This window comes from Phyllostomus hastatus, unplaced genomic scaffold (assembly GCF_019186645.2).
Source record: "Phyllostomus hastatus isolate PE091 unplaced genomic scaffold, TTU_PhHast_1.1 phas_scaffold_317, whole genome shotgun sequence".
In the NCBI taxonomy this organism is placed as follows: domain Eukaryota; kingdom Metazoa; phylum Chordata; class Mammalia; order Chiroptera; family Phyllostomidae; genus Phyllostomus; species Phyllostomus hastatus.
The window spans coordinates 141,431-213,519 of NW_025334023.1; the positions used below are offsets into that span (position 1 = coordinate 141,431).

Sequence of the window (72,089 nt, forward strand, 5' to 3'; positions counted from 1 at the left end):
TATCTAGAAACTAGGTGCCTCTTGGGACTCTTGAACTCTTGCATAGGAGTTATATTTTATCCTATTGAAGGGGAGAGAGCCAAATAGACATTTATTTGGTCACAATTAGAGAATGAAAAATAGAAACTTGGAATACTAAATTGTGGTATAATGGACACAAAGCCTTCCCAGAAAGTGTATGAGGCCAAGAGACTTTCTGGCTGCAATGCTGACCTTGAACTCTGAAAAACTGAATTTTTTGTCCAATTGCACTATTTTCTGGATGATCCCATGTTGCTTAGTTTCCACTTAAAATACTGGCTTCTGCAATGCATTCTTCTGTGTGGGACACACTACCAGGGCAATATCAAAAGTACCTGAATATACTGTATAAAAGGGAAATCACATAAACAACATGAACCAGAAATAATATGTGGATACTGTCATTAATAACTAGGAAGAAAAGGGGCTTGGATGTTGGGCAAGGTAGAGTCACAAAATTTTCATTGCTTAAGTCAAACAGAAAGCTGAACCAAATAGACTTTGGGAGTGGTAGTCCCTGCCAGCCAGGAGTAAGGAGTTGATGTAGGGGTGGAGACAAGTGTCTCAGATCAGAATACCTGCTTGGTTCATTGAACTCAGACATGAATTATTGAGAGTGAAACAATTATCAGAATAATTATCAGAGTTTCATAACTCCATGTGTGAACAAAAAGTTAGGAGCATTCTCCCAACATCCTATCAACTCTATATAGGAGTTACTTTGTTACAAAAAGAAATAAAGTTTATCCAAAGACTTTCTGTTAAAAAGCCACATAGTCACTATGCAATTCTACAGTGACAAGAACACCAAAAGTCTGAGGACACTAACAGCTCAATAGAAAATGAACAACCCAAGAAATAAGGGCAAATAGATTAAACAGTATATTCCTGAGGCAGTGTAGACTCTGAAGAGGGACTATAGAATAAGAGTCAAAACTGTGTTAGAATATCTAGACAGTGGGAAAAATAATAAGGCAATATATGATTTTATATATTGATTGGACTAATTGCAGATATAACAAATAGCAAGTGGAACTGTGAAAATTTCACTTTAACTAAGGAGAACAAGGATTAATGGAAAAATAGAAGTTTAGGGAGTACATTTGTAAGGAGATGGGGCTCCCTAGAGGTGACTCTAGGAACTGAAATGAATGTAAGAATTTCATGGCATTTTCAATCAAAAATTTCTGTGTACATACCTTTGCGCACATCTGCAACTGTTTTATCTGCCAGCCCAAAATAAAAATCTTTATTGCCTCTAGGAAATTTTACCACAGTAATAAATTATTCTATTCAGCTAAATACAAAAATAAAATTATTGTCATTTATTTTTGGCCTAAGAATTATCATTTTTAAGTAGATAATTAAATTGTTCAGCTGGAATAAATGATCATATCATGTTTTTAATGTGCACCGGAGACCATGTAATTGTTTTAAATGTTTGAGTAGTATATGCATAATTAATTTGGTTTTGAATTGTAGTGGGGGTTTTTTAAAACTTTTTGATAAGCTTCAGAGAAAATTATGCTCTTCTTCTTGCTCCTATAATTCAATTGAAACTGCTTCAGTAATCAAAGTGCCTGAGGATGAGGTGAATCTAAATCCTTTTCCTACTTAAATGTAATTTATGTACTGGCAAATTTTCCCCTTCAATTTTATCCACCTCTAAGACTCATTACACTGGGGCCCCGTGAACTTTTAGATTGGAGCAGCTGGATCATAGCCTGGCGGATGGTCTTAGTCTTCAAGCTATAAATTATAGGGTTCAGTACTGGTGGTAAGAGCAAATAAACATTGGCCAAAATGCTACAAACCACTGTAGAGGTGGAGTTGAGGAGGCGGTGTGTAATGGACAGGCTGATCATTGGCACATAGAAAATAGTGACAGCACAGAGGTGACAGACACAAGTGCCTAGAGCTTTTTGTTGCTTCTTAGGGGCCACAATGCTCAGGACAGTACGGAGAATTAGGGCATAGGAGAAAAGAATGAACAAGAAGTCAGTGCCACTCAGGTAGAGCTGAAGAAACATGCCCAAAAAGCTGCTGATCCAAGGGTTGGAATATGCATATTTGATCATATCTGGGTGGTAGCAAAAAGGGTGGGAGAGCTCCTGGCCTCCATGGAAAGAAACATTCTTCAAGGCTAGAGCCATGAAAAAAACAAAAATTAGCTGTCGTAGGAAGATAATCAATCCAATCACCATGATCATCATGTCTGTGAGGACAGTGGCATACTTCAGTGGGTTACAGATGGCCATGAAGCGATCAAAGGCCATGGCTACCAGCACTGAAGACTCTAGGAAGGAGAAGGCATGTACAAAGGTCATTTGAAGGAAGCAAGCTTTAAAGCTTATCTCACGGGCATGAAACCAGAGAACCCCAAGCACAGTGGGGAGGGTTGAGACGGTCAAACACAGATCAACAGCTGACAGCATGGAGAGGAAGTAGTACATGGGCTTGTGGAGAGTCTGTTCAGCAATGATGACAAACAGTATCATGCTGTTTCCCAAGAGGGCAATGGTGTAGAGACAGCAGACGGGGATAGAGATCCAGATATGAGCCAGTTCCAGCCCAGGGAATGCAGTGAGGAGGAAATTGGAGGAGGAGGATGTGGTGTTATTGAAAATTACCATGGTGGGTTGAGCACACACCCTGAAAAGAGAGACAAAAATGAGAGTTTCATATTGATCCCTTTTTCAAGTCTGACTCTTTTATAGACTTCTTCAAATTACACAGTTGTTTCTCTATATTCAAAACCCCAAATCTAATTACAGTTCTTATCACATAATTCCATAGGATCTTGAATTTTTCTTGTCAGAATCTGGCCTGATTTTTTTTCCTCTAGCCTTTCCCAATTATAACAATCAAACTCTCTAAGCTCATCCTCACTCTACTGCACAGACAAACCTTGACCTGAAATAGAAAATGCTTGTAGACTTATATTACATAAAGGCACACACACCAACAAAACAGCAACAATTACAACCAGTGGGCCTCTGTCTCCAAATTATATGTTGCTCCAGAAATAATGGAGAAGCACATAAGAGCCACTAAGCACCTATGAGAGCAAATTCTATGATGTCCTTGCTAGAAGCTGATCTGGGATATTGTAGTCGGAAGCATCCTTGTACCTGAATCATCCATCACCCTCTCCTGCTAGACTCAATTAGAAGTATCTTTTTGTATCAGGGATTCTTTACTCCTTTTCCTATAATTCCTCCCTTCTCCACTCCACATGTGTATGAGACAATGTCACCTGGTGCTCTAATTCTTTTTTTCTCTGTACTTGTCCAGATCTACTGAAACAATGGGTCTTTTCGTTCTTCATTTCATCTTATACCTTGGGGTACTTATTTCTACCCCTTCCCTTGGATATCTATTGTACCATGTTACTCTGAGCCAGCCCAAGGTAAGTTGACTGCCATATGAATCCTGTGAAAATTTTCAAATAGTACTCTGAAATACATGACTCGAGGCATAGTAATCTAGGCACAGGAAGTAAGCCTAGAAAAAAACACCATATGAAAATCATGGGAGCACTCAGCAACATGTGATGAATAACTTTGTAAAAAAAATACACAGAATGATAGCTGCAAAGCAATAGAAATGGTGTCTAAAGAGGGGGCAAAATGTATAATCTAGATTTAAGATTACCATTGCAATTCTATTCATGATTTGTTCACTGAGTGTTGGTATCATCACTGCTGATTTTCAAATTTTTACTTAAGACATTTAGTTATTAACAGAGAGCTAACAAGGAATGAAATACCTGGCCCAGTTGTGTGGATATAGCCAGTCCAAAGTATTCTATTTTTCAGTAGTCTAGGCTTTCTGTCTTTGTGTCTGAGTAGATACAAGGAATTTGCTAGTACCAGACTTTGTCAGTTTTTATAGAAGAACAAATGTGAGGAATTGTTATTAATTTTCTCTCCTTCCTTCAGTCTACTGGTGATGGTGATAGAAATAATCACTTGTTACTCCAAAGGGAGAAAATAGACTAATTGCTTTTTCTGCTGTAATATTTAGTATTATTATATTACAACACAGTTGAGAAATAACACTAAGAATCTGGAAAACTAGTGCCAAATAAGATATGGATTAGACATGCTGAATTAAATCAACCACTCAGACTCTGAATGACTAGTTTAATACTAGTTACTGTGTGGGTGGCTAGGGAGACGGAAATGAGTAAAGAACAATTTCTGTATTCTAACCTCTCTCAACCTATTGACATAAATAATGTGAGAAGCCAAGGCAAAATGTTCATGGAAAGCAATTATTCTATGGGAAAATGAGGGAAGACTAGCCAGACAAGAAATTAAAAGGCTGTTAAGATTTCTGTTTCATTCTTCTTCTTTTTCTTAATCTGATATATACAGATATTAAATCTATTTCTCTGTCACTCTGTGACAGCAATTCAGGAATCTCTCTGCAATGCAAAATTGCTCAGTCTATTCACTCCTCTCCAACAGTATTTCATATATGATTTTTATACCATTACAATCTTATTTTCTTATCACATTTCTTTCCACCTCTAAAATACTGGTTTGTTGGGAGCATACCATGTATGTGATCATTTTTATATTTTGTCCAGAAAAAACAGTTATTGGTACATAACTGTTACCACACAGTTATGACTATTAGACTATTAGACTCTAATAGTCTAATTAATATTAAATGTATTGAGGAATGGATAAATAATAGATGTTACAGGGATGGATAAAGACTAGAAGAGAAACAGATTGATCATGGAAATTTTGAGGGAAGCATGAGCCCACAGAACAGAAGGAGAGTAATTGTCTTCTCATTGATTGGAAGAAGAAAGGGGTAGGTTAAGAGAAAAGGAAAAGAATTAAGATCCCTTGTATATGTCAACATTTGTTAACCATCTTATATATAATGTTATATAATACCAGAAAAAATGATATAGATGTCTTTCTCTTATTAACAAAAATGACCCCTCAAGGTAAACTGTATTTCAAAAGTAAAAGAGTTAGATACAGATTCAAAATTAAAAACCAGATTTATTAACTACAAACTGTCTTATTTTTTATTTAACCATAAACCATTAGAGAAACCAGGCTCATGAGAAAATTTGAACAGTTGGACAGTATAATTTCCTCTTTTTAAAATATAAGAATTGCATGCATATATATATTGCATGCTAAATCATATATATATATGATTTAGAGGAGGAACAGAAAAATAAGTAAAAGGAAGAAAAGTGTCTTCATAGTTTTAAAAAGAATGTGTGTGTAGATTCAGTCCATGTGTGTTTAAAAGAATATATGAATGTCCACATGTCTGTATTGTATGTGTGTCTCTATGAGCTGGTGTATATAGAAAGGAATTTTGGAATGACAGAGTAATTAAGAAATTACTCTTCTTAAAAAACAGATAATTATTATCTTCTGTTATTTGAGTTGTAGTCATAAAGGACAACAAGATGACACTGGATGGTGTGAGGGTTAGGAGGAGAAGAGACAGTAGCTCATTTTGTTGGTGAAGAACTTGTTTCCTACAGAATGCAGAACAATGGACAGGAAAAGGATCAAAGGGCCTTTTCTCCAGACCCAGTGAGCTCATACACTCTGGAACCAGTTTTAGGACAAATTTTGCTCCTCAGTTCATCAAGGTTTTCTCTGCGTTGCCCACTAACCAGAAAAATAGGCTAGAGCTTTCTATCTTTAGTTCTCTATTTGATTGGCCAGGCAGGAGGTAACATCTTCCAATTCATATACAGAAAGCTAGGTTAAATGAGGATATTATCCCACCAACTCAATAACTCAGTGATTCAAAGGTCAACATCCCTGCCTTGTGTTATCAGTGATGGTATAGATCCATACTCTTCATTTATAAATACCCATCTTCTGTTTATTTATCAACGCTGAAATCTATTTTTTAAACCTCACCCAAAGGTATGTTTACTGATTTTAGAAAAAGAGGAAGGGGAAGAGAGAGACAGAGACATCAGTGTGAAAGAGAAACATCAATTGGTTGCCTCTGGGACATGGCCTGACTAGGGATAGAAACTGCAAATTAGGTATGTGCCCTGACCAGGAATTGAAACCACAACCTTTTGGTGTATGGGATGATGCCCCAATCAACTGAACCACCTGGCCAGGGTGACGTTGAAATCTACTCTTTTCTATAATCTAGAACCTGCCTTGACAGCTCCAGGCCATATTAACCTGAAACTTACCCTCTGCTTCTAAATCTCTGCACCATTTAATGCTTATACCTTTCATTTGACTCTTAATTATGGTTGACAGTAGTAATTTTTATATGCAAGTGTCATCTCTTTTATCTGCCTGACATGTGAGTCTTTTAAAAGATTTCATATGCCTGTTTATCATCTCTCAATGTGAGCTACTAAAGTAGGATCTGGAATAATAGAGAGCTTCAGTTAATAATGCTGAATGACTGTTCAATAATCTTGACCACAGACAGACAGTTCTGGGCCCTATTTCTTTTGCTCTTCTATCTTTCCCTCATGTCTTCCATAATCTAATTTCCATTTCTTCCAGGCTCCATTACACTCCTCCATTTCTCCATCCCACCTTACTTGTACCTTTCTTCATTTAATCACTTATCACTGTTCCCTCCTTCTTCATTCTTTAATCCCTCCCCTTCTGTCCCTTTGCATTTATGCACTCTTCTTACCTGCTTATACTGTGGGAAACACGACCAACTTCATTTCCATCACAGGACAGGAACTAAACCAGCTCCCAAGGGTGTGAGCTTTATAAGCAGCTTAGTAGAGTCACCAGGCAACAGAGAGCTATTTTCATTAATGAGTGAGTATACTGGTTGTAGCAAGAGTTGCAGGACCCATATGAATGTGTTCCTCTGCAACAGCTCAGACATATCTCCCTGACACATGTTCAAACCTTGCTCAGGGGCTCAAGCAAACTCCATACATCAGGGGCTATAAGTAGAGTTCTGGAGCTGGAGGCTGACAGTAATGGATACCTTCAAAAGCTGCCTGCCTGGGTGAGACAACTACAACATCCTTCTTCACCCTGCCTTAGGCTACAGATTCTCAGCCAAGGCAGCTCCCTGGATTTCAGACAGAGATCTGGAGAATGAAAAAAGGAGTCACCCTCTGGTGTTTGTTTGTTTATTTGTGGTTTTTTCCCCAATGTTCCCCTGGCTATTCCTCTCACTCGGGTACCTCTCCTAAGAAGCCACCTCATTACCTGAGTCACATCTACAGCCCATCTCCCCTTCCAAACATCTGATAAACTCATAATACATAACAAAAATTACACTTTACCCTTTAAATACATTGTTGTATTTATTCATTATCAAACATGAGTTAAGTATTATTCTCCATTATTTTGCAATTAAAGAAATTGAAACTCAGGTGGGTTTTAAATAAATTTACTTAACTAAAAGTTAGCAAGTTAGCTGATATTTAAGCCCATGTCTATCTTACTTTAAAGCTCTTTCTGATCTTAACCAATATTGCTGTACTACCTTCTGTGGTCAATTCCTTCCACTCATATATTCAGGAAATATGGTTCCAACACATTGTCTTCAACTCATTCATCATATGGATTGCTTGATCCCCAACTGCATGCCCACATCTGGTTTAAGGCTCATTTGACCAGAATTTACCTCTCTATCATAAGCACTAGATAATGTTGACCATATCTAATAATCACTGACTTTTTTTATCTTCCTTAAAACATTTTTCCATTCGTATTCTCACTATATTTTTATCAGGAACACTGAGCAAAGCTGACTATCCCAATGACTAGACAGACTAAGTCCATAAAGTTCCATAGTAAGTAATGTTCAGATTCATACACAAGGTGTGGCAAAAGTAGGTTTGCAGTTGTGAGTACACAAAACACAGTTTAGTCTTATATTATGATTTATTAATTATTGTATTGTTTTATATGGAAAACTATAAACTGGTTTCCATCAGGAAAGATGCATGCTTTTGGAAATTTTGAATGAGACTTACTAATATTAAATGAGACAAACAAGATGGAAAGCATAAGAATGATCTTGATAAAGTAAAATTTTTACTCATTGTTTAGTTCAAAAAATACATATTGAGTGTCCTCCATATGTTCTAAAGTAGAATCTAAACTACATTGAGTACTTGGGATAGACTGAACTGAAACAAAAAGGGTTTCTGTTTTTATAAAGTATATAGAATAGCAGGGAAAATGTGCTGCTAGGCAATTATATACTGTGTGAGAAACTCTAACATAGTAAAAGGCATGTCAGAAAAGCCTTCTGGACTGAAGTGAGGTTGACACAGATAACTAAAGTGTATAGAGAGCTCCTTAGTTATCTGGGCCACTGAATGCTGTATGCTTTCATGCTCTTCATGTGCTATTTTCTTTTTAATATGTTTCTGTCTTGCTTCCAACCCAATGCACATATACACATTACTTTTATTTAAAAAATACTTCAAGAACATATAAATAGACAGAAAAGGCAAAAGAAAATAAATATGCCATTATCCACATTGAATACAAGAGTGATCACAATAGAACAAAAACAATCTGGAAATTTTTATTGAAAAAAGTGGTTAAACAATAATATAGCATAAAATGGAATACTACTCAGCAAGAAAAGAAATTAATTACCAATACAAAAAACAACATAGGTGAATCTCAAATGCATTGTGCTAAGAAGCCAAACATAGAAGACTACATACTTCAGGGTTCCAAGATACCCTGGAAAAAGAGGAATTATAGGCATGGAGAACAAATCAGTGTTTGCCAAAGAGTGGGTATGGATAGAGAAGTTGACTACAAAGGGGCATCATGAAGGCATTTGGGGAAGTAATGTAATTTTTTGGTACATTGGTGTCAGTGGTGGTTCATGGTTCATATGTTTGTCAAAGCTTACAGAACTATATACCAAAAAGAGTAAATCTGATTGTATGTAAGTGCTGAAAAAGTTTTTATACACCATTTTGAAGTTCAATTTTTATCAAGCTATCTAATATAAATTCCTGATTTCATCAAAACTGTTATTCAATGGCATGTCATAATTCATTAGATTTTTACTCTTTAATAGAGTAGCTATAAGCTACAAGTGACTTTAAGTTGACATTTCAATTAGTTAAAATTTTAACATTTATATCCTTGGTTACGCTAGCAAAGTTTCAAGTGCTCAATAAGCATGCATGACTAATAGTTACTGTATTCAACAACAGAGATTCAGACCATTTCCACTACTACATAAATTTCTACTGGACAGTGTTATGTTTGACACTCTTCTCTGACTTGATTGCATTTTCACAGAAGTAGTAGACATTATTAAGGAGCAATCCTGCCCCCACAAAACATTTGGACAATCCGCCGCCTGATCTGCTTTGTTCTAACACTGTATACAACAGGATTGAGCACAGGAGGGAGCAATAGGTAGATACTGGCCATGAGTGTGTGTACTACTGGTGACAAGTGCTTCCCAAATCGGTGAATCAGAGTCATGACAATGAGAGGCACATAGAACAGTAGCACTGCACAGATATGAGAGAGGCAGGTGTTGAGAGCTTTGAATCTCTCTTCCTGGGAAGCAATGTACAATACTGCCTGGATGATTAGAATGTAAGAGACCAAAAGGACCAAAGCATCTAGTACAATAATGAAGATCACAGCCAGCAGGCCATAGATGCTATTGACACGGGTGTCAGCGCAGGCAAGTCTCATGGCATCCTGATGAAGGCAGTATGCGTGAGATAGGATGTTGGAGCGGCAGAAAGGTAGCCTTCTGATGAGGAAAGGCACAGGGAGCACAGCCACCACACTCCGCAGCAGGACTGCTGCTCCAATGCTGCCAATGACGCCATGAGTGAGAATGGTAGCATAGCGCAAAGGGAAGCAAATAGCCACAAAGCGATCAAAGGCCATGGCCACCAGAACCCCTGACTCCACTCCCCCAAAGGTGTGAATAAAGAACATCTGAGTGATGCAGGCATCAAAAGTTACTGAGTACCAGCTGAACCAGTGAACACTTATCATAGTGGGCATGGAAGATAGTGAAAGGCTGAGGTCTGTGGCAGCTAGCATAGCCAGAAAATAATACATGGGCTCATGAAGACTTTGCTCAACTTTGATGACAATAAGGATGATGACATTACCCAGGACTGTGGTACTGTAAAGAAGACAGAGGGGCAAGGCCAACCAGAAGTCCTTCTCTGGCATTCCTGGGATCCCAGTCAGTGTGAAGGTCTGCTGGTTATCAGTAGTTTGGTTGAATGGTGGCATAGTGGAATGCAAGTCTGAGTAGGTGAAAGGAGAAAAACTTATTAAGTCAACCAGTCTTCAATACGAATCAGTGGCAGTAAGTAATGAAATGGCAGTCCTAAGAGAGAGTGAGTTAAATTTTACTTTAACACACTCATGTCCACAGTCCTATAAAGAAACAAATGGCCCTGCCCCATGGAGCAATAATTCTATTACTGAACATTATATACTAAAATGCAAGGGGGATAAAACAACTTCAATCAACACCCCACCCAATAGGGAAAGAGTTCATGTAGAAACATCAAAGAGTTAGCTGTCTTATTTCTTTGCTAAGGAGGAATTTTTTTTTAAGATTTTATTTATTTATTTTTAGAGAGGGAAGGGAGGGAGATAGATAGAGAGAGAGAGAGAGAGAGAGAAACATCAATGTGCGGTTGCTGGGAGTTATGGCCTGCAACCCAGGAATGTACCCTGGCTGGGAATCGAACCTGGGACACTTTGGTTCCCAGCCCGCGCTCAATCCAATGAGCTACGCCAGCCAGGGCTTCTAAGGAGGAATTTGACACTGCACATTTATGCAGGTAATGAACACCAATGCCCATACCCATATAGGAAATATTAGCAAACACAAACATAACATACAGGCCATTCATAAACACAGATGTGCAAGTGTGTGCATATGTGTATATCTTTATTGTGATGTTCAATTGTTGGGATTTAGACATGATTCTCTTTGGTACTCAATTTTTCAGCTGCATGATATAGAACAGAGGAGAAAAATACTCCTTAATGATTTTACAACTCTGGCCTTCTACATTCCTAGGAGTGTGTGGGTACGAAAAAGACCTGAGCATGCAACAGGCAGTGGGGGGATAAGTTACTTTGTCTCCCAGGGAACTTTGGAAAGACACACCCTGGAAAGCATAATAATAGTCTCTAAGGATGTTAGAGACCTAATTATTTAGAGACCTAATTATTTGCCAGCTTGTACTGGCAAAAGGGACTTTGCAGATGTGATCAAAGTTAAAGATCTTGAGATGGTAAATTTATCTTGGATTATGCAGGTAAGTCAAAACTAATCATATGAGTCCTCAAAAGTGAGAACATTTTCCCAGCTTCAGAGAACCAGAGAGAAAGCAGCATGAGAGAACCTCAACATGACTTATTAATTTTGAAGATAAGGAAGGGGACCAAGAGCAAAGGAAGATGGGTAGCCTCTAGAAGTTGGAAAAAGCAAGGCAACAGGATTTTTTCTAGTCTTCAGAAAGGGATACAGATTTGCTGATGCTTTAATTTTAGCCCAGTGAAAGCCATTGCTGGACTTCTGACCTATAGAATTGTGAGATAATAAGTTATTTACAGGCACTAGGTTTGTAGCAATTTTTATTACAGACACACTAATAAAAAGCATATAGCTGGAGGAGCCAGCAAAGACTTGCTTTAGCACATCTTCAGAAATATTCCAAGTCTACCCATTCAGTCTCATTTACTCAGGCCCTGTGTTTTCCTACAGTATGTTCTTCATTTTTCATGGCAGTTAGACTTCTCTGTCCTCAGGTATATCTGGAAAGGAATTCTGAGATCCATTTCTCTGCTACACCTCATGGAGCAGAATGCCCTCTAGTACTTGCAAAGAGTATTACAGTTTGCAATTGGTTCAGTCAGACAAAACCTATTCATGGAGTATCTCCCAAAGACTGGTTCAAACTTTGTTTACATGGTCTGAATGTCATGAAAGTGACATTGGTCTGAAAGCCAATCGCCCCGGTGTTGGAAACTCAACTAGGCTTAACTTCTCATGGTCTGAATTTCATACTACTTTGTGGCTCTTCTAATACACTGTACCCTAAGTTACCAGCAACTGTATTTCCTACAGTAACTCCGTTAAGGCTTAGATAGACCCATGGGCCATTATAGACATTAATGACTAACACTTGCAGTGACAAAAATTGATATTAAAATCTTGGTGCCACATAATTAGATTTCTCCTATTTAAATTATTTACTGTTATCTTAAGGAAGATATATCCAAATGCACAGCTGAGCTAGTACCTTTTTGGGAAGCTAGCCTAAGCCACACAGCTGGTAAGGGTTCAGGACTGAATGAAAGAGCAGTGCTGCAGAGGCTCTTAATGCTGTTTGTATTCTACCCTTATGAGAATCCCTTATAGAGTCTTCCAAGTAAGAATGGTTACACATGCACACACACAAATACAATAAAAGTTCTCCATAAAAATTAAGTGAAATTGCATATTATTACAGCCCATCTAAGTACACAGGTCAAAGAAACTGGAATAAGAGGCTGGATCAGAGAAAGGAGCAAAGTCTCTAAACAAAATCCAGGGTTGGGCACAAGAGAAGGAATGAATGAAGCTTGGAAAAAGTTACTCCAGGTATCTTGAGGGTCAATAGTTTAGTGCTACACTAAACACATGTGCCTATTTACATTTAAATTAATTAAATTAAAATGTTAGTACCTTAGTAGTATTAACCATGTTTTGAGTGGTTAATAGCCACATTTGGCTAGCAGCTACTATATTGGATATACAGATGTAGAACATTTTCATCATTACAGAAAGTTCTACTGAAATTTGAAAAATTGATACTGTGAATGACAGTTTTAAAGAATGCCAACATTATAGCTGACTTCTTGAAAATCTAAGATCCAATTGGCTTTGAGGGTCTTTCGCTTATATACTATATAACCTCTGTCTCTCTTTACCTATATCTCTCATTTACTCAGGCCCTGTTTTTTCTACAGTATTTTCTTCATTCTTCAATATAAGTAGACATAACTGTCCTAAAGCACTTCTGGAAATTTGCACAGAAAAATAGCTTTAAAACTAAAGGCTCTAAAGAGAGACCACCTGGATTTGAATCCTGGCTCTATAACCTTGAACACATTACTTAATAATCTCTGTATTTCATTCTTTAACTCTTTTAAATGAAAATAAAAATAATATTACATTGTAAAGAATATTCATTGGGATTATTGATAGGGTACTTAGATAAGCACCAGACAAATAATAAACACTAAGTAAAGTTTAGCTATAATCAATACTCATCCATTACTTACAAACTTTGTAATGTTTGATTAACTGTGAAAATTATCTTTCAAAATTTTTACAAGCAATGAAATCTATCTATTGCTAAATGTACCTACCTGCCTACCCATATGTCATTTATATATTTTTATCCAATTCTGTATTACCAAAACTCTCCATCCCTCAGCCACTTTAGGCCAACACTAATCTGGCTTCCAGCTGGAGGTTGTTGCTGTGCTTAAAAGGTGAATTCTGTGGATCTGTGCTCAGCAACTCTCATGTAATCATGAGTGATTACAGTAAATGACTTATTGGAGGCAGGTCCTAGACAAATCAGAAATGAAAAATAATGTACTGGTAGGTAGTCAAAATCAGTAAAAGGAAGAGTAAGGAAAATTGATTCTGAGGGTCTAGTACCACAAAAGAAACAACACCACACTGACCATCTGAGAAACTGAATCCCAAAGACCAGCACAACCCTTCCAGAATGCAAGATGAGAATGGCATACTAGGCTCTTGATTCCTTAAGATCCAATGAACTCAGGAAAAAGCTGGTCATTTTAATTAATTTATTCATTAATGACTTCAGATACATTGAATTCCTACTACATGGGAGACATGCCATGATAATTAGAGAACCAAAAGGAGGAACTTTTTTCTTCCAGGATCCTTAGCCAAGTACACATGAAAAACAAGATCAGAAACAAGAGTGAAATGTCTGTTTGGTGTTGAACAAAGCCATGCCTGAAAGCCATGCCTGAAAACCATGCTCACCATCTTTCTGCTGAGCACAAGTTGAGCACAAGTTGAGAATGTGCTCAGCTTGTATTCTCAGCTGGACTTGGCCTAACTCTGTCCTCATTAATACTAGGGATAGACAATGGAGAAAATCAAATTTAAACTTTGCTCACAACAGGAGGGAAGGAGCTTCTGTGGCTTAAAGAAAAGGGTAAGTGGTGACAGAGGTGGAGGAGAAATACACAAGCAGAATCATTCTCTTCTACCTACTATGAAACTCCAATTCAATGCCCTTTTCCACTCAGGCAGCCAATGGACTTGGAGGACCAGCATGAACATACTATCCTCTTAAAGTGTCTGAGATACAGATTGAAACATAGTTCTTGCCCATTGGTTTTGTTCTCCGTGGGAACAATGGACTAGTCTTTAACTTGGGAAAAAAATATATTTGCTATTTGCCTTGAAATGGGACTTAGAAGGAAAAAGAAATGATCCACAGGGTTCTTTTTTAATTAACCTTTGTTAGAATAACATACTCTCCACTTTAATTCTCACATCTGAGTTAGAAGTGTTAATTCTATTTTTTAAAAAAAGAAGAAAATGGAAAAATAATTCTTGCTGAGACTTTGGAATTCTAGACTCTTTGTAGATATGTAGAAATCACAAGCAATAGGTTTATATGATGCCATAGACAATGAAAAGGGTAATCAGCAGATACTATAAATTATTTTAGTTCTCAAATAAAAAATATAATATTTGTTGATTACTTATTTATTCCCCTGGCTCTGTTTTTAGACTTTTACATATGCCATCTCATTTAATAATCATGAAAACCTTATGAGAAATTACTGTTTATTATTGCCACTGTATGCCTGAGTAAAACAAGGGTGAGATAAGTTAATTATCTTGACCCAAATTTCTAAACTAAAACTTAAATTGAGGTGCTCTAATCATTCTGTTTTAAAGTTCTATTTGGTCCTAAAGGAAATGACTAACTTTAAGTCTCAGGGACAATGTCTGCCACCAAATTCAAATTCCAGACTAAACAATAGACTAGCGTCTATAGACATGACCTCCTTCACCCTTACCACTCAATTTTGACATTTAAAGATTTTTCTATGAACTGTCCATATTATAATCACCTCCAATCTATGGCAGCATCCTCAGAGAAGGCACTACCCAGGCTTCAGGTCGTTTCCCCACTCACCCTAAGCCTCATCTAGGAGATGAGAGTCGTTTCTGATGCCGACAACCACAGCAGCACAACCAGAGTGGGATTTAAAACCAGAATTCCTTCTGGACTGATCCTCTGGAGACATGAGCATCACTTCCTGGAGATATTTCTCAGGGCCAAATGCTAGATAGACTTAGACTTCTGGGCATATTGGTCTTCTTGTTTTGATCTCAGAGGACCTAGGTTTTTGTAATGCAAACCTGTGATGGCAACCTTCCAAACACAGAATCACAGTCCTGTATGAATGGTGCCTCACTAGCTACATCAGAAAACAAATACACTTTAGTGCCTAATCTTTAAAATTCTAAGGGGGAAAGAAGGAAGAAGAGAGAGAGAGAGGAGAGAGAGAGAGAGAGAGAGAGAGAGAGAGAGAGAGAGAGAGAGAGAGAGAGAGAGAGAGAGAGAAGAAGGAAGGGAGAGAGAGGGAGGGAAGGAAAGAAGGGAAGAAGGGAAGGGAAGGGAAGGGGAGGGAAGGGGAGGGGAGGAAAGGAGAAGAGAAAAGAAGAAAAAAAGAAAAGAGAAAGGAAGTGATAGAAATAAAAAGGAAAACAAGGCAAGGAAAGAAAGATTATAGAAGAAAACCTCACCCTTGTTTCCACATGTCTTCTAGTAATTCTCACTTCTGTTCACAGTAAAGCCTTTCAGCATGGTGGTCTACAGTTCCTGTTCCCACTCACTTCTTTTTCTCTCCTCAATTAACTTCAGTGAGAGTTTTTTTTTCCCCCACTCCACAATATCTTTTCAGATGTCATCAATGGCCTTCTTAATTGATAAACCCAATGAACATTTATTCCTCGTCTCATTCTTCTCAGCAGATTCAATACAATGAAAGATTGCCTCAATGTTGAGTTACCTTCTTTTCTTGTTGCTGTTGTTTGTGGCACCATATTTTCTCTTCTTTAATTTTCACCCCTCAATATCCTTTGATGGCTTGTCTTCCTCCTACATCATTATACATTAGTGTGTCTCTTATTTGGTCTTTTTCCCTATACATGAATCTAATTCTGCTCTCACTGAGTCATATCACCAAATCTGACTGCTTAAATATCATCTATATACCATTACCTCCACAAGTATATCTTCGGGCCTGAATTCTGCCTCAATCTCCAGATTAACTTCCTACTTCATAATTCCACTTGGATATCAAATCAAAAACTCAAAATTAACAAGATAAATACTATAAAACAAAAACAAAACTTTTTCTTTCTATTTGTTAATGGTAACTTTCAGTTAATTGCACTAACCATACCACAATCAAACTAGTTGCATACAATCGTATGCACAATCCACATAATCCATACAATTGTGAAACCCCAGACATGTTTTAAAACTTCTAGCACATAAAAAAGAGTCAATAGGCCTGGCTGGTGTGGCTCAGTGGATTAAGTGTCAACCTGCCAACCAAAAGGTCACTGGTTCAATTCCCAATCAGGGCACATGTTTGGCTTGCCAGCCAGGTCCCCAGTAAGGGTCCCCAGTAAGGGGCAACCACACATTAATGTTTCTCTTCTTTCTCCCTCCCTTCCTCTTTCTCTAAAAATAGGTAAATAAAATCTTTTTTAAAAAATGTCAGGGGATGAGTGAATAAAGAAACTGTGATACACACACAAACACACACAACTACCCTGAAATATTATTCAGCCATTAAAAAGGAAATCCTTCCACTTGCAAAAACATGGGTGGACCTTGAGGAAATTATGATAAGTAAGATAAATCATAAGTCAAATAAAGACAAATACTATATGATATCTCATATGTGGTATCTAAAAAAGCCAAACTTCTAAAAACATGGAATAGTGGTTGCCAGGGCTAGGGGGTTGGAAAAACTGGGAATATGTTGTTTAAGTGTACAAAGTTGGAATTAACAGACAAATAAATCCTAAAAACTATAGACTATATCTTAATAGTTCTTATTACAAAAAAATAGTAATCATATGATGTGATAGAGGCTTTAATTAACATTATAACTTTAATCACACTTCAATATATAGTTGTATGAAATTAACACATTGTTTGCCTTAAACTTATACAATGTATACATCAATTACATCTCAGTAAGAAAGAAAAAAAATTCCCCAAAGGTGGTTGGAGAACAGCCATTGCCTGTCTCCGGCTCCAATAAACCATGAATATGCTTTTGTTTATAGTCTGCATTTACTAGAAATTCTGTGTAAATGGAATGGTACAATAAATTGCCTTTGTGTCTGGTTTCTCTCATTTAACCTAATGTTTTGAATTTTATCCATGTTGTTGAATGTATTCATAGTTGATTCCTTTTTCTTGCTAATTAGTATGTCATATAAATAAAACATTTATTTATTTATTCACTATTTGATATACATTGCATTGTTTATAGCATTTGACTGTTATAAATAATGCTGCCATAAATGTTATCATATAGTCTTTGTGCAGACACATTTGGACATATATCTGGGAAAGGAACTATTGGGTAGCAAGATATGTATTTGTCTAATTTTGAGAAAACTATAAAGCTGTTTACCAATGTGGCTGAACCATTTTACACTCACATCAGCAAGGTATAAGAATTTCAGTTTCTCCACACTCTTGACAACACATGCTATTGGCTGGACATAGTTATAAACTCTTATTTTAAAATATGCAGAAACAAATTACAAAGCACCACCTCAAAATGTTTATGAGATAGTGGTCTCCTGTAAGTTGTAATACACCCTGGGAAATAAATGGATTTAGAAGTCAGAGATAAGTAGATAGACTTCAGTCATAATTCTTTATCATGCCTGAGAAAGAATATCATCATAAGAGTTATTTTTATCTGCCTTTTGTTTTCTGCTGTTATAATGTGACTATGCCTATGAAGGAAAATAAATGAGTCCAAAGGGGCATGAAGAGGTGGTAGAAAGGGTCTGTGAACAATTTAAGGACCAAACATACAGAGGCACACACTGATGGAATAATCAGCTCTTTCTGTAATTTTAAGAATTATCTCACTGATGAACATTATCATTACAAAAATTAAAACATAAAATAATTATATTTAATAAATTGAAATAACAAGCCAGAAAGCCAAATGTGTCCAACAAATTTAATAACTTTGTCTTTTGTGTTCCCAATGGAGAGTTCAGGCAATCTTTCTCTCCAGCCAAAAGAAACAGTAGACTGCAGCTCTAACTCAGGATAAATCACAACATTATGTCATCCCTGAGACTGAGACTGGCTTTAGAGTTAGACCTGGACAGACATTGGTCTGGAATCTTAGAACTTGTGTATTTAGTCATTTAACATATATGCCCACAGACATGTATATACGTGTGGCTAACAAGATGCAAATAAAATAAAAAATGAAAAAAATTCTTTTGAGATGTGTTCACAGAAGAAAGGACAGTTTAAAAGATGAAGGAAGGGTTTGGAGTTCTTAGGGAAATCCAGGTGAAAAGCCCACGTGGCACCACGTAACATACCTCAAGGGATTTTTCCAGAGCAATTGTGAAATTTTCATAGAATCATGATGGCTCCCAGGGCCACCAGAGACTTGAGAAATCTTTATAACTGCTCTCTTTAATAATCTCAGGGAAGGAAAGAAGCCAAATTAATTCTGAACTGGAACCAGAGGTTGATACAGGTAGTACATTAAACTTAAAATCTATTTACATGCCCTCCACATGGCAAGCTCTGTGAAGGATTACTTATGAACATTATTTTATTAAATTCTCATAGAAATTCTAATGAGAGAAATGATAAGGACAATGAAAAGTCTATAGAATGCCATGGGTGGCAGAAAGCAAAGAAAAGAAGAAAGTAAAGTATAGATGTTTCTATCAGGAAAAAAGAAGACATGCTGTTGCAGAGGAAACACTGCATAAAATAATGAAATAAAGATTGGATGGAAGAGTGAATAAGAATTAAATTGGGAACTAGAGAAAAGAGGTGAACTAAAATTTAGGGAGAATGGAAAAGAAAAGGAAGATAGAGAATAGAAAAGGGAATGAGAAAAAAAGGAGAAGATGGGGTAAAACACATTTGGGTAAACAGAGTCAAAAACAGTAGAAAGGAAGAGAAAAACGACAATCAACAATCTCCATAGAACAACAGTACTTCAGAAGGCTCTAGGGCTTTTTCAAAGAATATCAAAGGTTTTTCAAGGCTTTCCAAGACAAACATCCAGTAAGGATGAGCCAGCTGACTCTTCCTTAGTAAAAACCATCAGAATTGCTAGAGATGAGGAATCAGCAGTGAAGAGGTCTCAGATGCCATGTAAAGTATTAAAAAGCCCCGTTTTCAAACCAAGCCAGAGGGCTAGACTCCCACCACAACATGCTTTGTTTAGATCTGAGCATTGTGATTTGTCAGGAAAGAGGCCTAGATTCTGTTTGCAACACACAACACAACCCTTGTAAGTGTGCTACACTATCTGCCAATGATTCCTCAGAATCTGCAAAATAACTTCTTTGTAATGTTGTCTCCCAAACAGCAAAGAAACAGGAAGCTAGTGAGCAGGAAAGTTCACCTGGTTGGTGCCCTGGATCCTACCCATGCCCCCACGCCGCCACACCTGAGCTCAGCATTCCCAGAACAGCTCTAGAGATTTTTCTTCCTTCTTTCTCAAAACAGGTACCTGCCTGAGAATAAAGACACTGTATTACCTTTCAAAACTCCTCATTTAAGTTTTTTTTTTTCTAGGCCCTAAAATAAAAACAGATTTTTCTCTTGGTTAATAATTTTCAACCCACATGAAGAGATCAGGTAGGAGTTTGAGGGTTTTCAAGACTTCTGTAAAAAAGAATGGCATTCAGTCATCCATATTAATTTATTCATTGTTTTATTCCTTTTTCAACACGTGAAAAAGTTATTATATGTTTAGAATATGATCTATTAGGTGACGAGCAGATAAATATTCCTTTCAGGGAGTTTGACTTCTAGTAGGAGAGAGAGACATTAAACAAATATTTATTTGTTTGATTATAGTATGTTTAATTCTGTTTAATTAACAATGTTTAATTAACTGTACTCACTTATAAGAAGAAAAGCCCAGAATGTGAAAACAGCATACTAAGGAGTCTTAAAGGGTAGTAGGCATTTGAAAAAAACCTTACTTGGAAAGGACGGATAGGCTTTAATTAGGCAAAGAGGAGCTATGTAGGAGATGGAGAAAGGCATAGGAACAGGGAAGAACATATGTGGAAATCTGTATCAGGAATTATCTTAGCAAGATCCAGGAACTTAAACACTGCAGATTTGGCTGGATTGAAGAAACCAAAGCAGAGAGAAATGGTGTAAGAGAGAGAAGTTGGTGCTAGAGAGGTAAATAGGGGCTGAATCATGCTTTACTGCAATTGTTAAGGATTTGTGACTCTGTCCTCTTTACAATAGAAGCCCTTAAATTATCTTTTGTTTATAAAGAATAAATTGTATTCCAAACTTTAGAATTTTATTCTGACTACAGAATAACGAATTGTTGCAAGAAGGACACTCAATTAAGTAGCCTGGGAGAAGTGAGCTATGCTATTTTATGACTAAATAAAATGAAGAAAAAGGATAGTTATTTCAGGTGTTTTGAAGGCAAGTATGAAAATGATTAAATGCTATTTGATGAAAGTAGAGGTTTCAAGAATGGTCTCAAGTTTCTGGTGAGTTACGCGACTCTCAAAATAAAAATCCTGTGCATGGTTACTTTCATAGCTCATGTGTGGTTGTTTGTGGGGTCAATAACCTTCATTCTCTATTCCTTGATACTTTAAAAATGAGTTATGGAAATTTAAAAATTGTTAAGATGTGTAAAGATTAAATATTAATTTGAACAATTTTATTCACTAAAGTGTCTATGTAAAATGTAGGCCATTATAAAAATGGTGAAATATACCTACTCATGTGGAAGAATATATATACACACATATGTGTGTATGAGAACATACATATACAAGGTTTGTCCAGGAGGTATCCAGCCACACAGTATACATTCTCACTCAGCAGCATCTATCCCCCTCACTGACTAGTACAGTGAAGTCATCATTGTTCATGCATGTGCATTTCAGTCCACTCTCCTTGGCTGACAGGTTACATCAATGTTACACAAACCATCCTCCTTATATTAACAATGGTTGGACTTTTCTGGACAGAGCTCAACACATGCATATAGTCACACACAGATAGATTCATGTGGACATGGGTTTGTGAAGGCAATGGAATGTGAATAGCTGTGTGTGGTAATGTGAATTTAGTGGGTTTTCATTTGATTATTTAGCAACATCCCCTATGCTATTAAGTTCTTTGGTGTGGCTGCTTCTTTTCTGCCAAATCTTAAGAGCTTTTAAAAGAGGAGATATCCAAATGTTTTATTGGCTAAACACTAGGGTTATAGTCTTATCTTAATTTTTCAGATGAGCACATTAAGTCCAAGGGAAGGGAGATCATCCCATTGGATTATGGGATGAAACAAAAAGACAGTGATACAAAAATTTCTTTGATGCTGTTTATTTTTTAACTTAATTCTCCCCTCTGCTATTCCACTTTATATTCATAAAGCCATTTATCTGTCTTATATGAAAATATATTTTCAATTTAGGAGCTGTGAGCTAAGTGGGAGAATACAGCCTCGCCTGGTGATGAGAATACTATGATGGACTTGAATGCATCACTTGTCAACCACCATAGTTTCATTTTGACAGGTATCCCAGGGATGCCAGATAAAAATCCATGGATGGCCTTTCCCCTGGGATTTCTCTACACACTAACTCTCCTGGGAAATGGTACCATCCTAGCTGTCATCAAGATAGACCAGAGTCTCCATGAGCCTATGTACTACTTCCTTTCCATCTTGGCTCTAACCGATGTTAGTCTCTCCATGTCCACCTTGCCTTCCATGCTCAGAATCTTCTGGTTTAATGCCCCTGAGATTCCCTTTGATGCATGCATCACACAGATGTTCTTCATCCATGGATTTGGAGTGGTAGAATCAGGAGTGTTAGTGACCATGGCCTTTGACAGATTTGTGGCCATCCGCGACCCGTTACACTATGCTTCCATTCTCACCCATGGTATCATTGGCAAAATCGGAATAGCTGTCCTCACCCGGGCAGTCTGTGTGGTCTTCCCTGTGCCCTTCCTTATAAAGCGACTACCCTTTTGCAGTTCCAATGTCTTGTCCCATTCATACTGTCTCCACCAAGATGCAATGCGGCTAGCCTGTGCCAGCACCCGCATCAACAGCCTGTATGGCCTCATTATAGTCATCTTCACATTGGGGCTGGATGCCCTCATCATTCTCATTTCTTACATGCTCATCCTGAAGACTGTACTGGGCATTGCTTCCAAAGCTGAAAGGCTCAAAACACTCAATACCTGTTTCTCTCACATCTGTGCTGTGCTCCTCTTCTATGTTCCCCTCATTGGCATTACCATGATCCACAGATTTGGGAAGCATTTATCACCAGTAGTACACATGCTCATGGCCAATATCTATCTGTTACTCCCCCCTGTACTAAACCCTATTGTATACAGTGTGAAGACCAAACAGATACGAAGGCGGATCATCTACATCTTCCAGAGAAGAAAGAACAGGACCTAAGAAAATGAAATCAAATGTAAGTTGCAGAATAATAGCATTTTAAGCTGTTATAATGCAGTCAAATTATACACATCTGGTAGAATTCAAGGGTGGGCAAGTCATGTGGGTAAAGATATAACACAGGTCATTCTTGGTCTATGTATACTCCATTTGGAGATGTATACATTTTGATATCTGGAATTACATACAAAATCTAATCTAATTACCATCATAATTTTTCTTCTTTGAAACTGGAGATGAGCATAAATCATCACCTGTTTATCTAGATAATGCTCATGAATGTTTATTCACATAATGTTAAGTAATATTTTTCCTTTAATTATCTATTAAAATAATTAAATTAATATGGGTTATAAAAGTCCTATATCACTGCTGAAGAGCAGCATTTCTGAGATAGCATTATTTTCCTTAAAATAGAGCAAAAAAACCTTACAGAATTAAATAGCACTTACTTTTATGTTTCAGTATTTATTTGGTAAAGAGTGCCTAAGATAAAATTAAAAGAGATATCTGTGGTTACTTAGTTTATACCTATTTTTTAAGGGATATTACTTTGTTACAGATTTAATAATAGTTCTAGTTTTCAACCACATATCTAATAGAGTGATAGGTGTTTTGACTTTGTTCTTTTGACTCAGCATGAGTGAAGTTTATTTTGCTGTGTACTAAGGAATCCAGCAAAACTTTACCAAGTAAAATTGCTGGTGAACATTGTATGAGGACCAACAAAAACTTTCAGCACTGGGAAGAAGTTTAAAAAAGCAGTGCACCCAAGTGTGCTGAAGAGCATGTCAAATGCAATGTGCCTTTGCATTGATACTAATACCTATTATAAGTATTTTGCTAATAATTACATAATCAAGTTGCTAAGGGGGTTATTTACTCATTCAATAAGTGCACATTTAACACTAATGAAATTTCAGTCACAATGCTAGACCCTGGAGATACAGAGAAAAATACACCAATTTTCTTCTCAATTCCTGATATTTTATCTGAAAAGAAATACATATATAATTATGTTACATAGGTATTACATGGCAATATCATATTCATTTAATTTGCTAGTTATAACTAATAATGCTAGTTGCCTTTATATATTATCTCAATAATTCTCCCAACAATCTTTGAGAATAGAGGTTATCAACATTTTACCCATGAGGGAAATGAGATTTAGAGCAGTTAAGTCACTTGTTCTAAGTCATACAGTTTCTAAATGGCAGAACTAGATTCAGATTCAGATCTGTTGGTTCTAAAGCCTGTGAACTAAAGCCTGTGAACTGAGACTCGACCCATGTCTCAAGTTTTCCCAGGCTTACAAGCAAATTCCAGGGAGAGGGAAGGAACCAGTAATTCTATGATACAGATGCATGAATGGTAAGCTGGTAATCAATATTGTTGAATCTTTAAGTAAGAGATTCTGCTTGCCAGGATGAAACTAGACAGAGAGGCAGATTAAGACTAAATTTGCTGAGGGTTTGTCATATATGACCTTTATTGTGTTAAGGTACTTTCCTTTTATACCTATATTATTGTTTTAATAAGTGGATGTTGTACCTTAGCAAGTGTTTTTATTGAATCTGTTGATAAGATCATATGATTTTTATACTTTCTCTTTTTAACGTAGTGTGTTATTGAATGCATTGATTGATTTGCATATGTTGAAACATCCTTGTGCCCCTGGAATGAACCCCATTTAATTGTGATGTATTATTTTTTAATTGTTGGATTTGATTTGCTACTATTTTGTTTATGAATTTTGCATCTGTATTCATCAAGTATATTGCTATGTAGTTTTCTTTTTTCATGCTAGTCTTACCAGGTTTGGGTATCAGGGTTATGTTAGCCTTATAAAATGTGTTAGGAAGCATTGCCCTTCTTTAATTTTCTCAAAGAGTTTGAGAAGGATAGATTTTGAATCTTTGAATGTTTGGTAGAATTCACTAGGGAAGTCATCTATCTGGTCTTGGACTTTTATTTTTTGGAGAGTTTTTTTCTCATTTTTAAAATTCCTTTTTAATTTTTTAACAAACATCCCCAGGGATTGAGGACCAAGGGAATAGGGAGGAGGAGAAGTGAGACCTCAGTCCCACAACCCCTCCCCATCTACCCCTTCCCCTCTTATATATTTATAATACAAGGCCCAGGAGAGGGGTAAAGGACAAGGGAAACATGCTCAGTGGGATGCAGGCGAGCTAAGCTTCTTTTGCCCTTGGGACCCAGACTCTTCTGCCCTTTGGGAAGACCCTTCTCAAGAAGATGGCCCCATCCACTCCCAAGACTTTGGCATCCAAAGGTTTTTGTTGATGGTTTCAATTTCCTCATTGCTGATTCATCTATTTAGGTTTTCCAATTCTTCATGATTTGGTCTAGGAAGGTTATGTATTCTAGGAATTTATACATTTCTTTTAGGTTATTGAATTTGGTGGCATATAATCTTTCATAGTATTCAAGTAAGATACTTTGTATTTCTGTGATGTCTGTGGTAACTTCTCTTTCATTTCTGCTTTTGTTTACATTGGTCTTTTATATTTTTTCTTTTTCAAAAATTTTTATGGTATTTTTCCATTATCATTTAACCCCTTTAATGCCCCTCCACTTACAATCACTATACTGTTGCCCATGTCCTTTAATAGTTTTTCCTTTTTGCTTGATCCTTCCACTCCCTAACTTCCACCCCCACAATAGCTGTCATCCTGCTCTCTGTCTATGTGTCTGCCTCTATTTTACTTGTTAGTTCAGTTTGTTCATTAGATTTGCACATATAAGTGAAATCATATGGTATTTATCTTTCATTTACTGGCTTGTTTCACTAAGCATAATGTTCTCCAGGTCTATCCATGCTGTTGCAAATGGTAAGATTTTCTCTTTTTATGGATGAGTAGTATTCCATTGTGTAAATGTCCCAAAGTGGTTTTATCCACTCATCTACTGATGGACACTTGGGCTACTTCCATATCTTGGTGATTGTAAATAATGCTGCAATGGACATAGGGGTGCTTATGTTCTTTTGAATTAGTGTTTTTGGGTTTCTTCAGATATATTCCTAGAAGTGAGATCACTGGGTCAAAATGCGGATCCATTTTTAATTTTTTGTGGTATTTCCACATTGCTTTCCAAAGTGGTAACACCAGTCTGCATATGAGTCTGGCCAGGGGGTTGTCAATTTTATTAATCTTTCCAAATAACCAGCTATTTTGTGTATTAATTTTTATATAGTCTTTTTGTTATTTATTTTATTCAATTCTGCTCTAATTTTTATATCTTCTTTCTTCTGCTGACTTTGGGTTGCTTTTGTTCTTTCTCTAGCTATCTAAGATGTAATGTTAATTTGTTTACTTGGGATTTCTCATTATATTGTCATTCTCAGTTGTCTCTCTCTATATAATGACATTTCAAAGAAATAAAAAAATAATTCCTTTTGTAATTGCAACCAAAAGAATAAAATGCTTAAAAATAAACTTAACAAAAGTTTATAGTTTTTAAAAACTATAAAGCATTATTAAAAGAGATTGTAAAAGACCAGAGAGAAAAAGGGTGGGAGGGGTTGGGGTAGAGAGAAACTAATATGGTGACAGAAGATGGTTAGATTTTGGGTAGTGGGCACACAGTGAATATACAGATCTTGTATCATAGAAATATACACTTGAAATCTATACAATCTTATTAACTGATGTCACCCCAATAAATTTAATTAAAAAACTAAATTTGCAACATTGATACAGAGTTTACATTTTCAATAAAAATCACTTGAAAATTGTTGGTTTGTGCAGAATGCAAATATCAGCCAAGGCCTCAATATTGATGCTATCTAAATGGAAAATATAAATCTCAAACAGAATAGATTATGATCAATTTATCTACAAGGAGAAAAGAATAGAAATTTTATTTAAATTTTATCTCATTCTTCAAAATATTTATTTTTCTTAATGTGTTATCACATACTTATGATATTAGTATAGTGGTATCTGTATAATAGTGTTTGTTTTTCAATAAATAAAATAAAATATAAATATATTGGGAAGTGTCCTTTTTTACTTTCTTATACAGATGTACAACCAAAAATTTGAAAACTGTCACTCTAAGGATAAAAACCAGCCACCATAGAATGTATTTCTAATGTTCACAAACTGGGATAACAAGGACAAGTATCTGAAAGTGCCCTTTAATACCACCATTTTCTCGCTTTCTGATAGGACCATAGCATAGCAAAATAAAAAAAATGTAAATTCTTTACTGACAGTCGACACACATAATCCACATCCTCACTTTGCAGCACCTTCTCTAGCTCTTGCAGTCTGACTTTTGTCTCCATTGCTACATGAAATCTATGTTTTCCATGACTCAGACTTTTTTCTAATTAACAAATCAAATATTTTCCCTTTAATCATCCTTCAACTTGATTTATTTATATGAATTACAAATATTTACAGTCCCTTGCTTGTTAATCTTAGAATTAGAGTAATGGTGTGTTTTCAAATTGTGGCTGTGCCCACCTACTTGCTATGTGAGCTCGACCAAGTTACATAAATACGCTCTGCCAAAGTGTGTGTGTGGGTTTTAAATTGAGAATAATAACAATAATAATAACAACAGATATTTATTCAGTGCTTATTATTTCCAGGCCTTGAGTTAAGCCTTAAATGCATTACTCTTTTAATCTCTATATCTCTACAAAATAAACAATAGTCCTATTCAGACTTTGTTGATGAGAAAATTAGCATTAAAGAAATTAGATCTCTTAATCACACTACACAGAGAATAAGTGGCACAGCCAGAACTTCAACCCAGGGGTGTACGACACCTAAGCCTTTGCTCTCAATATATGCACTCATAGAGTTAATTCTTGGAATAATGAGACCGTGTCTAAAACACCAGTTACTGTGGTTTATTATTTAGTAGATGGTATTGCTACTGCTGCTAGCACTACCATTGCAGTGGCTATCATTATGATCGACTGTAAATAAAAGTGAAGGAAACAGAAAAAGACATAGGAAAACCCACTAACTCCTGCACAAGTACCCTAGTTTCAAGCTTAGTATTCATGTACTAAAGCACCAAAGACAATGGCTATGAAGAACATTTCTATTTGCCTCTAAAAGGCAGAGTATGATTTAGAATTTTTTGGCATAGATTAAATTTCAAGCACCACATATGGGTGAAAACACCCAAGATCCTAAAGTCCTCATGGAGATGAGTCCTGGGGATACTGATCAGTTAGCACTGCTTCTAAGGACCCTCCCCCCATGTCCAAAGAACAGAATGAGCCCTAGCTCTGAGTTACATTCCCCTCCCCAGACTCAAGACTGCAGCTCTGTTGGCAAACTCTTAACAAGTGCCTGCAGGAGTAGAAGAGCTCAGCTCTCCTCAGAGTCCAGAATATTTGAATTTTGTTTTTTATACTTTCTGATTTTGTTAAATGTCTGCATTGTGCTCATGTTTCTTATAGAAATAGAAAAGAATAATAAAGATTCTTTTTATGAACCTGATACTAATTCAGTAAGGCCTCTTGAACCTGAAAACAGTATTTACCTGGAAATATTCATTTTTTGTATGCATCCTCTTACTACATTAATCTTAACTAAGCTAGGGTCTGCCCTAATAAACTTCTAAAATAGCCACTGATTTGAGTAACAGATAATTACAATTACCACTCAAGTCAGAAAGAATCTTTTGTCTTAGATTTTAACAAACAGTAAATACTTTGGAAAAAGTCATCTAGACCATGTAAAAGGACACAAATAACTCTGTGTACACATGTGCCTTGTTTCTTCTACTTCCTGTACATAGTTTGTCTTCAAACAATATTCATAACTATTTTTAAACCTCTACAATAAGTGTCTTTCCTATTCTAACTGTCCCATTTTTTTTTGTTTTCCACAATGTAGATGGTATCCATCATTCTTCAGGAAATCTGCCTGCCTGAGTCTAGGCCAAAAAATATATTGCTTTTTGCCTTACAGTGTTCATCTGAAAAGAGTAGACAACACTCTCCCTTATAGGGATGCCATAATTATCAAATAAGATAACATGTAAAAGGCTCTGGTACTGTGCCTTTTACTTAGTGGCAAGTCTATAAATACGTGTTCTCTTATTCTCTTACACGTGATATTTTTGAACACTTCTTATCAGTGCACAACACTTCAGAATTTACAAATAATTGTATTCATATGATTGAATTTAATTTTGTACAACACTGGAAGCCAAGTGATATTATTTCCATTTTCAAAATTTAAAATTGCAGTAAGAGAATACCCAGTATCACACATGAAAGAGCTAAAATTCCCCTTAATCTTTTGATCCCAAATTATGCAACACCATTGTCCCTGCTCAACTGTATACATTTATATTCTTAATATTAAGACTTGGTCATTTTTCTGATTCTTCTTTTATTTAATAAGGTATTATCCCCAGGTGTTCTCTTATTATTTAATGAGAATAGTTTATCTCTTCCCTATTAAGCTGATAGAAGTCATTTCTAACTCCTGAGCTACAATGTTAAATTAAATCAGTTTAATGAGCTTTAGTTTAGAAAGCGTAAAACTAATGGCCTATTTCTGTTTAAAAGAGTTATTTAAAATGGAATTAATAATATTCTCTGTCTTAAGTAGTAATATGTCAAAGGCAGGGCTAAAGAGCAGGACATTGAACAGTTCCTACAGATGCCACTCTTCCTTTACTGGGCAAAAACCGTCTTGGCACAGCAATAGGAAAGTATACTGTGAGAGCAGGGAAATCTTCTTTTGCCCAATTCAAATCACACGGAAATGTGAAAAAATTATAAACCTTTATTCATTATAGTCATAATTGAGCTTTTACGGAATAGACTCTTCCTCTCTGAACCTGGTGGACCTTAACTCTCTGAAGTAATCTTGGTTCGAACAAATATCTGGATGATCTTCCTTCGTATCTCCTTGGTCTTCACAGTATAGACTATGGGGTTCAGCACAGGGGGTATAAGAAGGTAGGCATTAGCCATGAGGACATGAGTCAGTGGTGAAAGGTGCTTTCCGAAACGGTGGATGACAGACACCCCGATGAGTGGCACATAGAAGATGAGTACAGCACAGATGTGTGAAACACAAGTGTTGAGTGCCTTCAGCCGGCCCTCCCTTGAGGCCATGGCCATTACTGTTCGGAGTATGAAGACATAGGAGAGGAGGATGCAGAGGGAGTCAGAGCCCTTGGTGAAGATTACAGCAATGAGGCCATAGAGACTGTTAACACGGGTACTGGCACAGGCAAGGCGCATCACATCTTGGTGGAGGCAGAAGGAGTGGGACAGGATGTTGGATCGGTAGAAGGGGAGTCGTTTGATGAGAAAAGGCACCGGGAAGACCACACAGACTGCCCTTGTCAAGATGACTGCCCCTGTTCTGAAGACTACACCATTGGTTAAAATGGTGCTATACCTGAGGGGGGTCCAGATTGCCACAACACGATCAAAGGCCATGGCCACCAGCACGCCAGATTCAATGGCCGAAAAGGTGTGGATGAAGTACATCTGAACAAGGCAGGCATCAAAGGCAATGGATCTGTAGTTAAACCAGAATATGCCTAGCATAGAGGGCAAAGTACAGAGGGCAAGTCCCATGTCTGCCAGAGCCAGCATACACAGAAAGTAGTACATGGGGATATGCAGGGATGATTCAGACTTGATGGTAGAGATGATGACACTATTCCCAAAGAGGGCAATAACATAGATAGCACCCAGTGGGAATGCCATCCAGTAGTACATTTGTTCAAGCCCTGGAATCCCAGTTAAGACAAAGTAAAGGTGTTGGAAGTGGGAGTAGTTATTATTTGCCATGATGTCTGTATGAGACAGGCATGAGGAAAGAGCTTGATCTTGATGGACGGCTTCCTGAAAATACAGTCACAGAGATTAACAAGATATTAGGATCTAACTTCCTTGGGAGTAGAACCATTATATTTTCACATGGGTGGGGGAGGGTGTAAGAGAAGACTAAGTCCCTGAAATTACTACTCCAAAGTGTTTTCTGTTGAGAAAGCTTCTACTGGCCAAGGGAAAAAGATCCACCCAAGTTCAAATAAGTCATATTAAATTTAAAGCACACACTGTAGTGTTAGGTAAAAATTCTGCCTCTCTTGACCTTTCCTCCCTTTTTTTAATCAAGAGCTATTAAACTGTTGAATCAGAGGCTGAGGACAGATTAACTGAGACAAAATCAATATAAAATATTAATTATATGTTTTCCTGAAAGGATGTCATTCCCACCCATCAGTCTCCTTACGCCTAGAACTCCTGTGAACACAATGAATCACGTATGTAAGGCAGGGATGGAAATGCCCAGGGCACATGCCTATGCTTCCATTAGAGCTTGACCCCTCTTCATTTACCCTGAGCCTGGATGCAGCCTCAGAGTCATTCTCAACCCAAGAACCTCAGACAGCAACTTCTAGTTAAATGAAGTAAAATGTATTTGTCAACTTTACTCTAGTGAAGTCTTAGTAGAAAGGGAGCAAATTATACTTAGGAAAACAATAACAGCAATTCTTTTTATAGATTAACTTTACCTGAATTTGTTGTTGTTGTTGTTGTTGTTGTTGTTGTCACAATCAGGATGATCTGGCAGTTTTATTGCTAAGGCACAGAACCAGAGTATAACATGCCATTCATAATGCCATGTTATACTCTGAGAATCAGTATAGAGGCATTAGTAGGGATCTGGAAGACATGCTCATGTCACCAGAATCACTAACTATATTTGCTCCAAAAGGCCCCCTAATGGGGCCAGTCAACTTTAAACATTTATGCCAGTCAGAGATAGAGTTGACTGTCTTCGAGAAGTATTTGGCTTTCAGAAACACATCAGTTGCCTTCAACAATTGATTAGAATCAAGTTGACTAAGAGACAATGTGTTGTTAAGAATGTGGACTATAGATCCACATATCTTGTGATCAGATTCTAGTTCGTCCTGTTCCTCAGTAGAGCCCTATACATGGAATATGTGGACAACAATAATACCTCGCAGAGGCCATGTGAGGATGCAAAGGCCTTAGAAAATAAAATAGGTGCTTTTTACTATGATTATTTGGAATAAAAAGTTTCCTTCATATGTGCTCACTGCTACTGTTGGGGGTTTTGTTTCTTTCTTTCTTATATTTTGTTTTGTTTGTCTGTTTTGAATTTTTTGGTCAGAGTTCTTTGCAATTGGTAGAAGTGAAAACTGATAGATTCTATTCTAGCAAGAATAATAAAGTTGAATTCTGTGGCTCTTTTAATTATTTAATAATCTATCTTCTGTTCCACCAATATTGAGTGTCTCAACCCCAGGCTATGTTTGCACTTCTGGATGACCCCTGCCCATGATGCATCAAAAAAACATATTATGACTGTTTTTGAAATTTTCCAAAAAGTGCTTTTTGAAAGATTTCTGATTCAGATTTCACCAGTCTTAACCATTTTTCAGTCTAAGTATATTTTTCCTTTTTCTGTAAAATATGCATTTATTTCCGTTGCTCTTAGGAAAGACAGTGAGATGTTAGTACAAATATCCGGACTATCAAATTGTCAGCATACATTTTCTGTCCTTCCACTAAACTGTTGCTTTAGTTTTTGTGTATTTTGGTAGTTTTTGAGAAAAAAGAATGTTTACATTTTTCTAATAATTGTAGGAAAGAGCAGAAACAAGAGAAAAGTTTAAGAGGTAAACAAGGGAGGAAAGGAGAAAAGAGGATGAGGGGAAGGAAGGAGAGAAAAGGAATAAAATAAGAAAAACAGAAATCCAACAGAAAGCAGGAGTAAAAACTGATTTCACAGTTTACTAATAAAGAAATTGAAGCCTAGGTAAAGAGAATAACTTTCCCTGAGTCAAACACCTCGTTAGTAGCAAAACAGATGAGAAGATGGGAGGGAGGGGTACATGTGAGGCAGAGCCTTGTTGAGAAAATTAAATTAAGTGCAATGGGGCTTGAGGATTCAGTTAGAGAAAACCAAGTCAAAACTGCATCTCTGAGCAAGTTTCTGACTCCTTGATATAGGTCTTTACATTATGTTCTTTATTTATGTTACTCAGGATCTAGAAAACAGGTAGAGTTCAAGTCTGTCCCCTGAAGAGTAAGTTCTTAGAGCCTGAGTTCTTCCATTGAAAGTTTCATGTAGCACTGATCATCTGCTGTTCGTATTGCCACATTTACGAACAAAAATAGACCGTGTGTTTTTTATCTGTTCTCTAGGCTACCACAAGCTACATGACTTTATTTTAGATCTTAGGTTGAAGAAGAAGGTAAACAATAACATAAAATTACAAATTTCCTTATTGTGTAAATAGCAACAAACAAATAAGCACAATTTCATTTGCTGTAAGTACTAGAGAAACTTTCAGGTTTCCAGGCATTCCAGGGTACTCACGGATGGTAGAAAAAGGGACTGGCCTTAAAAGAAGTTTACTGATTAGTGTTTTATTATACCAAGATGTATAATAGTCAGGGAGGACTTCAGGAAACAGGAAAAAAGAAACCCTCCTGATTTGGAGATTAATTGTACTCACTCCTCACCTGATGGCAGAGGCAGTTTCCTTCCTTACCAGGAAATTCTTAAACTCCAATCATTCTAGGGTTCTAGACAAAAGGAATTTTAAAAGTCCAATGTCTAACCAATATAGAAACACTCATTCAGTATTCTATAGATGAAATTTACCTTCTACCTACGTTAGTTCAAGTTACTGGGAGTTCCTTACTTTCTAAAACAATGCTTTCACTATAGAAAATCAGATATCTATCCACCACTATGAAAAAGATGACCTATTCATCACGAGGTTGAAAAAACTGTCTTCACATCTGCCCCTTAAAGCAAGTGTAGTGTGAACGAGCAAGAAGGCAAGGACACAAGGACATGGAGTGTTTGGACTAGAGAATGAAGGTGAAAGGAGGGATAAGGGGACACGGAAAGAAGTGGTTGGGGGACAACTGCAAATTTCAGTGATGATATCTTACAGTATCCTGTTGATAAACCAACTTTATCCTCTGATTTTGCCCTAAAACTTACCTGGTTGCTAAGAGTGTCCCCAGATGGGAGAGGATTCTTAAGCAATCTGAGGCTCTCTTGGCAAAACCATTGCCACCACCTATGTGAGGAGTTTTATTTCCTGAGCTGCTCCAAAACCCCTCCCCATACCATGCCATGGAGAGTTTCACAGATCTACCCAAACAAGGGTATTCCCTGAGGCTCCAAGATTGAGGAGGAATCTCTCCAGGGCTGTAAAATCACCTCCTAGATTCTCGTGTCTAGGAAATGAGATAGTATTGAGACAGCTACAAAAAACAGAAGGGGTGTGTGTGTGTGTGTGTGTGTTTGGGTGGCTGGGGTAATTCCAAAAACTGCTTAGTGCTCAATCACAGTCTCTCAGGGCCATCTTAGCCACTTCACTATTTCCATGCCCTAAAATAAATAATAGTTGCCTTTATTTGTCCCAAACACAACAAAACAAATGAACAAAAATACCCCAAGGAAAAGTGACTATTATTTCCCATTCCATTTTCCTATGAGTTCAAAAGTTAAAATGACTCCCTAATGGATATTTTTTCCTGATGTCTCTCCTGCATTTTTCAGTTTTCATTATTAACCTGATCAGTACTATCATGCTTGATGCAAAAGAAAAGCAGGTGGCCCTGAGTAAGTCATTAATCAGTACCCCAACCAGTCAAGAGACAATGAATATTCCAGAACACCCAATCATTTTCAGGCACTATCACTATCCCTACCTGCCCTCTGAGTAACAAAATGTCAACAGCAGCCCTAATAATAACAATAACAATAACAATATCTAATGTTAAGTCTGAGTTTTATCAGTTCTGTAATTTATCACATTTGCTTTATCATTTCATCACATAATCCTCATAAATACTCATTACTCCAGTCCTCCTGTGGAGTGCATAAGCTGAATATTACTCTCACTGACATTGGGCCTAGATTCTTGATGTAATTGTAAGAATTTGGTTATAGAAATTATACTCAGCATAGAAATAACAAGATAGGAGATTCTCACTGTTTCAGGTGTGTTTTGGACTTCCTGGATACTGAAGGTTACCATGACTAGGTAAAGAAAAAATGCTCATATAAACTGAGGCTCATATACTAAACTCTCTTACTCACCATTTAGCTATGTAATAGTCCTAGAGTAATTTAATATTAATGTACATTACTCTTTCAAAACCATAGACTCTTAAAGTACTTAGTTTTTAAATTTAAATAAAAATTATCTCTACCTCATATGTAAAATCATTCTTTTACATTCTTTTACATTCTTTTAATTGTTTGAAGTAATTAAAATGTGAAATTGCTTTACTTGCTATATTTTAACCTCTAAATTTCACTGCTCATTATATGTGTCATCTTATGATGCTTAACTCATACTGTTACTCATATTTGTCTTCTGTGTTGACAAATAAGGTTTGGAGTAACTGAATCACTATAAGTTTATTCCAATTTCTCAGCCAACATTGTTTTTTGTTTCTGTTCTTATTTTTTCCTTTTACAGGTTGATTATTTGTATCTCATTCATACTCTGATTTCTTTTAACTTTCTGTCATATACTACCAGCACAAATATAGGACTAAACAAATGTTACAATCTCTCTTTTATTATGTTAACATCTTCAAAGTTGAAAATGAATACAGACTGATTATGCAATGGATCAGATTGCATGATCCTGTATATTTAGAGAATCTATCTTTAGTTAATTATTTGAATTCTTCTTGATAGGATATTAATCTCATTTCTACCAAAACAATTTTGGTGGGGAGGGTCTGGGTGGAGGTGGAAAAAGGGTATAAGAGGGATAAATGGTAATAGAAAAAATACAATAAAATTTTTTACAAAAGCAATGTCAAATATTCACCACATTTCTAACCCCACCCCCATTCAATCTTACTCCCATCATGTTTTACAGTGAAATCTTTCCCTTACTCATTCAGAAAATTGTGATACTTTGATCCAATCTTTCTCAATATCCACCTCTCCCAGTTCCTTCTTGAAATACATTGATACCCATTTTTACCTTCCCAGAATTAAGTAAATTGCTTCTTCTCAGGTTCAATAGTAACCCCACTCCATTCTTCATGTCTTTGACTCCATCTTCTACTTAGTAAGTCGCTTTTCTCCTTCACCTTCTTCCTTGGCAATTGAATTTACATATATTCAAGAATTTGTTCACATTATAAATATGGAGATTACACACACACACACATATATTTATTCAACTACATATATAAGCAAATCTATATCTCTGATACTGACTCTTGTGTTAAGTTTCAGCTATATATGCATACACACATACACATGCATACATATACATATCCTGGTGGCCATCATCATCTTTACCTCTGTATCACATATATTTATCAAAATCAACAAATCCATAACTTTAAAAACAATGTTTATAAAAATTTATGCTTTCTCTTCTATACCTTTTTGTATATGTCAGTTGATAATTCAATCAATCTAGTGGTGTAAAATAGGAAAATAAATATATCATCAAATAAATAATAAGTCCTAATAATTTACCCCTTAAATATTTCTCATACTGTCTTTTTCTTTCTGTTTCTAACAATGCTAAACAAATTCAGACCTTCTATTTCCCCTATGTGGACTTTTTCAATAATATCCTCCTTATTCACATAAAATAAATTTCTTTGCTTATGCTTGTTTCTTCCTATTTCTTCTTTCTCTTGTCAATTTCTTTAGAAAATATTACTCTAATAACATTTGAAGCTAGCCAAATTTGAATTTGATAGATGTCATATTATATCTAGTTAAATAATTTCATTGCCACCTAAATTTGATTTTGTATGAAAGCCTCATTAAAGAACATAATCATGACAAGTTGAAAACATAGTTGCAAATAATTTGTAAGGCTGTGCAATATAACTTGTCTATCTTTAAGCAGTTTTTATAAAATCAAGATAAATTTTAGCATTAATGAAAGAGCATATTTTCCCTCAAAACATATTCTTTCATATGTATTCTTTCTTAATATATTTCTGTGGCATTTGAAAAACTGGATTACTAGCACTTGTTACAGATGCTTCAATCCAAGTGGCAGGAATAAAGGAAAGAAGGGGGAAAAAAAGGAAAGGAGCAGGAAACAAGTAAGGAATATATAATGAGAAAATGGAAGAGAGAGGAAAAATGTAAAAAAAAAAGATGGATGAGCTTGAAAGGTAAATTTTTTTTTATTTTTTATTTTATTTTAATCATTGCTCAAGTGCAGTTTTCTCCCTTTTACTCCCATTCCAGCCCACCCACCCAACCCTCCCCACTTTCCTCCCATTACCACCCTCCCCCTAGCTTTTGTCCATGTGTCCTTTAAATTTGTTCCTGTGAACCCTTCTCATTCTCTCCTGAAATTCCCTCTTTTCTCTCCTCTGAAAGGTAAATTTTTTAATTAAATTGGCAAATGCTCTCATGAGAGTTTATTTTTTTAATGCTTTTTAAATTTACATCCACTGAAATTCACTTTTTGTAGAACAATTCCATGAGTTTAAAATGCAGAGTCAAATACCCACCACTCTAATCCAGATACAGAAGAGTTCCATCAATCCCAAAACATTCCCTCATGCTCCCCTTTTACAGTCAACCTTTCCACCCACCACAAGCCCTTTGCAGCTGCTGACCTGTTGTCTGACCTTAGAACTTTGGTTCATTATACGAATGTAATCTTTCAACCCTGACTTCTTCCACTTAATGCATTTGAGATTTATCCATGTTATTGTTAAACAGTATATTGTATGGATATCCATTATATGGATATAAATGGTATTCCATTTATTAATTTGGCTGTTGAAGGAACTTCAGTTATAAAGCTGCTGTAAGCATTATGTAGAAGTTTGTATATGTATATAAGTTTTTATTTGTCATGAATAATACCTAAAAGTGGAATGCCCAGTCATATGCTAAGCTGTTTAACTTTATAAGAAAATATCAAATTGTTTTTCAGGATGGTTATGCCATTGCATGGATATCTCTTTACATTGTACAGGAGTCTTAGGGGCTTTGCATTCCAAACAGCACCTTCAATGATCTCCCCCTGTCCCCACCTTTTTTTTGTTTGTTGCCCTTCTAATATATAGTGACATCTCATCATGGTCATTTTAATTCATATTTCTTCTTTAAGATTTTATTTATTTTATTTTTATAGAGAGGGGAAGGGAGGGAGAAAGAGAGGGAGAGAAAAATCAATGTGTGGTTGCCTTTCACATGCCCCCGACCAGGGACCTGGCCTGGCCCACAACCCAGGCATGTGTCCTGACTGGGGACCAAACTGTCAACCCTTCAGTTCACAGGCCAACACTCAATCCACTGAGCCACACCATCCAGGGTTAATTCATATTTCTTTAATGACTAATAATGTTGAGCCTCTTTTTTGTGTGTTTATTTGCCATATATTTTCTTTGGTGAACTGTCTAAATATTTTTCCCATTGTTTTTTATTGGGTTCTTTAATGTATATTCTGCATAAAAAGCATTTGTTTTTTAGGTGATTTGTGAATTTTGACTCCTAGTCTGGGACTTATTTTTTCATTAAGCATTTTTGTAAAACTTGTATTAAATATAATGTAATTTTTTCTGCTGTTTTAAGTTATGCTTTCAATTGTTTCAGAAACAAGAGAGTGAGATCCAATTGCTTTGGCAATGCCATCTTTCCTGTTTGTTTCCATTTCCACCAACTTCTTTCTTCCTCTTCTGTGGCTGGTCTTCCTCTCTCATTGCTGTCTCTGAGGACTTCCACACAGCACACTTCCTGATTTGGTGATGATGCTTATGGAGCAAAAACTCTGAGCAAGTTCCCAGCAATGGCCATTGTAATTTTTCTTTCCTTTCTTTTTGAGTTTGGCCTTTGTTACTTTTCTTGATGGCCTTTCATTCCAGGCATACATGAGATACAAGTTTTATTTGTTATCGAGCTCTGAATGTTTCAACCATTTTGTCCTGCATGTGAGCATTTGAAAGCAAGCTGTGTCACCATGACATCTGTTTAGATTCAAGCTTCCCCTTCTGACCCTGTGAGAGGACCATTGGTCCTGATGCCAGTGGGACATCACTTGCTCTGCTGCTCAATACCTCCCAGAGAAAAAGGAACCAGAGTGACCTACATGGAAGGTAGAAGTGTACTTTATGTTTTTTCTTCTGCATTTTCATCTGGTAGTATTTAACTGCCAAATTTCATTATTGAATTGTACTTTGCTATTAGTAAAGGAGCTATTTTGTAGTTAAAAGGAACATAAATTCCAAAAAGCTATTTGATCTTATATGAATACTTCTTTGTTATTACATTGGATTGATTTGATTTTGTTTAAAATGTTTGAATAATAAATTTTTGATATGTATTACTATGTCTTTCTAGCAATGATTTATTAGCTCCATTGCATAATCAGGTCTACATGTTAAAATATAGAGTGAAAAATAAAATATTAAATTTGTAAATAATTATTAATATCTTTAGTCTGTCTCATTACACTGAGCAATTAAAAGTAATAATTCTATGTATGAATATACTATACTATGTTTTTTCTTCCCTTAATTCTAACACCACTGTGTATGTATCAATGAAACAAGAATAGAGCTTTGTGTCTTTTGCAATGCATCACATGCTCTTCTTTATGTGTAGTTTGCTTTTTTTAATTTTATTTAATTTTTTATTGTTTTTCAACTACAGTTATCACCATTTTCCCCTACCACTCCCCACTCCAGCCATTTCCCACTTCCCACCCTCAATCCTACCCCTCTTTGATTTTGTCCATGTGTCCTTTATACATGTTCCTGAAAACATCTCCCTTTTCCCCCCATGATTCCCTTCCTCCTCCCCTCTGGTTACTGTCAGTTGGTTCATAATTTCACTGTCTCGGGTTATATTTTGCTTGTTTGTTTATTTTGTGACTAGGTTCCACTTATAGGTGAGATCATATGGTATTTGTCTTTCATATCCTGGCTTATTTCATTTAGCATAATGCTCTCCAGTTCCATCCATGTTGTTGCAAAGGGTAGGAGTTCCTTCTTTTTTTTCTGCTGCATAGTATTCTATTGTGTAAATGTACCACAACTTTTTGATCCATTCATTTATTGATGGGCACTTAGGTTGCTTATAGCACTTGACTATTATAAATTGTGCTGCTGTGAACATTGGAGTGCATAGGTTCTTTTGAAGTGGTGTAGTTCGCTTTTAATTTTACAGATATGAACATTTTTTAAAAAACTTTATTTTACTCGATTAAAACAAAATAACCTTGAGCTGGACTTTGTTTTCAAAAGCTGTTTAACTATGAATTACAATACCTTTCATCTATCAAATTGTTTATTAAGACTTTTTAAAAATACATGTATACATAGAAAAAACTGATCAAGAATAACTACTTATCTCCTTAAGGGCGAAAACTTCATCTTTGAGTCTTTATATGAAATATGTCATAAATTTTTTCTTGAATTAGTGGATGAAGTCCAAATATCAATTTTAATATTATTTGGATAATATCAAGTATAATCAGAGAGAGTTTGTAAGTTTATAACTGGGAACAGAAAGAGGAAGTAGTTTATTATATTTTTAATAAGAGAGCATCACTAAAACACAGTTTGTATTTGTCAAAAATAAGAATGATACCCTTTTAAAACTGTAAGGTTCACTTACATGATATCTCTAAGCAGCGAAATTCATGGAAACAGGAATATAACAGTAGTTATTGGGGGCTGTGGGGAGAGGAAAAGGGGGCGTTGTCACTGAACAGATGCAGACTTTCAGATCGGCAGGATGAGATGGTTCTAACGATCTTTTCCACAGCACTGTGAACATACTTAACACTGCTGAACTGTACACTTAATAATGATTTACGTGATAATTGTATGTGTTTTTTCATAATAAAAACACTATGAGAAATTTGGAAAAGAAATAAAGCAAATATTAAAATAACTACAAGTAAAGTTAAATGTGTTATGGGCTGTAGTGACCAAGATGAGGTATTTAAAATTAAGAGGGTCATTGTTAGTTGGTAGAGAGCAAGAAAGACTGAGGAAACTTAATGAATAAAGAGAGATTTAAACTAGGTCTTAGGGAATCATTAGGGTTTTATCTTGTGGAGCTATTAGGGAGACTATTCCAGACAGAGGGCAGGGGATGTGGTAAAAGCAAGTCGGTGAAAAGGTTCCAGGCCTTTTCATCAGACAATACAGTAGCCCCAGAGGATGAGGGGAGGAGAGTGGTAAGAGTGGAAAATATTAGAAATAGAGTATTACCTACCTTGAATGCCTTAAGAATTTGAATTTTATCCAAGGGGCAGAGAATAAACAAGGGAAAAATTCTGTGGAAGAAAATTACATGATCAGTTACACTCTTTAGAAGGGGCAGGGACAATGGACAACAGGAGACAAAAGGAAAGTCAGCATTAATGAGAGTTGGACAACAAGGCAGAACAAACTACAATATGAATAACATCACAGACACTCAGCAAAATTTGGTAAATATTCAGGCAACAGGAATACAATTTTGTAATTTCTCTCCTGAGCAAATAGAAGACTTTTAACCACCTGGAAGTATATGCAAATGCAGAAACACAGTTGTCTTGAGAAACATGAGTCACTTTTCCTCTTACCTGCTTTGAAATATTCCCTCAAAACATCTTTCTAATTCCATTTTTGCCTGTTGAAGTCCATTCTTGCTCTACATGGTGGGTAAAAGTAGCTTTTTAAAATCACCAATCACATTTTTACACTTCTCTGCTTTTAAAATATTCTAGGGTCTTTCTTTATACTTAGAATAAAAAAATCCTAACCATAACTGGTTTGACAATATAAGGCATAACCCTGTAAGTATCCCCGATCTCTTATTATTTCAGTCTCTTCCTCCTTCTTTCTACTCCAAGTGCATTGACCACATTTCCATTCCTCAGCAATGCCTCAGTTGGACTTATCTTACCAACAAAAACTTGCCTGGGCCATATTTCAACCATATCGCCACATGGCTAGTTATTCTTAGTATTTAGGTCTCAGTTTAAAAATCACCTTCAGAAATGTCAACTTTTCTACAGCATTTAGTCACTCTCCACTTATCCCATGACCCTTCTCTGTTTGTCTCATAGAATGTATATAGAGCCATCTGGAATTGTCACAATTGTTTACTCATGTATTGCCCATCACCCCCTACTGGAAGGTAAGATCCATAAAAGAAGGGATCTTACCTCCCTTGTTTACTACTGTAGCCTATAATAATACCTGGAATGTATCAGGTGCTCAAAAATTATCCATTGGGAGAAAGTCACTTTAGACAACAAAGAGGGGCAATTAGAAAATGATGGGCGCGTGCAGTAAATAATTAGGCATTGTCCTGGACACTTCACTAACATTACATGCCAACTCTTTTTACTGATGAGGAAATGAAGCTTAGAGATGAGAAGTAGCTTGGTTAGAAAGTAGCAAAGTGAAAATCTATACCTAGATTATCTGAAAGCCATTGCACCATACTGTGGGCTCCTGAAACGTAACATCAAGTGACACACGTGCTGATCTGAGAAAAGGAGGAACCCAGAGATGGTTTATTCTGTCCCTCCTTCCAACTAATTAGGCCAATTTCATTTATCACATTAATAATGGCTATCTTGAACATCAAAGAGAGGAGATAGATAGTGGGCCCTTTCTATAGTTTAGACATCAGAGGAAAGACAGTCCTGGATCCCAGGTTGATGAAGATATAGGGAGGGATACAATGAACAGGGAGCCTGACACAGCATCTGGATATGGGGTTATAGGTGTTTTGAGGAGCCAAAACTAATTTAGTCAATGGTATCAGCTCCATTGACCATGGTGTTAAACTTGAGCAAAAGAATTTGAGGGTGGCTCCCAGGTCCAATAGATCACACCTGTTGGAGTTATCTGAAAGGAAATGAGAGGAGAAATCAAGACACCTGAGTCTAGGAGAAATTTAGCTGTATCCTGGGCACAGAGAGATTAATGCACTGTCTCCTGAAAAGGAGCAGAAGTGACAGGGATGAGCCAGGATAAACCCATGAGCTGGGATCTGGTTACCCAGGTTTGTTGCAGGGATTACAGGAACAAAAGGACCCTTGAAAGGTGTCAGGGAGGGGAGGAGCTGTGGATGGCCTAGCACATAATGAGTGCCCAGGTTAATTAAGTCCAGCATATGAAGGAAAAGCCACAAACTGGTGTGGGGTGTGGGGCTGTCTAATGATACTTGATCCATCAGAAAACATGGCACCTATAAATAACAAGAAATGTTATGAAGAATAAGAAAGTGCAAAGTACAGGGAAAATAAAGAAAAACAGTGAGCCAAAATAACAGGAAAGCAAGGGGTTCCAGTCAAGCTCACTGTTGTGTTTCAGACAGATTTGATTTTATTACAGCAGTGTACATATACCAGGGATGGGGATCAAACCCTAGCAGGAGAAGAGGTCATTTTATACCCCAGGTAGGTTTTGAATTAATTCAGGCCTTAGCCTGGGGATGCAAAACAAAGTGACTAAGTGGTCTCTACAGAGACGGAATCTGTGACCTTAGCTATTAGCACCATGTGGTACTCCACTGTGTTAACGACAATTAGTGAAAACAAAAACAAGCAACAAAACCAGAAGGTGTCCCTGTGGATTGAGCTTGGGGCACTGTTTGGGACTCATGATCTGCTCTCTGAAAAAAAAAAAGGCTAGGGGAAGGCTGCAGTAATTGCCAAAGGGCAGACAGGCCCAGGCAAGAGAGGAAGACCCTCAGGACCTATGGGGCCTGCAAACTCAAGATTAGAGTGGAGTGGAAGGGGACCTGCTTCAAGGACTAAGAGAGCAGAGCTGGATGCTGGGGATAGAAGGATGCATCCATTCCTGCTGCAGTCCAAAGGTTATCGTGGTGCTTCCTCTGGGCAGAATAGCAGGCCCTTAACTAACCACAGCATTCTCGCTGAGGCTCCCTCCCCATGGAGCTCTGGCAACAAGAGGCTGGACACCTGTGCCTGTGCTCACCTTTCCTGTATCCCACACCCCACCCACTCCCCCCAGATGGGATACAACAAGGGTAATATAAAGAATACACCTGAGACAGTCCGCTGAAACACCCAAGTGTGTGAGGGTCACAAGAAGAACAGAATGTGGTGAGTGAACTGCACAAAGGGAGAAGCAGCGGTGGGAAAGGGCACTCAGACTCCAGGTGAGAAGGATAAAAATCACGGGGGGCCAGTAGTGTATGGGAAGAGGAAACAAGACACGGGAAAGAATAGGGAGAAATTAGTGTAGAAGTTATTGTTTCTGAGCTTGGAAGGACAGAGAGGAAATTAGGCAAATAATTTGATCATTCTTAGAAAGTTACTGTATTAAAAAAAAAAGGGTGGGAAAGTAGACTGGGCTGAGGAATTGGGATGGAGCAGTTGGAGAGACCAGAAATTCACAGTGCCCTTTGCAGAAGGCAAGGAGCTCTGGGGCTCAGAATCTGGGCAGTTAAGAAACATCTTTGTATAAGCAGACTCCTTCCCCCCCACACCCCGAAAAGCTAAGTCAACTAACAAACAAATCAGACTCACAGATGCAGAAAACTGATAGTTGGTAGAGGGTTGAGTGGGGTGGGGCGTGGTCAAAAAGGTAAAGAAGATTAAAAGGTACAAACACATAAATAAGTCACATAAGTCACAGGGCAGGGATGTAAAGCACAGCATAGGGATTGCAGTCAGTAATATCATAATGACTTTGTCCAGTGACAGATGGTTCCTAGACTTCTCATGGTGATCACTTCATAAGGCATATAAATGTCAAATCATTAGGTTATACACATGAAACTAATATAACATTCTGTCAACTATACTTTAATGAAAAGGAGCTTTACATTCCAGAATGAAAGTTTAAAAAAATAAGTGGATTCTTTAAAATAGCTCATGAAATTCAACAAACTTGTTTCATGTATAGTGAAAAGATGTTATTATAGGAATAAAAATATAAAATATAATGTCTGTCTTCAAATAGCTCATAGACTAGTAGAAAGGCATGGGAAGAGGTATAAATGTGCAAGTGTATGCTAGAGCAATGCATAGAGGTAGGAGAAAAGGAGTGATTCGTTTGGAAGGAGTGATACATTAGAAGGCCTATGGGAGCTGGCAACATCTGAGGTGTGGCAAAGATAAATTGTTTCCTGAAAGGGAAAACAGAGAGAAGGCAGAGATAACTGCAGGCACAAAGGCAAGGATTGTGACCAAGCCCGCCGTATTGGAAATTGAGCCTCAGCATTTGAAGGTCAAATATATGATAGCAGAAGAAGATTTGACTTTGGGTGATGAACACAATGCAACCTGCAGATGATGTATTATAGAACTGTATACTTGAAATCTATATAATTTTATTAACCAGTGTCATCCCAATAATTTTAATTTAAAAAAACTGAATTAAAAAAAATATGCATTAGAAAGTCACATGGGACAGACTTTGCTAACAAATATATCACTAAGGAATGTGTTAAAATTGTATAATGCAGTTGTAAGTTTACTGGAGACCAAGATGGCAGAACTTGGGGAACCTTGAAAACTCAGTGGTGGGATCTTCTATACACTATGTACAGACTGGCTTTCTGCTTACTCTACCCCAAATATCATCTGCTGGGGCCTTTGTCCCCAGGTTTTTCAAGCAAGGCTAAATCCCATAGGCATCCCCAGTATACCCTCAGCATGAGAAATAATTTGAACACAGGGAGCAAGCAAACTGATCATTAACTTATATTCCAACTACCCAAAGATTTGAGACTAAGAATAGGGTAGGTTATTTTCTAAATTTGGATGTTGTGACTTACCTAATCATTTCTCTTCCCTAGATTGTTTTATTTCTCCACCCCACATACTCTGCTCTTTTTTAATGCTCCCTGAATAAATAGGCCTCTTACCATAACCATATTTTCTAATGTACCAGATTTGATCTTGTATTTTGTTAGGTGGTTATATCTGTGGGTCACACCACCTGTTTCCAGCAGATTACTTGTTGCTTGCACTGAAGGCATCTCTTTTAATACAGTCAGGATCAGTGTGGAAACAAATGAGGGTCTCTCACAATGTGCAGTGGCAATCACTGTCTTGGAGATAAGTTTACTCTTTTGACCATTTCTCCCTACTTTGGTTTATCTTCTATTGCTCAGTTCCTTGGAGGTTGATGTTGTAAATTCTCTCACATTGGCTGCTTTTTGAAGCCCTTTTAATTCTGCAGCATTCATCTGCAACCCAAGACCTAGTCTGACACACTTTTCTATGCTGGTTTAGTAAGTAGCAAGGAAGATTATAGTGAGGGTCCAAACAGCCAGGCTAAATCTAGACTCAAATGTAAGGTGAGTAAATTTATTCATAACACTCTGCCATCTCTATGTGTATGCAAGATACCTCCATTACAGATCACCCCTATAATCAAATATCCTATATTCCATCATTTTAGTAACCTTTGCCATTTGTCTCTCAGATGGCAGGGAACTAATGTAGCAATGAATGAAACTTTTCTCCTCTCCTACAAAATATTATTCAGTATGTATAAATGTATTTTGGTCAGAATGTCCTAACTTTGCTTTTGTCATACAACGAAATCTATAGAAAGCAAGATTTCAGTTAGAGAAAAAGGAAGCTTACTTGTCTTTGTAGAAACTTACCAGGTATTTGAAGAAAAACAAGAGTGGCCTAACTGAGTGATGTGAGATGAGATTGTAAGATGCATATTTAAGATCCCCTGCATTTCTGACATTCATAGGTGTATGCACATGTACTGACCATTGAAGGGATGTTTGTGAACATTTGATGAATATTAGTGTGTATGTGAGGGGACAAGAGTTATTCATTGGATGCATATGTGCATTTCAAAACAATTACTGAGAATCTTTTTTAAAATAATTTTATTTTAATTATTGTTCAAGAACAATTTTCTACTTTTTCTATCTTTTACTCCCATTCCAGGCCACCCACCCACCCCTCCCCACCTCCCTCCCATTTCTGCCCACCCCTTGTTTTTGTCCATGTGTCCTTTATACTTGTTCCTGTAAACCCTTCCCCTTTTCCCCTGAAATCCCCTTGAAATTTCCTCCTCTCTCCCCTCTGAACACTGTCAGCTTGTTCCCTATTTCAGTGTCTTTGGTTATATTTTGCATGTTTGTTTGTTTTGTTGATTAGGTTCCTGTTAAAGATGAGGTCATATGGTATTTGTCTTTTAACTTGGCTTATTTCACTTAGCATAATGCTCTCCAGTTCTGTCCATGCTGTCGCAAAAGGTACAACCACTATGGAAAATAGTATAGAATTTCCTCAGAAAACTAAAAATGGATCTGCCTTTTGACTCAACAATTCCACTGGTAGGATTATATCCTAAGAACCCTGGAACACCAATCCAAAAGAACCTATGCACCCCAATGTTCACAGCAGCACAATTAACAATAGCCAAGTGTTGGAAGCAACCTAGGTGCCCATCAGTAAATGAATGGATCAAAATTATTGAATCTTTAGATTTACGTGTCTGTCATTGTGTGAGGTGGCAAAGATTAGTTAACAGCATTTGCCTTTCATGATTTGTGGAGATAAGCGTATGGTACATATAGTAACAACGTATGTGCATGTACGGGTGCTTTCGTTTCCATGCACTTCTGCATTTGAGTACAAGAATGCATGTCAGTACATATTCAGAGGTGCTTCTGTCTTATGGAATGAGCATTTGTGTATTTCTGTATCCTTGAATGCATGTATGAGCATAAATTTCATTTTTTGTTTGAATACCTATTAGTCTGATATGCATCTGCCTCAAAAATATTTTTGTCCATGAATATGATCCTTTTTACATGAGTGTGAATGCTTCTGTGTATCAATATAGATTAGTGCATGTTTGTGTGAGTGTATGTATGTGTATGTGTATATATGTGTGTGTGTATATATATATATATATATATACATACACACACATACACTATATATATATAATGTGTGGACATGCACCTTGATTACAAAATGTGAGTATCTTTCTATGTGTAAATAGTGTAAATGGCAGAAAATATAAGTACTTTTTGGTATGCCAGTTAGGTATATATGAGAAGGCTTTTGAAATTCTGGGAAGGATTGAACCTGTTATATGGGAAGGTTCCTATGTAGTGGCTTAAATATCCCCACAAAAGCCTCACAGTCTTTGTACAACAGACACTTACCCCAAACTTCTTTCTGCTTTGCCTTCTATCAAGCATACCCCCCACCTGACTTGTTTTTAATGAGCAGGAATGTTCTGTGAAACGTATGGTATACATGAGAAACCTCCGTTCTCTGGACTGTAAGCCCAGGCACTCAAAATCAGCTCCATCCTGGGGACACTTCAGGCAGGGAGGCAGTGACTCCAAGAGCCAGAGGAGGACTAAAAATAAGTTGGAGAAAAAGGACTCCACTGAAGGAAAGAATAACATTTTGGAGAAACTCATATGAGGTATGCATGACAGGAAATGGGAAGCTTTCTGAAAAAGGTGATAGTTATGGAATAATAAAATTAAGTGGGCATTTCAGAAAGAGGGAGAAAATTTAGAGAAACAGAGTTGCAAAAGCACAAAATAGAAGTGTAAAAGGCTTATGAAGCACATTTATTTGAAATTTTATATAAACCAGGAACTGGATCTGCAACAATAAATAAAATAAAGAAACATCTCTTGAGGAGGTTAACAGTTCATTGAGGAGGAAACAAAGAAAGAAATATTGATAATCAGGAATGACAGGGACTGTATCAGAGAATGTGCCCTCATGTGACAAGAGCAGGTGGAGAGTCCATTCCAGGGCCTGTTGGAGGAGAGGTGGTCACAGGGGTTCAGGGAAGGGAGGAATAACATCCAAGTTGGAACTTCACAGTATATGAGGTGTGATGATACAGAGAGGGAGAAGGAAATTCCACTTATAATATGTGTTTTTTTGAAGGTATAAAAAGCAATGACACATCTGAGGAGTCACACTAGTTCTGGAAGGCTAAGATGCATGCACAAATAGACAGGAACTGGGTTAAGAAGTAAAGGTTTCCTGGGGCCAGATGGTGCAGGGGTTTCTATGACAAATAAAGGTGCAGCCTTTATTTTAAAGCAGTGGAAAATCAGATGGCATTATGGAAAGATGCCACAGTCACATTATCAGATTGCAAATTAGAAATAACACCATGGAACTTATATGGGGGAAGGATTGGAAGGCTGAACCAGCAGCAGGGAATCCAATCAGGATCATGCAAACAAAAGCCACAGAAAAAACCAAAGCACAGTAAATAAGGAAAAGAATTGGACACTGAAGAAAAATTTGAGATGAGACAGTGGAGTTGACTGAATAATTGACAGTTACTCATTTGCTGCAAGAATATATCTTTCCAAGAAAAAAAAATGTAGTATTATAGTTAATGCCAAAGTCATCTTTGGCTCCTATCCTCAATTCAGTATTAATTATTTTCCCCCAGACATTACTACTTTAATCAAATCAATTAATGCAAATCTTTCCAGGACTGTTTCTAGACATGTACAAATATAGCTATCTGGAAGATAGATGCTTTAGGAGCCTTTTAAACCATATATTATGGGGTAGGCTGGAATGGGAGTAAAAGGCAGAAAACTGTACTTGAACAACAATTAAAATGAAATAATAAAAAAGAAAAGATAAAAAATAAAACATATATTATGCCACAATGCATAAATCACTATGCATCTTTTTTAAACTTTATTCTTAGCTGTTGAAACTATAATATACATCATGACCATCTCTCTGATTACTTAGTCATCTGATTAATATGTGAATTATGAGGAATCTACTTTTTTCCTATGACTGACAAAAATATTTAATGCTTCTTTTTGCATAGGAGAGTCTTTTTCTTTGATAGATATATCAAGAACTAAAATTGGCAGATCAAGTAAAGGTCTTATTTTAATGAGATGTACCAAATTGCTCCCAAAAGCACTACACAACTTTATAATAGTGACAGTCTTGATTAAAAGTAGCATTTTAATATCTCTTCCAACATGTAATTTTATTAAATTTCATGATTATATCCCACACAATGGGTAGGAAATGATTTATTATTTTTGAAATACATATGCATTCTTTTAGCATCTGCTGAGATGGATTTTTTACACATTTGTTTGGCACTTGTGCTTATTCTTATGTAAATCACTGTTCATATTTTGTCAGATTTTATATTAGATTGCTCATCCTTTTCTTTTTTATTTCTAGTTATTTAAATATTCCAAATTTAAATTTTTCTCAGTAATGAAAGTTGAAAATATTGCTTCCTTCTGGTAACTCTGTCCCATTCCTTCCCTTATTTTTTAATCTTACATATGTTATCATTGCTATATGATAGTATTTTTGCTGTGAACTTTTTATATTTGTAACAATATTTAACATAAGCTCTACCTCTGAACAAATTTTTAAGTTAACTAACTACAAGCACAATGTTGTACAAAAGATCTCTAGAACCTATTCATTTTATATAACAAACTTTATACTCATTAAAGAGTAATTCCCTGTTTTTCCCTCCCCCACACCCTGGCAACCACCATTCCTCTCTCTGTTTCTATAAGTTTGATTATTTATATACCTCATATAAGTGAAATAGTGCAGTATTTGTCTTTCTGTGACTGGCTTACTTTACTTAGCATACTGGCCTCCAGGTCAATCATGTTGTAGCATTTGGCAAGATTACCTTTATTTTTAAGGCTGAATAACCATTCATTGTATATATATTTACCATATTCTCTTTATTCATTCATCCATTGATAGAAATTTAAGTTGTTTCTATATTGTGGCTATTATGAATAATGCTGCAATATACATAGGAGTGAAGATATTTTTTGAAATCTTGACTTCAATTACAGTATTTTATGTATATACCCAGAAGTAGGATTGCTAGATCATATAATTCTATTTTTAATTTTTGGAAGAACCATCATACTGTTACCCACAATGGCTGCACCATTTCACATTCCCAAAAGCATAGGAGAGGTTTTTTTTTGAAAGGGGCTTTTAAAAAATAATAGCCATTCTAACAGACATGAGGTGATACCTCATGATTTTGATTTGCATTTCCTTGATCATTTGTGTTGTTGAGCATCTTTTTATGTACCTGTTGGACATTTGTATATCTTCCTTGGGGAAATGTATATTCAGTTTCTTTTTCTTCTTAAAATTGAGCTATTTGGTTTTTTGCCATTGAATTGTAAGAGATCCTTCTGTATTTTGGATATTAATCCCCTATCAGTTGTAGTTCACAAATTTTTCTCCTATTCTATAGTTTTCCTTTTACTCTATTTATTGCTTTCTTTTTTCCCATGCAGAAGTTTTATGTTTAATATATTTCTATTTGTTAATATTGCTTTTGTTACTTTTGTTTTGATGTCAAAAAAGAAGTCATTGCCAATTCCAATGTCATGAAGCTTCCCCCTGTGTTTTATCCTACAGCTTCAGGTCTTGTATAAATATTTAATTCATGTTAGGTTGAATTTTGTGTATGGTATAATATTTATAATTTAATATTTTGCATTAGGATATCTAGTTTTCCCAATTCCACTTGTCAAAGAGACTTTCCTTTTCCCCTTGTATATTCTTGGCTCTCTTGTTGATGATCAGTTGACCATATATGACTGAGGATTTTTATTCTATTTCATTAGTCTATGTTGTTTTTGTGCCATGTCTTGACTGGTGTTGTTTTATAGTAAGTCTTGAACTTGAGTAGTATAATTTCTCAACTTTGTTTTACCTTTTTCAAAATAATTTGGCTCTTCTATTTCCATAGCATTTCTGTATAAATTTTAGGATAATCTTATCCTACAAAAGGCCTCTGGTCCTTTGTTAGAGATAATGTTGAAACTATAGATAAATTTGGAGATGATAGATATTTAAATATTTTATATTTATATATTTATATATACTATATATATATATACACACACACATATATAGACTATGTCAATCTTCCAATCTATAAATGTGGAATATCTCTCCATTTACTTAGATTTTTTAATTTTTTCTCAGCATTGTTTTACATTTTTTATCTATAAATAGAATATTTTCTGTTAAATTTATTTTGTATTTGTATTTGTATTTGTTTATCACTTTTTATTATTGTTGCTCAGTTACAGTTGTCCTACCTTTTTCTCCATTGTTCTCCCCTGCTTCGCTCCCCCGACCCCAGCTCACACAGTCAATCCCCACTCCATTGTCCATGCCCATGGGTCCTCTATTTATGTTCCTTGACTTGCCTCTTCCCCTTTTTTCCCCTGTTATCCCCCTACATCACTGCCAATTTGTTCTTTATTTCCATGTCTCTGGTTCTATTTTGCTCATTTGTTTGTCTCATTGATTAGGTTCCAATCGTAGGTGAGATTATATGGTATCTGTTTTTCACCACCTAGCTTATTTCAATTAGCATAATGATCTCCATTTCCATCCATGCTGTCATGAAAGGTAGGAGTCCCTTCTTTCTTTCTGCTGTATAGTATTCTACTGTGTAAATGTACCACAGTTTTTTGATCCATTCATTTATCGATGGGCACTTAGGTTGCTTCCGTCACTTGGCTATTGTAAATTGTGCTGCTATGAACATTGGGGTGCATAGGTTCTTTTGAATTGGTGTTTTAGTAGTTTTAAAATTTTGATGTTACTGTGAATTAAGTAGTTTCTTAATTTTGTTTTCAGATTTTTTACTGCTATTTTGTAGACATACAATTGAAGTTTATACTTTAACTTTGTATCCAGTGGTCTCATGAAACCTGCTGATTAGTTTTAGTCATTCTTGAATGTATTCCTTAATTTTTTTTACAAATAGCTTCATGTCATCTATGAATAAAGATCATTTTATGACTTTTTAACTAAACTGGACATTTTAATTTGTTTTTCTAATGCATTTTCTAGAATCTACAGTGCAATGTTGAATAGAATTGGCAAAAACAGATAGTTTTTCTCATTCTAAATCTCAATCAAGTATGATATTAGGTTTACTCATAGATAACATTTATCAGGTTGTGGAATTTCTATTGATGCTTTGTGGAAAGTTTTTATCATGAGGGTTTTATTTTTGGAAATTGGTAAGTACTACTAACTTAGGGAACCAAGACATTCTCCCCACTTTGGTCAATTTCGTAATTTTCCCACCACTGTCCCCTAACAGAGAGAGCTGAAAGAGGTTTTAAGACACATCTGTTAAGATTTAGGGGAGATTATTTTATCTAAAATACATGGAATATCTATATACTGATTTCCATGGTGAGATAAATACAGAATAATCTGGGGTATATGTTCATGATTCATCAATTTATAGAGTTTAGTTGAAGTCATAAAAGTAGATAAGACCACTAAAGAAAAAGGAGAGAGCCAGGTAAAGATCTCTCAAAAATATCAATGTATGAATTGGATCGGACACAGCAAAATGAACTAAGAAATAAAATTCTGAGAGGTGGGATTAAAGAAAAATGCAAAAGTAGATTCATAAGAGCAAAAGCTCACTGAGAAATAAGTCAGCTTAGGAAAAGGAGTACTTCTTGATTTAGTAATTAAATGGTAATTTTTGGACTTAATAAGAACTATAAAAGTGAACTGAAATGTGAGTTTGTTAAGGCAGTGTTGCGCGTGGATCACCGGCCAGCAGTGATCACGGAACACTGTGGATGGCTCGACGATAAACATGCGAGAAAAAACACACATGCACAGAGACAGACTAGTTTCTGTGGGGAAGTAGGGACAAAATGGCCACTCCCCCTAGTGGGGAGCACGCAGATTTACCATACATACCTGCTTTTATTGGGCTCATTTTGCATAATAATTCAGGTAAAGTACAGTACTCATTAGGGGGAAGTAAGGAACTATAGAAAACAAGGAACTCTGCCAGTGTATTGAGTCAGGGTCAAAGAGCTGTAAGACTGAGGAACAAACTAACTTCCTCCTTGGACCCCTTTCATTCAACTGAGAGCATTCTAAACAAAGAAGCTTTCACAGTAATTTACATGTTCTTTCTTAGGCCTGATCACCCAGGGAATCTGCCTTTTTCAGCACAGAGCTGCACCACCCTGTCATTGTTTTAGGCTTAGGTGGAGCAAGTGAACTAAGGCAACCGAGAGACAAGGAGGTTTTCTCCCAGATGCTGAGAACTCAGGCTATGTCAAAGCCGAGGAGCGAGGGTCCATCACCCCCTTTTGCTGCAGCCCCCCAAGTCCTTCTTTTGGGGGGGCCTCCCAAAGTGATCATGCCTGTCTTAGGTCGTTCCCCCTGTGGGGAATCTTACCCGTCTTTGGCTAACCGACCAAGCTTTTTGGGGTTCAGTTATGAATAAAGCAGCAGAAGCAGCATTCCTGCCAGGGAGATAAGCTTTTGTCTCCTTGCTGGCTTATGGTTCCAAGGGTAGTCCCTTAGCCTTAGCCTAGGCGGGGGTTTCAGCTTCTGATACCAGTCAGGGCGGTTCCCAACAAGGCAGCACAGAGTCAGATGGCCTGGGGTTGGGAGTAGAAAAAGCATTCATAAGAGCATTAACCATCTCCCAGAGGTTTGCTATTTGGGGAGGAAAATAAGTTAGAAAAAAGCAACGAGACAGGAAGGGTTAAATGAAAATGTTTGAAAACATTAAAATAAAAACAACTTAAAGAGATAAGCAGGGTTTTGAGGGCAGCTACAGGGAAAAAAACCTCCAAGGCAAATGATGACTATGTCCTAGATACTAGAATATGTATGTGGGGGAAGAAAATGTATATGTGTATGGAGGTGGGACAGAGTATGAAAAAGGCAGGCTCTTTTAGAAAGCATCATGCAAATATGTCATAAGATTAAATAAATCTTTCTAATCAGTTTTCAGGTTCCAGGATTTAAAGTGGGATCCTGAACTATGTCAACATTCCTCACCCAGGCAGCCCCCAATAGCAGTACTTCAATGGCCCCAACCTTCCTGCTAGTGGGCATGCCAGGCCTATCAGTGGTACCTTCCTGGTGGACAATACCCCTCATCACTGTTTACCTTCTTTCTGTTCTGGGAAATGGTACTATTCTCTGGATCATTGCCATGGAGCCCACCTTGCACCACCCAATGTACTTCTTCCTCTTCCTGCTTGGTGTGTCTGATGTTGGTGTGGCCACAGCCTTGATGCCCACCCTGCTGGGTCTTGCCCTTGCTAACGCTCATGTGGTTCCTGCCTCAGCCTGCCTCCTGCAGATGTTCTTTGTCCATGTCTTCTCCATCATGGAATCCTCTGTCTTGCTCACCATGGCCTTAGATAGGGCACTGGCCATCTACCGCCCTCTCCACTACCCAACACTTCTCACCAATGATGTCATTAGAAAAATCAGCCTTGCCATTGCTTTCAGATGTCTGGGTCTCCATTTGCCCCTGCCATTCCTCCTGGCCTACATGCCCTACTGCCACCCACAGGTCCTGACCCATTCTTATTGCTTGCACCCAGATATGGCCCGACTGGCCTGCCCAGGAGCATGGGGTGCAGTCTACAGCCTCTTCGTGGTCCTATCAGCCATGGGATTGGATCCATTGCTTATTTTCTTCTCCTATGGCCTAATTGGCAGGGTATTGCAAAGTTTGGGATCCAATGAGAATCGCTGGAAGGCTGGCCAAACCTGTGCTGCCCACCTCTGTGCTGTGCTCCTCTTCTATGTTCCCATGATCCTCCTGGCACTCATTGACCGTCTTAGGGTGCCAGTCCCTCGACCTGCCCATACTCTGCTCTCCTATGTCCACTTCCTGCTTCCTCCATTGATAAACCCTATTCTCTATAGTGTCAAGATGAAGGAGATTAGAGAGAGAATATTCAAAAGGTTACAGCCCAGGAAGATAGGTTGCACTCAGTGAAGAGGATGGCCCACCACATTTGACAGCTCAAGGCTACCTGATCCAAAGGTTTCCATGACTGAGAACTCAGTCCGCCATGCATTAAATGGTCTTTCTACTGAGCATATGCACATGCACATGGATGTATATGCCTGTTCCTAGACATGTGCCTGTATATATTGATGAAAGCTTATGAACCTCAGACAATGGCAGTGGCCCACCCGCTGTTACACTACAGATCAATGGCACTGAAAAAGCCAGAATCTAGGTCTTGTCACAACCATCCAAGTGTGTCTGTTTTTGTTAATTTCAACACTACATCAATATCCAAATAGCTGATGAAATTGGAGGAGTTAAGCAATTACACAGAAAAGAAAAAGAAGATAGAACCATTCTACTCAACTGCATAGAGGACCTTCAACTAGTGTTGGACCTTTATGAAAAGTAGAGGTTCTACCTCTACTCATCCAATAACAATTGGATGAAGGAGAAGGACACAAGTAAATATCTCATTTAGGCTTTTCATACCAAGAGATATACTATATAACTCTGGTCAAACCAGGAAAAAGGAAGAGGTAAACTTTTTATCAGCCTTTACTTAGTTCAAAATGTTAATATAGCCCTGGCCAGGTAGCTTAGTTGGTTGAGGGTCATCCCCCACACCAAAAAGTTTCAGGTTTGGTATCCAGTTAAGACACATACCCAGGTTGCAGGTTCAATCACTGGTCAGGGTGCATACAGGAGGCAACTGATTGATGTTTCTCTCTCACATCAATGTATCTCTCTCTCTTTCCCCTTTCCTTCACTGTCTAAAATCAATAAACATGTCCTCTGGTCTGGATTAAAACAATGTTAGTATAATTGTTGAATGTATATGCATATTTATAATTAAAATTTCAAATACCTCAGAAATAATACAAAAAGTAAAACTTACTTTAAAGTATGGCATCCACATGTAATAATTACCTTTTTAGTGAACACTAATAAAAGTTGTTTGTTTTACTTTTTTTATTGTTCAGTTATAGTTGTCCTACCTTTTTGCCCATTGCTCTCCCCTTCCCTATACCCTCACCCTGTTCTCACAGTCAATCCCCACCCCATTGTCCATGCTCATGAATCCTCTATTGATAGTCCTTGCCTTGTCCCTTGCCCTTCTTTTCTCCTGTCATTTCCCTCTCTCCTCCTCACTGGTCACTGTCAGTTTGTTCTTTATTTCCATGTCTCTGGTTCTGTTTTGCTCATTTGTTTGTTTTGTTATTAGGTTCCACTTATAGGTGAGATCATATGGTACTTGTCTTTTGTCACCTGGTTTATTTCACATAGCATGATAAAAAATTCATATAAATGGAATCTCACGCATAGTAGATAAAATTGTTGGTCTTAATTTTTAGCAGTAGTATTATATATCCACATCCACACCCACATCATGGGGTCAGAGAGGGCAGATTGTACTCACTTTCATATTCACTTTGAGCTTGGAGACATGACTTGCTCTGGTGAACATAGTCCATATGACTTGTTTTGGTCAATAGGATGTTAATGGCTGTGTTAAGAGCAGAGGCCCAAGCGGTGTTTCTCCCTTTGCTGTGAGTAATGTTTAGCTAAGGTAGGTACTGCCCCTTCTGCCTGGTCCTAAAATGAGCTACATGGCACAAACCAATAGCCTGAAGTGAATCCTAGCTAACTGACTGGATATCTGAAACAGAGCCATCACCTCAAAACAGCCTAGATCAAGAGGATTTCTGTCAACCTGATGGTAAGCAAGAATTACAATAAATTCTGTAGCTGTAAGCAACTAATATTGGAGATTCTATGCAGAAAAAACAAACACTATAATTACAGTTTTATTATATAAATATGGTTAATTTCCTAATGATCTTTTCTTTATGTTCTTACAATTATTAATATACACATTAGGGGCTTGCTTTGTTTTCAGCACAAAAGTTGAGTAACATTCTACATGCTTTTCTATATCTTGTTTTTCTTATGGTAGAAATCCCTCAAAGTAAATAAGCATGATTCATTCAAAGACTACCTAATGTCCATGATATGGATGGACTGCAATGAACTCAGCTGTTTCCTAGAAATGGGTATTGGAGTAGTCTTCAGTATTATGCCACTCTAAATACTGTAATAGACATATTGATGCAGCTGTCCATGTTTAATTATGATTTTATTCCTATAAGATTGATCTCTGTGTCATCACTACTTTTTTCAAAGAGTTGTTCATTTTTTATTTCAATATGTATTGGGGAAGATTCCTTTCCCCAAAGGTTATAGTAATTTATATGTCTACCCTTTGTAGGAGTGTGCTTTTTTCTTGCATATCCACCAAAATTCACTATTATTACTATTCTTAAATTTTTATCAATTTTATAATTATCACATTCACCTTTATGTTGAATTCTCCCAATAGTAAGAATGAATGTCCTTCTTGTGTTTATTGATTTTTTGTCACCTCTATGAATATCTTCTTCAAATAACCTTCATCTATTTTTCTATTGTTATTATTTATGTTTCAAATATATCTTTGTAAGAGATGCTAGTTTTATGCCCTTACCAGTATAGTGCTTGTTCTTGGCCTTTTTTAAGCAACTAAATTTCAAATAAATATAGTTTTATGTAATCACTCCCACTTTTATTTTCCTTTATAATTTTGTTTTATATGTTGCTTTAAAAGTGTATCTTTGACTCCTTTGCTTTGCATGGTCTCTTAGACTTTTTTCTAGAGTTATAATAGTTTTAATTTTAAGTTTTTCTGTATCAGAAATCTAAACTTATATTTATCAAAGTCAATGTGTATTTATGATAAAAATAATCTATTAAATGCACTGAAATAAAATACTATGTCTGTAGGTCATCTTTTAAAATAATATTATATATAAAATATATGTTTGTGTGTGTTGCTTTACAGATCTTTTAATGACTTTGGTATATATGTGTCATATACATAGTCATACTACTGATCTATTCGAGTAGCTTCATAGTGTGATTTTGTCAATATGTGGTATAGTTACCCTCCTCTCACAAAACAAACAAGAGCTTTGGAATTCTAAGAGAAGCTACATTGTTTTTATAGACTGAATATAAGAGAATTAACATTTAATAATAAGTTTTTACATCTTATAATATCTAATAAATGTTTCACTTAGTAACATCTTTTGTCCATTTTTAAATAAAATTATGTTTTAATTAAAATTATGTCCATGTAGTTTTTAAGTGTATGATTTTGTTACTATTATAACTAAAATATTTCCCCATTTCTATTTCTACATGCATTGTTTGCTAGAGAAAAATTTTTATTGATATATACTTTATCAATTATCATATGCATTATAGTAGGTTTTTTTCTTTTGGATTTTATTTTTATACAGCACATTTAAGTAAAACTACATGATTGGTAACTTTTCTCCAATATTAATGTATATTATTTAGATTTATTTTATTGAATTCACTAGATCTCCAACCCATGAAAAAATTAAGAGTAAAAGTGAATATTCAAATCTTGTTTCTCACTTTAACAGAAATGCAATTAGTGTTTCACATGTTAGAACAATGGTTGGCTCCTAGATCTTTGGGTAAATTTTATAACATTGAAATAGTTCATTTATATTTCATTTTAACTTTTAAATAAGTGTACTTAATGACTCCTGCCAAATGTTTTTCAGCATCCACTAACATAATTATAATTACCTGCTTAAAAAGTATTAAAAATTTTTCTGATATTGAAACATCATTGTTCTCTTGTGTTTATAAAAGAACTCATATTAAATGAAAAGTAGCAAATTGAATTCACTTAGTCACAAAACAAGCACACACAATATGTAAGTATGCATCCAGGAATGCAGAAATAGTTATCTCCTTATAATCAAGTTTCTCTGCAAGGCATATTATATATTCTCATATTAAACAAATTAAATAAGTTAGTTTCTCTATTTCACAGAGGAGATTACTGACACGAGAATTAAAGAATACCTCAAGTTTATAAAATTAGACCTGTAACATTTATTTTAAGATTTGCCTTAATCCCAAACAAATCTTTAAAAATTGTTGAACAGAGAAACAGCCTGGTCTTAAGGCAATGTTTTTAATCAGTGATAAGGTCTCTGAGGAACCCTGCTTTCCCAAAGTCTACCCTTTCTTTCTACCTGATGCGCCCACCTCCAGCTTCCCATGTACTTATTGAGAGTACAATGATGTGGACAGAGTTTAGTGTCCCTCAAGACAGGGTGTGAATTCTCAGTCTACCACTTCCTGCATTATTTGGCATAAATTGTTCCCATATTTGTAAAACAGGTATAATGAGAATTATATGAATCAAGTCCCTGTATCACAGCATTGATTTGGAATTAAAAATAAAATTAAAATAACTATATTTAAACTTTGTATGCATATTAAATTTCAATTAAAACTTGACAGCAGGAAGATTTTTTAAACTTCTACCACTTCATTTTATGGACAGAAAACTGCAACTAGGGACCTGATAAGCATTTTGAATGAACCTTTGTAAATCAGTAGTAGATGAACTAAACCTGGCACTGCTGGCTACCTTTATACATTTATCAGTTCACTAAGTATGGGGAGCAAAGCACTCTCTTTCACTGAACACATCCACATCCATCCTGTCAAAGCCTCTGTGCTTGGTGGCTGCTATTACCACTGCTGGCCCAGCAAGTGACACTGTTTCACTGTTTCTCTCTCTCTCTCTCTCTCTCTCTCTCTCTCTCTCTCTCTCTCTCTCTCTCTCTCTCTCTCTCTCTCTCTCTCTCTCTCTCTTTCTCTCTCTCAATTGCTCCACATCCACATCTAACTGAGAGATTTGAGGAAAAACATTCTTTCTCCTCTAACAGCATACAGTGGGTACGAGTATTAGCAAGAACATTTCCAATTGTAAATAAAATGCAAGTGATGGGGGAAGTTGAATGAAACTGCAGACCATAAATATTCTGCAAAATCCGTTTCTCCAGTTGGTCCTATTGCTAAAGAAAACCCTCTGTGTGTGTGTATGTATGTGTGTGTGAGAGAGAGACAGAGATAAATACACAGATGATAGATAGATAGATGACTTGATAGATAGATAGATAGATAGATAGATAAGAGATTTACATGTTCCTAACAGGGATCATAAATTCAAGCACCTAGAGGAACCAGGTGATAACAGAAATGACTTGAAGTACACACTCAGACTGAGTTATGAGGACTTAAGGAGGTAGCTATTTCTCAGTGGGTTCTGAGTGAGCGTAGGCTTAGTATTGCCACATTTTCCCACATTTAAGATAATTCACAAATCTATATTTTATATGAAATCATCTAAACACTATTTTATCCAGACAATCCTGTCTGAAGACCAGATATTTGTATTTTGTACCCTTTATTTTTCAACTAATATTAACTCATGCAATGAAGAAGAAGGAAGTTTTCTTACATTTCAAAGTATATATGAAATATCATACACAATACATAGAAAGTAAATTTTCCAAAATCACACAGCCAGGACACAGCAGAGCTGAGATCAGAAGACTTGTTTCCTGGCTGGACTCCTAGCTGGTCTACTCGTCTTGCCTCCTCCCCTGCAAGAAAAGCTAAGTTATCACAGCAGGTAGTTTAAAGGGCATGTACTCCCTGATTTACTCTATTTCTATGCGTTGCCTTCTAAATCCGCATAGTTCACTGTTTAGCAGTAATCCTGGATGCTGACCCAAATAAGGATGGCATAGTTCTAGTGACTTTCTCATTAGAAAGTTCATGGAACACATCAGTCTGGCTCTGCTGAAGTGCCAGGAAGTAACAGGTAGGACCAGGAGATTTCAAGTATTAAAGTTGTTTGACTGTCAAGTATGCATGACACATAAGCATGAGCATATGTGTCAGAGAGACAGTTTGTGGCTAAAAAAACTGAAATATTTGATTTCTGGCCATTTACACAAAAAGTTTGTTGACTCCTGGAGTAGAAAATTATGCATACGAGTGCACATACACACACAATTAGGGTAGAATGAGTAGAGTGGGAATGGAGTATAAGTAAAAAAGAATTTCAAATTTAAGAGTAATGTTTTCATTTTTCATTAACTAGAAATAATACTACATAAAACAAATACATAAATGTTTTAATTTATCCATCAGAATCATGAAAATAGGTGTTACTCTCTGCACTTTGCTGTAGTCTTTTAATTCTTTCCCCTCCTAGTTGTCTTACACAGCATTACTCCCAGAACATAAACCCCAAAACTCAGAGAGATTTCCAACACCAAATACCACTTGCCAGAACCTGACAGTAGTCTGGGGCAGGGCAATATAGGTGAGCATAGCACTTCAGGGGGCAGGGGAGGAAGGACTTCTCTAACACCAATTGTCATGACCTAGGCCAGTGATTTTCAACCTGTGGGCCACAAGAATTTTTAAAACATGCAATACCTGACTATTTAATCAAGAGCCCTTAGCCTGTCAAATAAAAAAGTGACAACAGCCAACACAATAGCCATCCAGTGTGAGTATACCAAAATTATATCTATTTTTGTCAGATTGGCAAAAAATACAATATATTTATTTTTTGGGTGTGCAGTAGAATTTTAATAATTAGTTTCTACATGCCATGAGATGAAAAGGTTAACTATCGCTGACCTAAGGGATTAGCCATCAGCTAGAAGATCACAGCAGGTGGCGAGGAGGCACAGGCCAGGCACAAGCATTTGTCCTTCCACAGGGAATTTATGAGTATTTCTTGGCAAAGGTAGAGAGAGGAAATGTTACATCCAGAGAGAAGAAACTACATGGTGAAGGGTGGAAGTAGAAAGCAGTGAAGTACCTGAGAAGAGTTACTAGATTTTCTCTCTGCAGCACGAATTTTAAAGGACCTTTACATCAAGTTGACTCAAGGTAGAGACTATGAAGGAGGTTTAGTGGTACGTATGGTGCATCATAGGGGGAAGGGAAGCGGTGAGGCTGGATAAGGAGAACATACTTTCTAGTCACCACACCAAGTGTCCATTTTGCCTCATCCTTTCAAATGTAGTTAATGTTCTCCTGATCTGCAGCACACATCCCAGTTGTCATTTGCAGGTGCTTAAAGACTCACACTATTTCCCTGCAATTGCTACTGGCCCTGCTCAGAATGGCCACAGCCCTTGCCCCTCTCTCCCTGTTCATATATCCCTTTCCCATTGCTCTTGGCTTCTCTGTCTGCCTTTTAGATTGGTAACCAGTTCAGATTCACTCTGGTATTTAGACCCATTCCTGCTCACACTCTTGGTGTTGGGTCACTGACACCTCAGGTAATACTCCTTTTAACAGCTCTAGACCAGAAAACCTCAATCACACAGCTCCCAGTGTGCCTTGGTCAGGTGAGTGGGATTCAGGCAGAGGGAGAAAATGATAACACAATATCCATTCTTATTCAGTGGGTTCCCTCAAAATAGGTCATTTCTAAGATTCCAGGTCTGAGGTCTTTCTTGATGAGTCTCTGTATAATTCAAAAAACTGAAGAAATGACTTAATATTGTTTTTTTTCAACTATGTTCATCATGCAAACATAAAGATGTACCCCAGCCTACATATGGATGCAAATCTTTTTCAACTGTTAACTGTGTCTCAAAATGTAGCTTGTCCCCTTAGACTGTACAACCCATGAAGAATTTTTATCTCCAGCCCTCTGAAAGGCATAGGGTTGGCCTCTACAAATTACAGAATTTTCATTGGGAAACATAAAATCCTCTTAAATGTATTCAGTTTGAGCATCTAGAACACCTATCCAATCTGGCTCTAAAATAAATTGCCTTATTTTAGAGCCAGATGGAAAGGTTTCAGATGATTCAGGTTCTGCAGCTTCTCTGTTTTAACACCCTGTTGGGGATCCATATTCTTATTTATATTCTCATACTCATCTAGGTACATCCACCCAAGAATTAACAGATACCTTGTAGCCTGCAAACAATGATTCCACTTGCTTCATCACTGTCAACAAGCAGTTCTGCCATGGAAATGCAGAGAACAGGTTCTGACTCAGTCACAGAACTTAACTCTCATGATCCTGTTCCCACACCAGGTAGAGGCTTTGGGGAGAACCAGTCTCCAACATCAGTAAGGCAGCCTATATCCATCTGTGACTCAAATTAAGTGGTTGCCATAGTAGACACAATCTAAGACTATCACAGACTTTATGGAGAATTTTGCCCATGGATATGTTCTGTCTGGTCATCACAATGTCCAATTTGATTATTAATGTAAATGGATTTAGGTCACAAGCTCTCAAATTTATGATAAACTCCTTCTTCACATTAATTGACCACCAAAGGCATTTAATCTCACACAAGAGAAAGGAAAGCTCGGGGTCATAAGCATTGATGGTATTTCAGATCCTCAAGTTCAGAATAGAATATTAATTTTTATTCAGCCCCCAAATTTAAATATTGGAAATAAATAAAAGCTATAATTCTGGTGGCATGTTGCAGGAGCACATATTATTTTCAGACAGAGAATAGAAAATAAGATCTAGCAAAACATCTTAGGCCTGAAACAAAGTAAGAACAGAGAAGTGAGTCAATGTTGATAAGCCAACAGTAATATCTGTGTTTTCAGGTTAACACAGGAGGGGATGTGCCTGAGGTCAGAGCTATCACAAACAATTAAGTCAGGCAGAAATTGGAGAAAAGAGGCCCAAACATGTTTTAATTTGATCTTTCATGCTCAAAATATGGGATATAATTTTTCACTGATAACAGGCAACCAAACATACCATTATACTGTTTTCTGGTTAAAGTAAGAGATAATAGAGGCGAGATGATTAATGGAATTCTAGATAACATTTATCTCAACTTTTAATGTTCATCTAACAGCAACAGTAACTAATTCTGAGTATCTCATATGGTATTTAGTATTTATATTGGATATAAACCTGCACATAATAAAGAGCAAAATAACTTTATCTATATAACATCCACAGTTGAATTACATAGATGTATATTTCATTTTATTTTATTTTGACAGCTTTTTACTGAATTTATTGGGGTGACATTGGTTCACAAAACCATACAGTTTTCCAGTGTACAAGTCAACAAAACATCTTCTGTATGCATACTGCATTGTGGACCTGCTGCCCCAAAGTCTCTTTCCCTCCCCATCCCCCCAACTTTGCCCACCACTGCCTATTCCCCCTTTCCCTCTGGCTATCACCACACTGTTGTCTGTGTCTATGGGAGACAGATAGATATATATATCATAGACATGTGTACATATATAATATGCATGTGTTTATATATAAATAATATGCATGTATGTTTCTATAAATCATATGCATGTGTTTGTATATAAATCATATACATATGTACATAAATATACATGTGTGTGTTTTATATGTATATGATTTTTTTGCTTAATTTCTTTACCTTCTTCCACCTGGCCCCCTACCCCACTTCACTCTGACAGCTGTTAGTCTGTATGCTACTGTTTCTATTTTGCTCAACTGTTTATTTTATTAATTAGATTCCACATATGAGTGAGATCATATGGCATTTTTCTTCTCTGTCTGACTTATTTCACTGAGCATAATAATCTCCAGGTCCATCTATGCTTTCACAAAAGGTAAGATTTTCTTTTTCTTTTTTCCTTCTTCTTCTTTTTTAGCCAAATAGTATCCCATTGTGTAAATGTACCACAGCTACTTTATCCACTCATTTACTTATGGGCACTAGGCCTGTTTCCAGATCTTGGCAACTGTGAATAATGCTGCAATGAACATAGGAGTGCATATATTCTTTCAAATTGGTGTTTTGGGTTTCTTCAGATATATTCCCAGAAGTGGAATTACTGGGTCATAAAGCAGTTCCATTTTTAATTTTTTGAGGAAAGTCCATACTGTTCCACCTGGCTGCCCCAATCTGCATTCCCACCAACAGTGCATTAGGGTTCTATTTTCTCCACATCCTCACCAGCACTTGTTGTTTGTTGATTTACTGATGGCAGCCCTTCTGACAGGTAGCCCTTCTGACAGGATTGAGGTGATATCTCATTGTAGTTTTAATTTGTAACTCTCAAATGATTAGTGACATTAAGTATTTTTTCATGTGTCTATTGGTCATGTATATGTCTTCTTTGGAGACATGTCTGTATAGGCCCTTTGTCCATTTTTTAAATTGGATTGTTTGTCTTCCTGGTGTTGAGAACTTATGTAAACATAAGTTATTTAATATGTTCTTTATATATTCTTTACATATAAAATTCTTTATATATTTTGCATAAGTTCTTTATATATTTTGGAAATTAACCCTTTATCAGATGTATCATTGGCAAATATGTTCACCCACTCAGTGGGTTCCTTTTTCATTTTGTTGATGGTTCCTACTACTGTGCAAAACTCTTTTTAGTTTGATGTAGCCCAATTTGTTATTTTTTTCCCTTTGTTTCCTTTACCTGAGGAGGTATTTCTGTAAAAATATTGCTATGATAAATGTCTGAAATTTTACTGCCCATATTTTCTTCTATGATTTTTATAGTTTCATGGCTTATACTTAAGTCTCTAATCTATTTTGTGTTTATTCTAGTGTATGGTGTAAGGAGGTGGTCTAGTTTCATTTTTTTGGATGTATCTGTCCAATTTTCCCTACACCATTTATTGAAGAGACTGCCTTTACTCCATTGTATGTTCTTGCCTCCTTTTTCAAATATTAATTGACCATAAATGCATGGGTTTATTGATGTGTATTTTAAGATTCACTCTATAGTGTAGATATTTTGGTAGCATGCAGAGAACCAAGAGTTTTAAGGAAAAAATCGAATTAATTGAAGTGCTTTTTATATGTCATTTGGGAAAGAATGACTGGCTTAAAAATAAAATTTCAAACATTAAATCTGGACTTTTTAGAATTATATGCAGAATCTGAATTGAATATTTTCTGGAATCACACTACTTAGAATATGAATAGTTGTTTATATACATTATCTCACTTTATCTTGAAAACAAAATAACAATTTATGTTTTATTAGTATGTACTTAATGGAAGAAAATCAAGCAAATGTATAACCAATAAGTTGCAGAGTTTGGAATATTGGAGACATATCTAGGCATTTTGGAGACAATTGCTATAATCTAGCAAAGCACTCATTCATAAATAGTTTTATCTCTACTCTAAATCAACTAATGATTAGATTTGGAGCTGTTTCTGAATTAAGACCTTGACAATAACCTGTCGAATCTTCTGAGTCTTCACACTGTAGATGATAGGGTTGAGCACAGGTGGGATGAGCAGGAAGATATTGGCCATGATGGTGTGGACAAATGGAGGTGCTGAATGGCCATAGCGATGAATAAGAGACAAGCTGATGAGTGGGATGTAGAAGATGGCAACAGCACTGATGTGGGATATGCAGGTGCTGAAGGCCTTCTGCCGCCCCTCTGAGGAAGCAATGTTGAGGACAGATCGGATGATCAGGACATAGGAGAGCAAAATGCAAGGGCAGTCAAATCCTGTCGTAGAGAAGAGTGCAAACAGGCCAAGGATGCTATTGACTCTGTTGTCTGTGCATGAGAGCTGAATGAGATCAACATGGTAGCAGTAAGAATGTGAAAGGACCATGGAACTGCAAAAGGACAGCTTCTTGACAAAAAGCACAACAGGCAACATGACAGCAACATTCCTTATCAACAGGATCACCCCAATCTGAACAATCCTGGCATTGGTGAGAATGGTTTGGTATCTTAGTGGGTCACAGATGGCCACAAAACGATCAAAGGCCATGGCCAGCAGAACCCCAGACTCCATGAAAGTAAATGAATGGAGAAAGAACATCTGGGCAATGCAGGCATTTAAGTTGATCTCTCGAGCTTCAAACCAAAAGACACCAAGGGTGGTAGAAAGTGTGCAGAGGGACAAGCTCAGGTCTGTGGCTGACAGCATAGAGAGGAAATAATACATGGGCTCATGGAGGCTCTGTTCACGAAGGACCACAAACAGGATCATGCTGTTCCCAGACAGGGCGATGACATACAGGAGACAAAAAGGGATGGAGATCCAGTTCTGGGCTGCTCTCAAGCCTGGGATACCCATCAAGAGGAAGGTGAAAGGCTGAGTATTGGTATTGTTGACAGCCAACATAATGAGGGACTGAGAAGACAGGGGTGTTTGAATAATTGAACATTATACATAATGAATATATAGATTATCAAAAAAAAAAAAAAAGAAAAGCCCTGGCTGGTGTAGCTCAGTGGATTGAGCACAGGCTGGGAACCAAAGTGTCCCAGGTTTGATTCCCAACCAGGGTACATTCCTGGGTTGCAGGCCATAACCCCCAGCAACCACACATTGATGTCTCTTTCTCTCTCTCTCTCTCTCTCTCTCTCTCTCTCTCTCTCTCTCTCTCTCTCTCTCCCTCCCTTCCCTCTCTAAAATGAATAAATTAAAAAAATCTTTAAAAAAAAAGACACTTAAAAAAAATAGATTATCACTTAGAACATCTTTGTGGCACTCTGAGACTCACTGAATTACCATTGCTGATAGTAAGTTTCCTTCCTAGGCTCTCAGTATTTCTCATTTGTTGAGATGAAAGAATAACCTGAATTATATCACATGAAAGTTTCATAAGACTGTAATTCTCTTTTGTGGAAACAAACATCACAATAAAATTATACCTAACTATAAAAGTTCCCAGTAGACTACGTAAATAATATGATGAGAAATCTGGTTTCCAGTATTTTTAAAAATAAACTTAATCTTATAATAAAGCACCAAAAAAATCAAGTCACATTTGAAATGTAGATATTATTAGGTTTTCTTGGGGTATGTCTGGGAGAATGCTAAAGACATCCCCAAGACACACATGTTTATATCTGTAATAACAGAGTAATCCAAAGAGCTACCCTAAGAATAAATATAGCTCCCATGTATTGAGAGTGCCCTGTGTTATTGACATTTATATGCATTATAAAATTTTACTTATATACCAACTCTAGGAGGTAGGAAGTAGTGTATATGTTTTGCACATGAAGAAGCTAAGACTAAACAATTATATAATCCTCCAAGGTTAACTCTGTAAAGCACTGCCTAATGGTTGAGAGAAACTGCATATTTAACAAAAATGGCAGAAAGAAAAAAGAAAAGAGTGGAAGGAAAGGAGGGAAAAAGAAAGGAAAGGAGAAATTGAGGCAGAAAGGTAAATCTTGCCATTATTTTAACATGTATGACCTCAATGTCTTCATTCAATAAGGCTGAGGAATGCATAGGAGGAATCTCTATACCAGTCTGTCAAATATCCCTAACAGGCAGTTTCAAGATTTATCTTTTAGAGGCACATTGTATTCAATGGGGCATCTTTTGAGTCAAGTACTAAATTTCAGATGTTAATTCCACATATATTGTACAAATATGAGGAAGCTCTTTAGGCTTTTCAGGAGAAAAAATCTCACTGATAGTCTCTGTGCAAAGGACCCAGGGAATCAGGCCACACCCAGTTATGGAAAGCAACACCAACCTAGAACTCCCAAGTTCAGGTGACCCATTTATCCAACACTTACACTAATTGTGATACTGATGATATTTTCTTTCTAAAAATTTTCTCTTCCAAAGTATTGTATGGCACTGTCTCTACTATTTTTATCCCACCATCCATCAGTTTATTTTTATGGCTTAATTTTGTCCCCAAGAACCTTAAATATGAAATTCTTTAAGGATCTGCCCTTTATCCATTCTTAAGACATTTAAATAATTATCTAGCCAATTTTCATAGTTTTATCTTTCACCTATTTAATGACAAAATCCAAAAAAAATATCTAAAACCCATCTCTGGTTTCCAGGTTCCTGAAGTCAGACCTTCTTTCTTGGATTTCTCATAGATAAATCAAATTCAATGTTGTTCAAAACCAAATTGATCATTTCCCCTTTTATTTGTCCTTATTACTATATATTCTATATAAAGCTTATAATTTTCAAAAAATTAACCAATTATCTAAGTGAAAGCTCTAGAAAGTTTGTTTTTATGTTTTTAAAGGTCACCATTCCCAATCAATTACCACATCATTTCTATTCAGTTTCTAATATCTCTCTTTCTTATTCTACCTTTTCTTATTTAAACAAAAAAAAATCTCTTTCAGATGTCTACACTGAATAACCGGGACTATTAAATTGACCTACATATAATAATAATTTATTATAAATATAATATAACAATGGCTACAAAGCAATAATAACAACATCCATTTATTGAACAACTTCTCTTTGTCAGAAAATATCAGTGAGAAAAACAACCTATTAAACTAAATAAAAATGATGAAATCACATATCCAAACTTGTGGGGCAGGACACTGAAGTGTAATGTATAGCCTGAAGAATAGACATTTATCAGAAACCAAAGATTTGAAATATTACTTTTTTTAAGTTTCCAATATACAATGCTATAAAATATTTAAATAAATGTCAAAAGAGGCAATTAACAAAAAAAGCAAAAATAAATTAGTTAGCAGTAAAACTAAAGATTATTTGTAAGAAAATATGTGAACTTTTTTTAAGTGATCAAGAAAACTTTTTAAAAAGTATGATTAATTGCATAATAATTTTTAAGCTGAGAAATAAAACTTTAAATATAATGAAATGGATGCATAAATATAACATTATATTTGATAATAGATATAAAACAGATAAGTTTATAGGAAAATCTCAATCCCCAAACTAGCCCAAGAAATTAAATTCAGCAGAGAAAAAATGACAATGACAGAAAAGATTTCACCAATAACCAAACCTGAAGAATAAAAATATACAGTATTTCTTCTATTTTTTACAAATTATAGTATAGCAGAAAGAGAATATCCCTCCACCACCCAAGGCAATACCTGAAGAGTTTATGTTGTCACAACTCAGGAAGAAACCCTACTGGCATCTACTGTATGGACACCAGGAATGCTTACATCCTACAATGCACAAAACAACCAAAAATAATTCAGCCTAAAGTGTCACTAGGGCTGAAGTTGAGAAATGCTATTTTAGAGCATATAAAAACATAAAAAGATGAGAAGTCATTCATCTAATTAGTTATTGATAGCATATGCAAACATTACAAATAACATTTTAGCAAGTCACATGTAACTGTGCTCTTAAAGAATATTGCACTTTGACACAGTAGACTTTATCTTATGAATGAAAAAATAGTCAACTTAACAAATCTATCAATGGTATGACTATGTTACTAGATTCAAAAAGATGTGTTTTAACAGGAGAAATAAAAAGTCAGAAAATGTAATGGCAATTCATAGTCAAATTTTTAATATTCAGAAAGAAAATTAGTTCCTTGTTGCGCGTGGGTCACCGGCCAGCAGTGATCACAGAACGCTGTGGATGGCTCGACAATAAACACGCGAGAAAAAACACACATGCACAGAGACAGACTAGTTTCTGTGGGGAAGTAGGGATGAAATGGCCACTCCCCCTAGTGGGGAGCGTGCAGATTTACCATACATACCTGCTTTTACTGGGCTCATTCTGCATAATAATTCAGGTAAAGTACAGTACTCATTAGGGGGAAGTAAGGAACCATAGAAAACAAAGAACTCTGCCAGTCTATTGAGTTGGGGGTCAAAGAGCTGTAAGACTGAGGAACAAAATAACTTCCTCCTAAGACCCTTCTCATTCAACTGAGAGCATTCTAAACAAAGAAGCTTTCACAGTAATTTACATGTTCTTTCTTAGGCCTGATCACCCCGGGGAATCCGCACTTCTCAGTACAGAGCTGCACCACCCTGTCATTGTTTCAGGCTTAGGTGGAGCAAGTGAACTAAGGCAACTGGGAGACAAGGAGGTTTTTTCCCCAGATGCTGAGAACTCAGGCTATGTCAAAGCCGAGGAGCGAGGGTCCATCACCCCCCTTTTGCTGCAGCCCCCCAAGTCCTTCTTTTGGGGGGGGCCTCCCAAAGTGATCGTGCCTGTCTTAGGTCGTTCCCCCCGTGGGGAATCTTACCCATCTTTGGCTAACCGACCAAGCTTTTGGGGGTTCAGTCATGAATAAAGTAGCAGAAGCAGCATTCCTGCCAGGAAGATAACCTTTGGCTCCTTGCTGGCTTACAGTTCCAAGGGCATTCCCTTAGCCTTAGCCTAGGCGGGGGTTTCAGCTCCTGATACCAGTCAGGGCGGTTCCCAACAGTTCCTAAATAAAAGCTATCTTCCAAAAATGTGGAGCAAACACTTTTACTGGTGACCTATTAAAAGAATCTCTATTAAAATCAGTGACAAGATAAGAATACCTAGTATTGCAACTATTAGTCAACAATTTATGGAACAGTCTCAGTAGATGCAAAAAGAAAGCCAAATAAAAGGAGTTAGTGTTACTTTTATAAAAATGTTTTTTAGACTTTAATTGATTTTTACCTGAAAAATCCAAGAAAATAGATTGCAAGCTCTTAAAATAGACTCTACAAAAGTCACTAGATAGACAATCTGTATCCCAAATTAGTAGCTATTCCTGTTCACAGAAATTAGCCACTGAGGAAACTTTATAAAAATAAACATTTATTTCAATAGCCCACAAAATTATAAAAAAGGGATTGGTAT

General features: G+C 36.5%; 6 protein-coding genes across 6 annotated transcripts; 2 read left to right on the forward strand and 4 right to left on the reverse strand.

Moving 5' to 3' along the window:
* Positions 1 to 1,676: 1,676 nt before the first annotated feature.
* Positions 1,677 to 2,672, reverse strand: LOC123805637 (olfactory receptor 51T1). The gene has a single exon (XM_045818328.1). It carries the CDS (start codon positions 2,652 to 2,654, stop codon positions 1,677 to 1,679), a length of 978 nt encoding a protein of 325 aa, XP_045674284.1. The 5' UTR covers positions 2,655 to 2,672.
* Positions 2,673 to 9,305: 6,633 nt separating this feature from the next.
* LOC123805314 (olfactory receptor 51H1-like) lies at positions 9,306 to 10,256 on the reverse strand. The gene has a single exon (XM_045817794.1). The coding sequence runs from the start codon at positions 10,254 to 10,256 to the stop codon at positions 9,306 to 9,308; it is 951 nt and encodes a 316-aa protein (XP_045673750.1).
* Positions 10,257 to 21,842: 11,586 nt separating this feature from the next.
* On the forward strand, positions 21,843 to 22,793 carry LOC123805565 (olfactory receptor 51H1-like). The gene has a single exon (XM_045818220.1). It carries the CDS (start codon positions 21,843 to 21,845, stop codon positions 22,791 to 22,793), a length of 951 nt encoding a protein of 316 aa, XP_045674176.1.
* A 6,850-nt stretch (positions 22,794 to 29,643) lies between these two features.
* Positions 29,644 to 30,600, reverse strand: LOC123805315 (olfactory receptor 51H1-like). Its single transcript, XM_045817795.1, has one exon. The coding sequence runs from the start codon at positions 30,598 to 30,600 to the stop codon at positions 29,644 to 29,646; it is 957 nt and encodes a 318-aa protein (XP_045673751.1).
* A 24,015-nt stretch (positions 30,601 to 54,615) lies between these two features.
* LOC123805645 (olfactory receptor 51S1) lies at positions 54,616 to 55,587 on the forward strand. The gene has a single exon (XM_045818345.1). It carries the CDS (start codon positions 54,616 to 54,618, stop codon positions 55,585 to 55,587), a length of 972 nt encoding a protein of 323 aa, XP_045674301.1.
* Positions 55,588 to 66,701: 11,114 nt separating this feature from the next.
* Positions 66,702 to 67,652, reverse strand: LOC123805539 (olfactory receptor 51F2). Its single transcript, XM_045818178.1, has one exon. The coding sequence runs from the start codon at positions 67,650 to 67,652 to the stop codon at positions 66,702 to 66,704; it is 951 nt and encodes a 316-aa protein (XP_045674134.1).
* Between the last annotated feature and the right edge of the window lie 4,437 nt (positions 67,653 to 72,089).

Excerpts from the sequence above, each read along its gene's own strand:
- LOC123805315 (XM_045817795.1), bottom strand. The coding sequence starts at position 30,600 with ATGGCAAATAATAACTACTCCCACTTCCAACACCTTTACTTTGTCTTA.
- LOC123805645 (XM_045818345.1), top strand. The coding sequence starts at position 54,616 with ATGTCAACATTCCTCACCCAGGCAGCCCCCAATAGCAGTACTTCAATG.
- LOC123805637 (XM_045818328.1), bottom strand. The coding sequence starts at position 2,654 with ATGGTAATTTTCAATAACACCACATCCTCCTCCTCCAATTTCCTCCTC.
- LOC123805539 (XM_045818178.1), bottom strand. The coding sequence starts at position 67,652 with ATGTTGGCTGTCAACAATACCAATACTCAGCCTTTCACCTTCCTCTTG.
- LOC123805565 (XM_045818220.1), top strand. The coding sequence starts at position 21,843 with ATGATGGACTTGAATGCATCACTTGTCAACCACCATAGTTTCATTTTG.
- LOC123805314 (XM_045817794.1), bottom strand. The coding sequence starts at position 10,256 with ATGCCACCATTCAACCAAACTACTGATAACCAGCAGACCTTCACACTG.